Raw genomic sequence first — 72,089 nt, forward strand, 5'->3', positions numbered from 1 at the left:
ACTTTGAAGATCATGGGAAGTTTCTAGTAGAAGAAGATGAAAAGGCAGATAAGAAGTTCGTTATGAAAGAAAATAAAGGAAAGTGGGAGAGACTCACTATAGAAGACGATGAAAGTGGAAACAAAGTTCCATTTGGAAGAAGGTGAAAGTAAAAATGAAGGGGAAGAAAAATTCCTAAATTCTCATACAAATGGTATGCAAGATGTTTGACATTATGTGGCAGATGATGGGCCATGGATATCCCTACCAAATATGAAATCTCTCAACAAAATTACTACAGTCGCACAAATAAAAAACTCTAGAGGATGAATCCATCCAGTTTGGTGATGACTTGGAATCCACAAGTGTGATTAGGAGTAAACAAGATTCTCTTATGCACATAGGTCTTTGGTCAAATGATGGACTATGAATCAAGAATCCTGTAAAGAATTTGTAGATTTATGGACTAGGTGGAGATATTTATAACTTTGATCTACTATGGAGAAGACTGATTTGGAGTGTGCTAGAGAAAATATTTGTGGCCTTGAGATCATGTTAAGGACTCATACTTCTCTGAAATTCAAAATAGGAAGTAGGGAATGGTACTATGTATGGTTGTGCTAGTTGGATTTCACAAGGGTGATTGTTGGGTTATGAATTCCAACAATCACATGATTGTTCTCTCTCCCTCAACTGTTTGTATTCACAATGCTCTATATAATGGTTGTGTGTATCCCGTGTATTATATTAGTTAATTAATACAAGTAATTCCCTACTAAAGTGTGGATGTAGGCAAGTTTTTTCAAACCACAATAAATTCATGTTATTATGTTTTTTATCTTCTTTGATTCAATTTCTTTGCTTGTTATTATATTTATAGAAAGTATGTTAAATAATATCCCTCTATTATTCTATTTGTAAAACTAAAATTTCATGGCTCATCTCATAATAATTTGGGAAGTTTTGGGGTTGGCTTTTCTCTTCATGGAGAGAGGGGAAATTTGATACAAAGCTCAACAATTCCAATTCACTTCACAAAAAATAATCAAGAAGAGGCATTGGCTTTACTATTTGGTTTGAGAGCCACATCCAATCTAAATATCTCCAACTTAAACATTAAAGGGGATTCAACATATTTTATTCATGCTATGAAGAATGGAATTTTAGTTAATTAGAAAAGTGCATATATATTCTACAACAAGTTGGCAATTTGATTTCAAAATTTCCAAACATTATTATCAGTGATACATATAGGGAAGGCAATAAAAATTGGTAGATTCTCTAGCAAATTTGGTATTCAAGGCTAAGGAAGTTACTTTCCTAAACTTTTCTCTTTTCCCAATGTGGCTTCAATTTTAAATTTAGAAAGATCTTAGCATGTGGTATTTACATTCCCTTCATTTTGCTCTCACTTTCTTTTTTCCACTTCCATTTATGGTTATTGTGTCATGTTAGGAGGTATTTATTAACATTGATTACCACACTTGGAAAATCATTTCAAATCTCCATAAAAATTTTGTTTCATTTATTTCATGTTGCCATTTTTACTTAACTCTATTTCCAAAACTTGCCACATTGTCAATTCAGTACATGTTTTTGGGTAATTAATATTCTAGTTGATTTGTTGTCATGTAGTTTAATTAAGGCATTGGTACCATTTTATACATTTTACCTCCTCATACTTCTATATGTTCTCATCCCATTTCACTACATAATTTCCTCCACTTGTGAATCCTAAGAGTTTTGTGTGTCTTGCATTTTATATACCATGAGCCTGACAAGGTTTATCTATGACAACAAGGAAGGTCCTCTTTCCTTGTAATGAATTTCAAAGAAGATGGAGCATTTTGAATTGAATTTTTGTGTTTTTTTGCATCTAGATGTAGGCCTTTTTCCATTTACAAGTTCCATCTCTTATGATACCCTTAATTTCTTTTCTCACATGGAATGTGAATTGTCTACATCAAGTATTAGGATCTTTTTAGGTGATGAGGTGTTATCTCTTGGCTAAAAAGGGCTTCTATATCCTAATCAATTGGTTTCATTTTTCTTATCTAATGCCATTTATTTTGTTTAGTCTGATGCTGATCTTTTGGTCTTAGAAAATATTGTCGTTTGAGTTGGGTTTCTTTCTAAGACTATTTTGGAGGCCATGTAAAATTATTGGCCATCGTCAAGCTCGACCCCTGTAGGTGGTGCCATTCTTTTGAAATATCTTGGAAGAGGATCTCCCTATGATTCTATTTATATAGCACCTAAATCTATGTTGGACACACTTGATTTTCATTATTTGAACAAGGCTATCTATATATATGGTGATGAAATGCAGTGTTCTATAATCAAGGTTATGAAGTCAAAGGTTTGTGCACTTTTTTCTTTAATTAATATACTCATGTGATAATGTGGGTGCATCTTATTTGGGTTGATGACATTGCTCTCTTCACTATTGCTTAGGTTCTTCAAGCACAGCTGGAATTGTTTCGTCCTCAAGAGGACTGAAAAATCTTCCTGCTACTCATCCAAGGGATGAAATGTTGGAGTAATTTTTTCTCATAATGCTACTTTTTTCAACTACTAGATCTTTTGGTGTCTTCTATACTTGTATTCATGAGATTATTTTTGGGAATTTTGGTTAATGTATTGAGTTCTATCTATATGTCCTTCTTCAAACCCTCTTTGCTATTTTGTCTCCTATTCCCTCTTTAGTATCTATTACTTCTCTCTCTCTCTCTCTCTCTCTCTCTCTCTCTCTCTCTCTCTCTCTCTCTCTCTCTCTCTCTTTAGGTTCATCCCTTTGCGTACTTCTATTTCAAAATTGAAAATTTGGTCTATACAACCATTTTAAACTTATTCTACTATCAATATGCATAGACTATTATCACACACACACACACACACACACACACACACACACACACACACACACACACACACACAAATAATTTTTTAATCTCATCTTCATTATAATCAATATGTTAAATTTTTTTATAATATTGTATTTATAGATTGTAGTTAAAATTTTAAGATGGCTTGTGTGGACCCTTGAATTGTTGTCAAATACAAAATTGATGAAATGACTATTATGTACTCTATAAGGACATAAAATCCATGTGATTTTTATTTTTTCCTAAAGGGTAGATAATAGATGAAAAAATTAACTTTTATTTTTGTATTGTAGTAGATGAAAGTCAATTTAATTTCATTAACCATATAAAAACTATTTTATTTTGAATGATATTTATCCAAAATTAAAGTCATAGAGTGAAATGTATTCACTTGGTTAAAATTATTGTATTTAGAATGATATTTCTCCAAAATTAAAGTGAAAGAGTGAAATGTATTCACTTATATGATCTTATGATTGTCAATTTTAAAACTTTAATATAGACTATTGATAAAATGGCTCAATTAAGTACACTTAAATTACAATTGACACTTAGCAAAGATTTCATTGAAAGGATAATTATGGAAGTCACTATTTCTCTACAAAAATAAAATTTCTAATTTTCAATTTTCAAAGAAAAAAATGTTAGATAGTTTTATAATTTTTTGAAAAAAAATAATACTACTACATTTAGATTAAAATAATAATAAGTACATTACCTTTTTATTTGTTTAAGTTATTCATATTGATATATTAAAATTAAATAAAACATGTAGTTTTGATATATTATATAAATAGAAAATATAGTTTTTTTTTTTTTTTTAAAGAAAAAATTATAATGGAGATTCAACTTTTTCATCTAGTCTCTTTGGTTAAAAACTAAGGACTGAGGGGTTTCCATTTTGCCAAATTTTGCTAATGCATGATCTTAACCTCATCCTTTTAGATATCAAGAGCCTTACAAAAATGTAGTTTAAATACATATTATATTTAATTTTGATAAATGTCATTTTCAAAGTAAATGAGAAAGCTATGCATATAAATTAGAGATGTATTGGCATCGGACTATTTGAAGACCTACACCATATTATACATTACCTCCCAATTCCTCAACAATTTATTGCTTTCTGATTTCTTTGCTATGTTTTTTCCCTCTTCTAATTCATTAAATGGGAGTGAATGTGAATTTTAAAGTAGAAATTCCACATCTAAGAAAATGCCTTCATCTTCTAGTTCTTAGCATTTTATTTCTTCTTCCCCCACTATCGAGTCATCGTCTGATTTAGGAAATGCAAAGAGAATCTACCCCCCATCATCAATGAAACAACCGAGAAGAGGCTCATCAGAATGAAAACCCTCTTCTTCAATGTAGTGCCCAAGGGAGCACCAAAAAGAATAAGGGGCTGGCAAACCAATCCTCAAAGAAGAAGAAGAAAGGGGGCAAACTAGTAGAGGTTCTAGAATAAGCTCACAATGAGAAGTATGTAAAGAAAGGCATTTTTGTTTGGAATACCTTGGATAAGATTGCATTTCTAAAGAGGCTTCTAGGGTTTTTCAAAAATGGTAAGGGTTTGCCTAAAAATTTGGGTGCTTTTTATGACACAGTTAAGAAGGATTTGAGTAAAGATTACAGTAATGAGTAACTATACACCAAGTTTAAGGGTCTTTGGAATAAGTTTAGAGTGGCTTAGGAATAATGTTGAGGGTAAAGGTCTTTTTGGGTTTAAGACTGTGCATGAAGAGGATCTGTACAAGTTGTCCCACCAAATTTGGGGAGATTATAAAGAAGATGAGGAGGAGGTGGTTGGTATAGAGGAAGTCAAGAAGAAAAATGAATTTGTTGTTCCAAAGAAGGTGCACAAAGATGGAGACATCAATATGGCTTCCAAGGAGGAGGAAGGGGAAGGGGTAGGGAAAAATGCCAATGTGCACAATGTGATGAAGGCCAAGAAGAAGGAGGACAAGGAGGGAATTTATCATACCTCTGAAAGGGTTGAAGAAGAGGAGAGTTATGGTGATGATGATGTGAGAGAAGATGATGTTTCATTTGAGGAGAGTGATTCCATGGATGATGAGAAATCATCATTGAGAGAGTCAAAAATTGTACTGAAGCGAAATCAATTTAATATTTTTGGATTGGATTTAGTACCACATGTTTCAAATGTTTCAAAGCTTGAAAATGGGGTTACAAGCCTTGAGTTTAACCATAGAGGAATATTCGTAGTTAAGCATGCTCAAGTTGGAGTAATACTCGGATGGGTGACCTCTTGGGAAGTCTCAGTGCTTCATCCCTATGAGCATTACCTAGATCCAATGAGTGCTAAGTGTTCCATTTATTCTCATGAGAGATGGATTCATGTTGAATCACTACACATGAAACTATTAGAAATAATAATTTCTACTAAGAATTAATTGTTCATCATTAGATGTTTCTAGATTATTAGTTTTAGGTTTAGGTTGTGTTGGCTAAAGTATTTTCTAGAAGTTTTAGTCACCTGTAATATTTTCCAAAAATAAGTAGATATTTTGTCTTGTTGGCTAATGCTAGATTTCTCTAGAATATTGTACACTTTCCTATAAAAAGGCACTATGTATTCATTTGAAATCATGGTGGATGAAACATAGTATATATTTTTATTGTGCTACAACACATTGTGTTTGGTGTTTTGTATTTTCTTGTGCCTCTGCCCATCCAACAGATTGGTATCAGAGCAAGGTTAAGAAGAGGGTTAAGAAGGATTGTGAATAAGGAGGATTGCAACATAAAAAGGGGACAAAAATTTATTGTGAGATCCAACTAGGTTGAAAAAAATTGCTAACTATGATAAAAGAGAAAGTGATATTTCCATGCAGTCAATGTGTAAAGGTCATATATTGATGTCTACCAATGGGCTAGAACATGTGGGATTTGTGAGTCAGAAAGATGAGAATTTAGATTTCATTGAAGGAAAGTAATGTATTGTTTGAAGAATATTTGGTGTATTGGTAGAAAGAGCGAGCATTGCTTTGGAGCCACTAGTTTATGGAAGAGACTGTTGAAGCCTTTTCAAAGTACATTGAGTCTATGAAAAGAGATCAAGGTTTCTATCATTGAGGAGTATTGATATGAACATGGTAAACTTGAAATTTGATATTAATAGTAGATGTTGTCAAAGGTTTTCAACTTTTTATTTTAAGAGGGAGCTTGGACTTTCATTTGATAGATTTGAGATTATTAAAATGGGAAACTAAGGTAAAAGAGTGTTAAAGGAAAATATAAATTTAACAGTTGAGATGGATTGTTTAAAAGAAAAATTATTGAAACTAGAGACAAAAAAGTTTGCAATGATTAGAGAGAGGTCAAAAGAAAAATGTATACTTTTAAAAGAAATTAGTGAATATAAAGAGAGAATGGAAGAATTATAGGATAGACTAAGATTTGTGAAAGAAGCACATAATTGGCAGGTGAAGGAAACATGCAAGCTTAGAGAGAAAAATAAAGGATTAAATGAAAATTTGACTTTGTTTGATAATGCTAAGAAAAAGAACGAAGTTTTAGAAGAAAATGTGAAGAAATAAGAAGAGGAAAATAGCATGTTAAAGAAGGAATTGTCTACTTTGGAACAAGAGAAAGAATGTTTCAATGTGAGACCATTTGTATGTGATGTATCTTGTGACACAAATGATTTGAGTGATTATGGGATTGAGAAAAGTGATTTTGCTCAAGCTAAAAGTGGTTGTGATAGAAAAGTATAAAAAAAAAAATGAAAAGAAGTTTATAGATTTTGTTTGTTATGATAATTATAGTATTGGTTTGAAGATTATGGAAAGAATGAGTTTCAAAGATAAAGGTCAAGGAAAGGATGAACAAGGATTGAGGAATCCAATTGAGACTACAATCAGGCCAAAATATGTAGGTCTTGGATAAATATAGGTAGTAGAAAGATAAATAAAGTTTTAAGAGAATAAATTGAAAGCATAAATATTGTGCAATGTTCACACTATAACAGGAAAGGAAATACAAAGGATAGATGTTGGAATATACAAACTTGTAATATTTGTGACTTGAAAAATCATTGTGATAAGAGATGTTGGAATAAAGAGTGCAATAAAGATTTTATGGCAGGTTGCATCAAAATGGATTGTCGATGGAGCTATGGATCAAATTAGCAAAGAATTGTAGAAATGATCAAAGGTTTATTTAGGTACAAATGTTCAAGTGTAAGAAGGAATGCAACAAAATTGGAAAATAAATTAGATAAATGCATCAAAGAGGCAAAAGATTATTGACATTTGTGACAAATGAGGCAAGATTATTAGTGGATCTAGTGAAAAGAGGAAATCATTGGTAGCTAATTGCTTACAAAATGTTTGTAAAAATTAAAGGTCTCAACCTTGGAAGACACTACTCATGGATTAACAGATATGAAGATTACATGACGCATTGGAATTTGTATGTGACAATATTTGATAGTAAAAATTAGGGGGGAGTGTTAGAAATAGTAATTTCTACTAAGAATTAATTGTCTATCATTAGATGTTTGTAGATTATTAGGTTTAGGTTTAGGTTGTGTCGGCTAAAGTATTTTCCAAAGGTTTGAGTTGGCTATAGTATTTTCCAGAAATATGTAGATAGTTTTTCTTGTCAGTTAATGCTAGATTTCTCTAGAATATTGTAACCTTGCTTATAAAAAGGCACTATGTGTACATTTGAAATGATGGTGAATGAAATATAATATATATTTTCATTGTGCCACAACAAATTGTGTTTGGTGTTTAGCATTTTAAAAATTTCACAGTTAAATCCTGATAGAAATATCACAATTTGACTTGCTATGGAAATTATCTCCTACTTATCAATGTTGTAGGGGATAGTTCAACCTCCTTCTAGAGCCATGATGGGGTTTGATTTCTCAATGATTATTAATGATATATGCTCTAGGAGAGAGCTACCATCACTAAGCAAAACATAAGCTAAAATGCTTGATCAAAAGTGGTGAACACAACAACTTATTAAGATGGAAGCTACTTCCAAACATATATCGCTACTACAAGAAGAGTTCCAGCTACGCATGGCAAAGTTTTGCCATCAGTAGGCATTTTGGGAATGGTTGCTAAATTAGTATGTATTTTGGGACTAGTTGCTCAATTAGTAGTTTGAACATGTCATTTTTGTAACTAATTAATACTTTGGCCACCGAAAAATATTTTGGATTGCTATGTCGGAATACTATGTTGCTGATCTTATTATATGGTTTGAATGGTTGTTAATTTAGTAGTTTGAACATGTGGATTTATGTAATTTATACTTTCATCATCAACAATTTTTTGGATTGCTATGTTAGTATATCTCATTGCAGCTAACCTTATGTAGATAGATTGAATTGAATGGTTAACTTAGTAGTTTGAACATGTGGATTTTCCATCATGAGAGTACTTATTGTGTTAGTAAATAATTTTCTACTTGGAAAATGCTATAAATATATTTTGAATCATCTAGGGCTTGTCTTCTTTAGGGGTCTAGATTCTGGGTGCAATGCTTTATAAATATTTTGATTTTTTTAAGGGAGTTCCATGATTGTTTGTTGGTTCTATGTAAGTTATCATAGAGATTTATAATTCACATTTTGGAGCTGCTAAAGCTGTCATTATGTTTGATATTTCTTTGCACTCTCCTGGTAATTTACACATTTCCTCCCAGACTTAGAAAATAGAATTTTAATTTCACTTCTAAACTTCAAGAACAAGGTTGGAATCTTCACATTGGAGTATTGATTTAATTATGGACTATGTTTGAGCCATTGAACTGATTTAGATTTGAGCCATTTCTTATAAGTAGATCTATTCCTCTTAATTTATGAGTCACTTAGTGGGCTGGGTTTGTTCACTCACTTTTAACATAAATTCATTGCTCTCATAATAAGATAGAGAAGGTTGAGTTTGAGGATAGTTTTTATTGAATGGGAAAATAATCCCTGTGCATTAGAAGAATGAGATATACCCAAATTCAACATTCTAAGGTAGATGGTGACAAACCCTTACATGTAGACAAAGACTGAAGGCTAGTAAGGGTATGTGATGGCTTCACTATTTGGATGTGGTAGAAACTTATATTACATACTAAGCAAGAAAAATAATTATTACAAGACTCTATTACATTGAAGTGCACTACACCTTCTATAGATTTACAAGCCACATAGAGAAAATTAAGCAAGAATGAATATCACTATAAAGATAAAGATAATTTCCATAGTCATCATGAGAAAGATTTAACTAAGTGTTCAAGGACATATTTAATAAGGAAAAAAAAATGGTATTAAGAAGAATGTGGAATTATACCCTTGAGCAATCTATTTTGCAACTATCCTAGCCAAAGATTCCTATCTATTCCATATGCAACTATTCACTGTACATGTAACAAATCACAATGGCAACATGCCATTGGGAAAGTTTAATTCATGTTTGGAGTAGGGTCATGGAATAAAATAATAGCATTTTTGGTTTTCCTGCTTCTAGTCACATTATACACCAAAATGCCTAGGTTTTTAGATCAGGGATTGTTGTAGTCTTTTATATTGATTACAAATACAAGGGCTCTCTAGAGCTCTAGTCCCCATCTTAGGACATGAAATAGACTTAAGAAAAATAACTAAAAAAGTGTTGCATTTAAAAAAATGAAATCTCATTACAATTGATGATTTCAGCTTTTAAATTCTATTTTGATTAAGGATTTGTGACACACATAGAAAATGTAGAAATGAAACTTTCTCACCTTTCTATGGTAGAATGAGAGGCAGTCATGATGGGTCTTTATCTTATGAGAGCATGAGTATGATGATTAGCAAGAGAAACAAAACATCCAATATAACCAAGGACTCTAATTCAATCAATACCATCTAGTATTTTACTCCACAAATGGAGGCATCATAGTTGAAGCAATGCAACAACCATTTTTATTACCAAAGAGTTGAAAAACTCTTACCCAACTGAAGGATTTGAAGGATTTATGTTGGTGTGGGAAAAGTCATGCAAACACGAAACATTTATATAGTAGATTGCTCTAATAGAACTTTCTCCTATTATTTAATGCATAGTGATGATTTGCAGTTCACAATTTTAACAAAAGAAAAATACAAGTTCATAAAATGCATGTTTTCTTGGCTTCTACCATAGCATGGTAACATGAATTAATTTCAAATATTTTTTAATATTTTAAACTTGTTAGTAAGAATTTAGTCAGGAATTAGGTTTTGATATCTTTTAATATTTTATATATTTTTGTAAATTTTATTGTTATAGTTATTATTTTAAACATATTTTTTTGATTAAGTAAAATAGGTTTTATAGGGATCCTAAAACCCAAGTTTTTTTACAACATATCTGAAATATATATATAAAATAAAGTCCAACACCCATGCAACTTCTTATAAAAAGCCAAAAACTAACAACAAGCCCACAACTACGAGATGAAAAGCCAAAAACCCTATAAGGAGATGAAACAAAAATAGAACACTAAAAGCATAATTCTCCTTATTGAAAACCTACAAGGTCTCTGCAGCTTCATTGGCCTTCCAATTGCCCACACCCTCTTGGTCCTAGTTCTAGATGTCCTCTTGATCCCTAGTCTCTTTCAGATCATCCTCAGCCTACCCAATATCCAACCTGGCCTTCTCCATTGCATCCTCACCAAATCCAACACTCATTAGAGAATGCCCCAGAGTGGCAATATTCTCGTTTAGGGTATTCAAAGTGGCAATCATCTGATTAACTAGGTTTTGATGTGTGGATTCCAACCTTTGGACTTTTTGTTCAACCTTGGTGATTTTGTCCTCCTGGTCGACATTGTGTCCCTAGATGCTACTATGCCATTGGCTTCCATCTTGGTCTATCTTCTCTTCATTGTGCCCTTGGTTGCAACTATTTTCCTGGTTTCCTTCCTAACTTCTTTTTCACTTAAGGTCTTCAATTTCAAGAAACAACCATTTGATAGACTGAAAATTATCTATCATGTTGTTCTTAGCATTGTTCAAAAAGTTAAACCTAGTTTCATATGCACTATCTAAGATAACGACTAGGGCTAGATCAATAAGATCATCATAGTGGCCATTGCCATCAAAGTCTTCCATCACTTGGATATTCAATGGTTCCTTGACAATCCCCATATTCATGGTGTTCGTGTCAAACTTCCTCCATGCCCTCCTCCTATTCTTCATTATCACTTCCCCACTTTTTTCCACTAGCATTTCTACCATCTCCTTAGATAGAGAAAGAGTAGGGCTAGGGGTCTTAGGAATTTGGACATTGGTATCTTTCTATAGCAAGGCCTCATCAGCTTTTCTTTTCCTGGGGTTTCCCGACATATCAGCTAAAACCTCCTCCCTCTTTTTACTTTCCCTCCCCTTCACCTCCTCCTTCAAATTTTCCTCCCCCTTCTCCTTTTCCTCTAAATCTATCTCCTTATCTTCATCATCATCCTCCTCCTCCTTCTAAGGCTCAAACTTGGGGGGAACGGGGGGAAGGCTTCTATGGCTCTTTCTATAGGGGATGCAAGCAGAAGGGGTGATATTCCTTTCTTCCATAGGGATTTTTACTTTAGAGGAGGTATTATCCTTGTCATCAGATTTTATGGTTTGCACTTCCTGAGAGTTTGAGCTCCCAATTTCCTCAAATGTACTCCTAGTATCACCGAGGGATTTTCCCCTTGTCTGAGTCTTTAGATACTCATAGACTAGGAGGAGTAATCCTTGATGAAGGATGGGATTAGCAATGGGTTTCCTCTTAAAACCCTTGATACCCTTTCTCATAGAGGTCAAAAGATAAAAAGGAAGAGAGATTTTGATACCATGCCTAAATTGATTAAGTAGAATGAAATGATGCATCCTGATCCTATCAAGCTAGGGTCGAAAGAAATATATTCAATGATGACCCTAAGGGCATACCTCCATAGGTTTTTAATGGACTCCATCTTGTAATATGTTTCTGCCTTAACAAGTTTCTTCCTTTCATCTTCTTCCTTCACAAATTCTATAACAACATTGGCCGACATTTTCTTACCCCTGAAGAAGTTAATCCCTTCCAGAGGGATCTATGTAACCTAGGAAATCAACTCTGCATTGACATGGTGGGTGACCCCATCTATTTTTTCTTTCCCATTTCTCTATGAATCCACCATTAACTTGGTGATTTCCACATCAAAACAATGGAGCTTCTCTAGAAATTTAGTAATAACACCCTTTTTCAGCTTATGCCAAACCTTCCTTTTATTTTTCTAGTTCTCCCCCTCTCCCAATGGTTCCCTTCTAATTCTCTCACCTACCATGGTTTCCTTTGGTTAAAAAAGCCTCCCACTACTCATAGAATTATAGAATTCAACTTGCTTCAACATGTGAAACTCGAAAATGTTTTTGCAAATTTTAGTGGTTCTATTCATGATAGCCCATAAAGTGTGCCAAAAGTACACGCTATAATTATTTGAAAAGAGTTTCACATGATTTTTAATAACTCCTAGGCTGACATGCACTCTGGTGTATCTTGACATTATTAAATTGGGATTATTTTGGTACTTCCTTGGTTTTGGTCTTGCTAGATTAAATCAATCACAACCGTGGGAAAGTTGTCACCGACCTACCACATCATCACTGAATTTTTGGCTATCGCTTCATTAGCGAACCAATCTCTTGCTAAATTGGCCTCCTTGTACATGTGGCTAATATGGATCTTTTTGAATTTACCTAGGTCAAACTTTAGCTCCTCTATTACATTTGCTATAGTCCAGGAAGGCATAAGCTAGCCTTTAAGGAAATTTATGATATTTAAAGAGTCCCTCTCTAGCCATAAGTTCTCAATCCCAAAAGCTAGGGCTGACTTAACAATCTATTTTTAACATATGTTGAAGTACATTTCTATATATTTTTTCAATTCTCTATAATTGTAGACGTTAATTGAGATATTAGGTTAGTATTTTCAATGATTGAATCATATAGTTGATATTTTGTATTTTTATAATTATTAGAGATGTGTTTTATATTATCATTTTAGTTAGTATTTCTAGTTTCTATTAAAAGACATGTTTGTGTTAAAACTAGAGATGATAATTTTCATTTTAAATTCAAATGTATTTTAATATATATTAATATTCTATAGTTTTCTTTGATATATGTATATGTATATGTATATAAATATACATATATGTATACATATATATACATATATGTATATCTATATATATATATATGTATATACATATATCTACATATATGTGTATATATATATATATATATCTATATATGTATATACATATATAGATATATATAGATATATACACATATATGTAGATATATGTATATACATATATACATATCTATACATATATGTAGATATATGTATATACATATACATATACATATACATATATGTATATATAATATATAAATATATATATATACACATATGTGTATATATATATATCTATATATGTATATACATATTTATATATATACATATATACATATATATATATATATATATACACATATATGTAGATATATGTATATATATATATATACATACATATGTGTACACACACACACACACAAACAAACACACATATATATATGTATATATCATTCTTATTAGTATTTCTAATAAATTTTAGTTACTAGTATAATAATTCACATGCACAAGCATGTTCTTTGTTCTAATAGTATTAAAAATGTTATTTAAAATTTGATTGAATGATTTTTTATTTTTTTTAATAATAATAATTTTGATTACTTTCTTCTCATAATGTTCTTTTAGAATTGAATGCCCATAAGATCTAAATAGAGGACTACCTAAATAAAACAAGTAACACCTAGTGGCATTTACTTACTCAGAATGAATGTATATAATATGTAGTTGGAAAAGATTATTAAATTTATTTTGAAATCTTAAACTAAACCAATTAATTAAATTCTAAAAATTAATATTTAAGAAAACTAATTAAACCATGATATTTTAGAATTGAATGCCCACAAGGTCTAAATATAAGATGACCTATATAAAACAAGTAACACCTAACAACATTTACTTACTCATAGAATGAAGGTGTATGATATGTAGTTGGAAAAGATTATTAAATTTATAAATCTTAAATTAAATCAATTAATCAAATTCTAAATATAAATATTTAAGAAAACTAATGAAACCACGACAAACAATTATGTAATGTTTTATTGTTAATAATAGGCAAGAGCCTACAACACAATAGTAACTTGTGAGCCTCTCATGTTGGAGGTCTTGAGTTTGAATTCACTTAACACATAAACAACACTTAACTAAATTATAAAAACTATTCCAATATTAAAAAAAAGAGATAATTTTTCTAAATTCTTTATTTAATAATTTTTTTATTTAATAATTAATTAATACTAATATATTTAATATTCCTTATTTTAATTAATTCAAATTAAATATGAAAATTTTATTTCTTTTTTTAAATTGATTGTCTCAAATTATTTATTAGATTCTAGATAAAACCCTTTCTTTTAAATTAAAAATGAAAGATGTATGATCAAAAATATCTTATTCTAATAATTAATCCACTAGAAATTATTTGACAACAAAATCTTATGTAAAAAATAAAATATTATATTTAGTCCAATTTTTCTTGGTTATAATAACAATTATAAACTAGTTATAACTAGAAGTACATGAAAAATAATATTAGTTTAAAAACAAAGAGTTAGGTTAAGATTTCTTGAAATTTATCAAGTACATGTCTTAAGTAAAGTGCACTTAAATCGGCTTTGTCAATGTATTGTGTTCAAATTCAAACAAATTTGCCAGGCATTTTGTTGTAGCGAATTCTTTGCGTTTAGGGATTCCATGTAATTCAACTTTAAGCTTACTTTATGACTAGCAACGCTCAAAGCTTTCCCCCTTATTAGGATTTAGGAAATCCTCAAAATTCCAAAACTTTTTAGTTTAGTGTTTCATGATAGCCTACTATATGTGAAAAAGTTAAGGGCACAATGTAATGTCTCCTATTAGAAAGTTTGTTCTTCTACTCTAATTATGGTATATGATTCATTGCTCATTCTTTCTTAGCTTTCTAAAAATAATTGCCAATTCATTTAGCATAATATTAGGTATTTTAGAAGAATATATTATAGAAGAATCATTTTTACAATGAAGTATTTGCAAAGACTATTGTAGATAGTTTTTTTCTTTGTATTGTTGAATTATTTTTTGTCATTTTTTGGGTACATTTCTATTAAAAAAAATATTTGAGAACCTCTTAGGCACTCCATTGTAGTGAATTATTTTAATTTAGGGATTCCATGGAATTTGATGTTAAGCTCACTCTAAGACCAACAACACTCAAAGCTTTACCCCTTATTAGGATGTAGGAAATCCTCAAAATTCCCTAACCTTTTAGTTTATTGTTTCATGATAGCCTAATATATGTGAAAAAGTTAAGGGAAAAATGTAGTGTATCCTATTAGAAAGTATGTTCTTCTACTCTAATGATGGTACATGATTCATTGTTCATTTGTTGTTAGCATTGTAAAAGTAATTGCCAATTCATTTAGCAAAATATTAGGTATTTTAGAAGAATGTGTTATAGAAGAGTCTTTTTAGAAATGAATTATTTGCAATGATTGTTGTAGATAATTTTATTTCTTTGTATTGTTGAATTATTTTTTGTCATTTCTTGGGTACATTTCTATTAAAATATATACTTGAGAATCTCTTAGGCACTCCTATTTTTACAAAATTGATGACTGAATAGTGCTTAAGTTTTATAAAAACATATTAAGACAAATAACAATGTGAATGAGGTCATTAAAGAATATTTTAATGATATCATCTTTCTATAGAAAATGACAAAGTTAAAAGTTCTATCATATTTGGTACATAGTTCATTCAAGAAATTTGGAAGACAAGAAAAACAAATATGAATATGCTTCTATAGTGCTAGTCCAGTATTGATATGCTAATTTCCAAATCAATCAAATAATATCTCAAAAAATTTTAATTAGTTTTCCTCAATGAAAAAAAGCTCATATCCACATCAAATTGTCTTGTAGTTATTTTTTGAGACATGTCACCTTTTTGAAAGTGCTAGATAGTCCCTTAAGCACAAATTCATATAATTCTATTGAATCTTAACAAATAGGTCATTGCCTTCTTGCCAAGCATTTTGTTGTAGTGAATTCCTTGCATTTAGGGATTCCATGGAATTTGACTTTAAGCTCACTTTATGACTAGAAATGGTCAAATATTTCCCCCTTATTAGGATGTAGGAAATATTCAAAATTCCCAAACTTTTTAGTTTAGTGTTTCGTGATAGCCTACTATATGTGAGAAAGCTAAGGGCACAATGTAATGTCTCCTATTAGAAAGTTTGTTCTTCTACTCTAATTATTGCACATGATTCATTGTTCATTCTTTCTTAGCTTTCTAAAAGTAATTACCAATTCATTTAGCATAATATTAGCTATTTTAGAAGAATATATTATAGAAGAGTCTTTTTCATAATGAAGTATTTGCAATGACTATTGTATATAATTTCATTTCTTTTTATTGTTGAAGTACTTTTTGGGTACATTTCTATTAAAATATACATTTGAGAACCTCTTAGGCACTCCATTGTAGTGAATTATTTGCATTTAGGGATTTCATGGAATTTAATTTTAAGCTCATGCTATGACCAACAATGCTTAAAGCTTTCCCCCCTTTTTAGGATGTCAGAAATCCTCAAAATTCCCTAACTTTTTAGTTTAGTTTTTCATTATAGCCTACTATATGTGAAAAAGTTAAGAGCACAATGTAATGTCTCCTATTAGAAAGTTTTTCTTCTACTCTGATTATGGTACATGATTCATTGTTCATTTGTTCTTAGCTTTCTAAAAGTAATTGCCAATTCATTTAGCATAATATTAGGTATTTTAGAATAATATATTGTAGAAGTGTCTTTTTTACAATGAAGTATTTGCAATTAATATTGTAGATAATTTTATTTCTTTTTATTGTTGAATTATTTTTTGTCATTTTTTGGCAACATTTCTATTAAAATATATATTTGAGAAATTCTTAGGCACTCCTACTATTTTTACAAAATTGAGGACTGAATAGTACCCAACTTTTATGAAAACACATTAAGACAAATAACAATGTGAATGAGGTCACTAAAGTAGATTTTAATGACATCATCTTTCTATATAAAATGACAAAGTTAAAATTTCTAAAATATTTTGTACATAGTTCATTCAAGAAATTCAGAAGACAATAAAAAGGAATATTACTATGCTTCTATGGTGATAGTCTACTATTTATGTGCTAATGTCCAAATGAACGTGATTTGAGACAAGCAATTAATACTCACACCATGCTTTTCCACTTGTATATTATCAAACAATAGCTCAAGTTTTTTTAATTAGTTTTCTTCAATGAAAAAAAGGTCAACTCCACATCAAATTCTCTTGTAGTTATTTTTTAAGACATATCATCTTTTTGAAAGTGCTAGAGTCCCTTAAGCACAACTTCATATAATTCTACTAAATCTTAACAGATAGGTCATTGTCTTGAATGTGGTTGTTTACAATTGCAAATTCCATCTTCAAAAGCTATAGACTAGGATTATTCTAATCTCATATGCACTATCTTTGTCGATCACATGATTGCTTGAGGTAGTCCATAACTTTGAACAATATGTTAACCAAGGATGTCCAATTAGAGCTTCCCTCTAAATCATTGAAATGTTGCTAGCTCCAATTCTTTTTGACTTATTCAACGATTGCTAAGTTTGTAGTTGAAAATTAACTACAAGAATTTTCTAAAAATAATACCTAGTTTATGTAGAACTGGTTTAGTGAGAAAATATCAAAGATAGAAACATCTAATATTTTATATTTCAATGTAAAAGATCTATAAAATTATTTATATTTATACACAACAAATTTTAAAAAATAAATTATCATGTTTCTCTTATTTGAGAGTCTCAATATAATCAATTAATTGAAGACTAATAAGGGCATTTTTTTAGGATTTATAAATTATTTTACTTGTTTTTCATTTTTTTCATTTTAAACATGAATTTTTAGATCCTAAGTTGTTTACTCAACTTTGTCCCTGAATCTTTTCCTAGGCTTTTGGATTCAACCCTACAAAGAAGGGCAATTACATACATGGACCAAATCTACCTATGTAGAGAACCATGGTGTGATTCCCCTCTTATCCTAACAAGTATCAATAGGGTGTTAGAGACAATATAAGTACATTTGGGTCATTTTGGAAGATAAGATTCAACTTAACAAATATGTACATAGGATTGAAAAAATGAAGAAACTTTAAGGGCATATTTAATTATATTTTTAGTGTTAAAGACTTTTGACTTCTATCTTCTTGACAACCTCCTATAAGATTGTAGAGGGTCTTGATTTAATTGATGATTCAACTAGATTTTTAGTAGCTTAGAAGTATCTCTCTTAAAAAAATTATTTGGACTTTCTTATGATGTTTCAAACTTTTTTTGCATCAGACATTGATCATAGTATATTATTTTAATGTATCATTAAAATTGTGCCTTTAACCATGCTTATATGCTTAGAATTCAAATATAATGTCATGCCTAGACATTTTTTTTATGGACTCTTTAACTTATGAGTATGGTTTGGTATTAAACTAACCTGAACTCTCTCTCTCTCTCTCTCTCTCTCTCTCTCTCTCTCTCTCTCTCTCTCTCTCTCTCTCTCTCTCTCTATATATATATATATATATATATATATATATATATATATATATATATATATATATATATATATATATATATATATATATATATATAAAATCACCATTACCATTATGTAGTGCCTGCTCTTAGGTTGCATTTTTGTTAGTTGATATGTGATGTGTTTTCCTATATTGGGTTTTTCGTATTTTACTTTATGAGTCTTTAGTGTATTTTCTATTAATTAAGCCTAATTAAAAGATTTAATTGATGGTTAATTTAATGAAAAATTAATATGATATTTTAATATTTATTTTATTTAATTAATTGGAAAATTAATTAAATAAAATAATTAAATTTGAAGATAAAAGTTATAAGTTTAAAGTTGGAATGTGATAATATTTATTTAAGTTAATAAATATTTTAGCAATTAAGTTTTGGAAATGAATTTAAAAGTGGAAAAGATATTAAAATTATTAAAAGATTCTAGATTGCATGTTGTGTGCATGTGATTAAAATATAAATATGTTAAGATAAAAACAAGTGGAGTTATTAAAGTGAGTGCATAAGATTTAAAAATTAATAAATCAAATTGAAAAGAGTAAAGTGAATATTAAATTAATTAATGTGCATTATTTTAATATTTAGGAGTTTGCAAATTCTCGGGAGTTCTCATGTAGACAACACAAAAGTTTGCACTCTAAGTATGCACATGTTGTCTACACTTAGGAGTTAGCATATTATTTGAGCACATGGTGTGTACAACCTTGTAGAGACCTCATCATGTCTATCTTCTTATCATGGAAGTTATGTGCTTGGTTGTCATGCTTATCTCCTAGTTCTTCTAGACACATTCTAGATGCATCTTAGAGGCCTTTAAATAGAGGCTTCCGTAGTGTGTTTGGACAAGCTTCAAAGCTTACATGCATTTGAGAAGCTCATATGCTTCTACATGCTCATATGCTTCTACAAGCACTTCTAGTCACTTGGAGGTTTCGGTTGGCTTGGATCTTGGAGGAATTGTGAATGATGGAGAAGGAAGGGATTTTTCTATAGACTTTCGAGACATGGAAAATTAGCATTAGTGTCTAGGTGCACTTGTAATTTTTGCATAATCTATTTGCACTCTTTCTCTTCCTATCTTCATCGTGTCTGTTATATGTGTCTGAATATTCTCTGTGATTGAATCTTCAATCTTGAAATTAGAATCTAGATATATATGTTAATTTTTATTTGAATGTGAAGAAAACAATAGAAAATCCTAGCTTCAATTTAAGAAAGAAATTAGTTCTAAATCAAGTTTGGGTATGAATTAGAATCGAATTGAGAAATAGATTTAAAAAGGGTTTTTAAATTGATAACCAAATCCATTAGACAATTTATTTAGTAAATTTGGAGAACAAATATTTTATGGAATTTCTTAAAATTGAAAGCCTTTAAAATTGTGTAGATAAAAGCATGTTTATTCAAATCAGCATACATACATACATATATACATACATACATACATACATACATACATACATACATACATATACATATAAATTATATATATATATATATATATATATATATATATATATATATATATATATATATATATATATATATATATATATATATATATATATATATATATATATATATATATATATATATATATATATATATATATATATATATATATAATAATAATAATAATAATCTGCATGTTAAAATTGTTGCGAAAAATAAACATTTGAAAAAATTTGAATCGCAGTGATGACAAACGTTTTTAAAATGTTATAATAAATTTTTTTATTTCATATTGCATAAGTTTGGGGGGGGGGGACGGAACCCACACCCCCATATTCACTGATGTCGCGGGTACCTGCTGTAGCAGGTACTGTGACAACAGAGGGTACACAGTACCATTGTCACTGCAGGCCCTATGACTGCAGGGTACCACATGCTGACAATAGTGTTTATATATATGTGTGTGTTATGTTGTATGCGATTTGGTGGTGATAAAATCAAATTTCTCCATTTTGAATTTCTTAAAACATTTTTAAATATTTATCATTGTATATATATATATATATATATATATATATATATATATATATATAAATATATATATATATATATATATATATATATATATATATATATATATATGTATATATATATATATATGTATGTATGTATATATATTTATATATATATATATATATGTATGTATATATATTTATATATAAATATATATATATAAATAAATAAATATAAATATATATATATGTATGTATGTATGTATATATGTAAGTATGTATATATATCTTATTATTAATTAATAATTATCATAATTTGATAAATAATTTGAATTAAAGGATCATCCTTTATAATAATGAATTATTTTGTAATATTATAGTCTAACTATATAGATTTAATTAATTGATTTGGATTATGAAGAAAAGATGTTTATGAAATTAATTGGTAAATTCTCATGTCAAAATTTACTATTTAAATTTAATGGGGGATGTTTGCAAATAATGTTTATATAAACAAAATATTATTAGAACAATTAGAAAATTGAGTCTAATGGTTGACTTTTAATATTAATTATTTAATGTATATTAAATATTATTTAATATATGTATTAAACAATTAAGAGATGGTAATTTATATTATGTTGATTAAGAGACTTTAATGATATTGGATTAAGATTTAATTGACAAGGAGTCATTGTTATAACATTGCTACGATTTTGAGTTATTATGTTATTAATAATACGTTTTGTATTATTAAATAGATTATTAGTATACCTTAATTGTGCTAAGAGTTAGTTAAATATTAACCAATGAAGTCTTGTAAGGTTTCTTTAAGATCAATTATCTATAGTTTTGATGAGTTTATTATTTATTAATGTTTGTTGGGTCTAACAAACTATTAATAAATAATAGTATAAATGGTTTAAATAGTTATCAATTAATCCGATTAGAGTTAATCTAGTGGAGATTATTTAATGATTAAAGTTTTGTAAAAGATATTAATTTTTGGATTTGGAGTATAGTTGATTTTTAATCAATTGATATTCATTGAGTTGTTATTATAACTATGATATTAAGAATTAAGTTGTGTGATAGAGTCTTAATAGAAATGATTATCGATAACACAAATTTGTTAAGGAAATATTAGTATTCATTGAAAGAGTGACGAATTTGGTCATTATAGATTATTAATAAGATTTCCAATATAACTTGCTATTAAATAATAACAAGTCATTATTGAACTATTAATATTGGAGAACTGGATTATAGTTGACTGATAAATTAATTAATTAATTAATTAGAGTTAAATTAGAGTCCAATATAACTGATTTTCTTTAGGTTGTTGTTATGGTTATGTAATTATTAATTAAATTAATTAAATAGAGTTAATTAGATTCAATTAATAATTAAGTTATGTAATAAAGTTTAATTGATATGCTAATATCGATTCCTCTAGCGAAGTTGTGAAGTATATACATTGAAGTTGATAAGTTTTATTCTAATGACTTCAATAAAGACTTTAGATATTTTAATGGTTGTTAGTGACGATTTAATCAAGAGACTTAAGTTTTAGTAATATTTAATTAAGTTTTAATTAAGTATTATTAGAATGATAAAAATTATGGATTGTGTACCTATGTTAATTGATTGATTTAATTGATCATTTTAATAAAGTTATAATCTGCTTATTCAAAGATTGATAACTGGCTTTCTTATATTTAAACGAATAATGATCCTTTGTTTATGTTGAAAAGTTGAAGTAACATTAAGGAAGAGTTATTCAGTTAGTAACATGGATCTTAGCAAATGAAGAGAATAATTTAATTAGGGGTCAAAGAAGATTAGTTTAATGAGTAAATATTTATCCTTCAGTTATTCTTAGAATATGAATTTAAATAATGGAAGGATAATGTTATCGAGGGAACAAATGGGTTGACTTGTAGGTCAAATGATTAATCTTATATACTTGAAGTATATATGCAAATAGAAATTGAAACATCCATACTCAATTCAATTATGTGATTTTAGCAAAGAAAAATATGTGCTTACATTGTGTTTTCTCTATGCTTCTTGTTTTGGGTTTTTGGGTTGACTAGTGTTGACCAATTATAGGATGTCTACTAGAGGCTTGGGGGTTATGAGATGTGATGGCATGTTGATGTTATTTGGTCTCGATCTTTCTAAACCAAACCATGGTTATGTGATGGTATGCTCTATGAGATGCTTGTATTGTTATTGCTCATCAATCTTCTTGAGTGAAGCTGAGTTATATGTATCTAAGACACTTGACTTAACCATTTTTGAGTCATTTATTAGTTAGCATTGGATTACTTTCCAGTCACCATGATGAGATTGAAATGTTGATTTATTTCTTGATGATGTCATGTTGTGACATGTTTTGACTCAACCATTTTGAAGTCTTCGATCAATATGATTTTGAAATATATTTTGGTTATTGAGAACCAATGTACACTTTTGATTATCAGTGATGCCTTCAGTTGCCAATAGAGAACTGTTGTGGTCATGATTATCTATGGATGCTTTTCAGTTGCTCATGGAGATTTGGTGCTTTTATTATGGATATTTGATGCTCTTTTTATGGATTATCTCTTGGTATTTTTCCAGTTTTTTGTATAGGACTGTGGTGATTTTGAGATTTATGATTCCATGAGCTTAGGGTAGGTTATCTACTTGTAGTGTTGAGAAGTGGCTTGCAATGGGGGTCGAGGCCCTAAGTGGCTGCCAGGGTAACTCATTGTAAGTTGTATTAATAAGTGATAATATTTATACTAAATGGAGATTAAATGAATCCAAAAAGATAATTTTTTTGTTTTCTCCCATGCCTTAAGTGCTAGTGCAGACTAGGATAGGAGTAGAGAGAACACTTGGTTGCGACCTTGCATTCCATATTATGCCTTGTCAGTATGAGAGGATACTAGTGGCAGAATAAGGATTAGTAGGGACCCATGGAGTCCTAAGCTAACTTCCTGGGTAACTTCTACATGATATATGCGATGACACTTGCCCACTTACAGAGTAGGTTTCCTACATGTCATTGTTGTGCCTCTGGGAGTTAGATGTCAAATTTGTGTTGGAACCTTTGAGTTATTATACTTTTAGGATTCCTGAACTTAGAGAGTATTTATGCTATGTGATTTTGATAGCCTATTTAGGACTTGAGATTATCTCCTCAGCATAGTGGGAGTGGACCACTTAGGTTCCACGTGGTCGGGTGGTAGTGCTTTATTACTCTTACCATTTGATATCCATCTGAGACACCGTGGCTGATGTATTCTTTGTTGGCATCTATCTTCATGGATTATGATGGTGGACATGTATCCTCACTTTGATGATTTGCATATGTTAGATGATGTTATTTTATGCTTTACTTTGCATGTTAGATTACTTTCTGCATATGATGTAGGATGTTTTAGGAGTGACATTCCTACTATGTTATTATCGATGATCTCTTTGGTGACTTGAGATTTTATGCATGGAGGGATGGCTAGGATCCATGATGGTCTAATGATGCTATTTATAGTTGGGAGGAACCATGCACTTAGTTAATTATGTTTTGATGATATATGGTTATCTTTTAAGACGGATGTTATATCTTTATGATGATGATGTATCATGTATGGGTTGTGATTTCATTTATTTTATTGCATCATGGATTAGAGTTAGTATGATGATGTAGTTTATTTACATGGAGTATATTATTTAAAGTCTTCCATACCCTGTGGCATGTACAGTGGATGATTGAGCAATCGTAAATGTAATTTAAGAATGTTGAACTTTTCATTATTATTTCATGTGAATGATGTAGATGGTTTTACTTTCATGTTTAAAAAAAAAATGCTACCAAACTTAGTGAAACTTTAGGTTGATTCTTTGGATCAATGAAAAGCTCAAGCTATCAATGAACACCACAACAACTAGAGACAAGGATGGGAGGTGGTTAAGCACATGTCAAAAATCCATCAGGCTATACTGAACAATACCTTCACCTATCCCCAAAATCCCTACCTAGCATGACCCAAGGGATTTGGACCCATAACCCAACACTCTGATACCACTTTTAGGAATCATTATTGTCATTACACCAAAAGATTGAGCTATCAATGAAGATCACAATAGCTAGAGACAAGGATCCATGGGAGGCAGTGAAGTATATGTCACAAATCCACCGGTCTATGCCAAACATACCTTCACCTAGAAGGGATTGAGGCACCAACCTCCCAACTATGTGTGTGTGTGTGTGTGTGTGTGTGTGCATTTTCTCTATTTAACACATCTTTTGGATGAGGGGAGGTAGTTGTAGTCACTTTGAGAGAGATCCACACAATGTCACACTCTTTCCTTCCTTTCTTGTTAGAGTTTGTGTGTGTATACATATATGTATCTGTAAATACACACACACACACACACATAGACATATAAAAATACATACATACACACACATATACACACATACATACAGACACACACATAGATATATGTATTATTTCTTGTTAGTCAATGATGCAAGGGTGTGTTGGTACTAGACATCAACTCCATTGGCTACATAGGTTTGAATGTGCCTCAAAATCTTTGATGGAAGTTTTTTTGTAAGGGAGATGATACCATGATCGATATAGACACCCTAAGCCTTAAATTTCTATTTAGATATCAACTACCTGATTTGGGGGACTTTTGAGTTATTGTATTGAGTTTGATATTTTGATTAAGTTAAAAATTTCATTTATCATTTATGAATAGTTTTGATATTGGTTTCATGATATATGTATTGGTTAATTAGGTACACTTATTTAAGTATATATGGGTACATAGATGTATGCCAAAATAAGCATACATTTATTATTTGTTATAGTGCCTACCCTCGTTCACATCTTTCTAGACATTGTTGCTATTATTATTAGATTATGTTAGACTAGTTTTATGTTGATGAATTAGTCGTATTGTTTTGAGACTATCAGATATTATGTTATGGATTCAGTAGATATATGATATGACCATTTAGACTTTATGATCATTACATTGCTTTTAGTTATTGATGATGATTAGTTAGATGGTTTATTATCTCATGTGTTTTATTATGGACACTTACCCCATACTTGCATGTGTATGGTGTGCGTGTTTTCTCTTATTGTATAGAATTTCTAATATGGTTAAGGAAGGGAGTCGTAGTCACCTACTAGTTGAGATCTACACAATGCACCACTTCCTGCCATTGCCTGTTTAGCTTAGAATTATAAATATTGTATGTACATGCATGGTTTTTATATAGGTTGTAAGTACTAGGTATCGACTTCCCCGAATTTCCAGGATGAGCATACCCTATTACACTATCTCAATGATAAGAGAAGGGAGATAAATTCTCAAGTCCAAATCCCAAACCCTTAAGCCATTTGTCCTAGTGAGGTAGGACAAGTATCTGGATATTTTACCCACCGAATGTGTTGAATGACATAATTCATGATTTTTAACCCTTTAGACTAATTTTGTGTGAATTGTTTTATGATGGGTTTTCATATTTTATCTTGGAGGTCTATGGTGAATTTTCTATTAATTGAGTCTTAATAAATAGATTTAATTAATTAATTAATTATTTGGAGAAAATTAATATAATATCATGATCTTTGATATTTTGATTATAATTAGTTAAATGAGAATTAATTAAGGAAAAATAATTAAATAAAAGAAAATTAGAAATTAAAATTAATAATAAATATAAAATAATAATAAAGTAATAAATAAATAATAATAATAAAAGTTATAAAATTAAAATGAAATTTATAAAAATTTAAATAGAAGTTAAAATTAAATAAGAGTTATAAGCTTGTCTAGGAGTTAATGCACCATTTCATTTCTGATATGTCAACAACACAGGGTTAGTGCACCAATTTAGCATATGGTGTCTACAACCTTATGACTCATCTAGAAGGTTGGAAAAGACACGTGCTTAGTTGGTGACACCTTCTAGTAGTTTCTAGAGACATTCTAGGTGCTTCCTGAGAACTCTTTATATTCAGGCATTCCTAGAGGTTTAGAGAGAGCATTTTCGGAGAGCATTTTTGGAGCTTTGGAGGACCCAGCAACGTTGGAGAAGGAATGAGCTTGCTTTGTAGATTCTAAGGCATAAAAAATTAGCATTAGTATCCAGGTGCACTCATGATTTTTGCATATTTCATTTGCACTCTTTATACTTCCTGTCGCCACTAGATTTCCTGTCGCATAAGCTTTCTGTTCTGCCACTAGAATAGGTTTGAATAGAATCTTATTACTATGTATTAGTTTTATATGATTTATTAACTAATCTAATTTAATTTAATTTAATTAAGATTGGTCGATATTAGAAGAAGTGTAATTAATTATTAGTCAATTTAAGTAAATAGATTTTTAAATGAGGGCGAATTAAAAGAAAAGAGATATTAATAAGTGTTTAGTGGAATTAAATAATTGAATTATTAATGAGATTGATTTTACTTAAAATCAGTAAGGATCAATTTAAATAAATGATTGTCCTTGGAATGTTTAAAGGAAATTGTAAACTAATTATTTGAAAGTTGATAAGTATTATTCTAATGTTTTTAATAGCATGAGTGATTTTATCTAAAAGTCAATGTGTGCTAGTGCAATGTTTTATACAAGTATATAATTATCTTATGATTATTTTAAAATAATAGAAGGATAATGCTATCAAGGGAACAAATAGGTTGACTTGTAGGTCAAATGATAAATCTTATATACTTGAAGTATACTTGGAAATAGAAATTGAAACCTCCACACTTAATTCAACTTTGTGGTTTTAGCAAACCAAAAACACGTGTTTGCATTGTGTTTTTTTATATGCTATTTGTTTTGGGTTTTGGGTTGACTAGTGTTGACCAGTTATAGGACATCTACCAGAGGCTTGGGGGTTATGATTGTGATGTCGTAATGATGTCTTATTTTTTATCTTTATAAACCCAACCATGTTTATGTGATGCAATGCTCTATGTAATGTTTGTAATTACTGATTGTTATAGTTGAGATTCTTATATATGAGACACTTGAATTAACTATTTTGGTTCATTGATCAGTTATCCTTGGTTATTTTCTAGTCGCCATGATGGGGCTAAAATGTTATTTTATGCTATCATGATTTGAGATATATTTTGGTTAATGAGAACCATTGGATACTTTTGATTATCAATGATACTTCAGTTGCCAATAGAGAGCTATTATGGTCATGATTTTCTATGGATTCTTGCTCATGGAGATTTGATGCTTTTATGCATATTTGATGTTCTTATTATGGATTATCCTTTATGATTTTGAGATTTATGATTCCATGAGCTTAGGGTAGGTTATTTTCTTGTAGTTTCAAGAAGTGGCTTGCAATGGGGGCCAGGGCCCTAAGAGGCTGCCAAGATAACTTATTGTAAGTTGGTTAATAAGTGAAAAGATTCACACCTAATACTAACTAAATGAACCTAAAAAGATAATTGTTTTGTTTTCGCCCATGCCTCGAGTGCTTGTACAGACTAGGATGGGAGTAGAGAGAATGCATGGTTCCGACCTTGCATTCCATAGTATGCCTCATCAGTATGAGAGGATACTAGTGGCCGCATGAGGATCAGTATGGACCCGTGGAGTTTAGCTAACTACTAGGGTAACTTGTACATGATATATGCGATGACACTTTCCCTCTTGCATAGTAGGTTCCTACATGTCTTGGTGTACCTCTGGGATTAGATGTTAGTTTTGTGATCGGAACCTTTGAGTTAGTATACTTTTAGGATTCCTGGACTTATATAGATTTATGCTATGTGTTTTAGATAGCCTATTTGGGACTTGAGATTATCTCCTCAGCACAGTGGGAGTTGACCAGTTAGGTACCATGCGATCGGGTGGTAGTGTTTTTCCACTCTTATCATTTGAGATTCATTGAGACATCGTGGCTGATGCATCTTTCCTAATGGTGGATATGTATCCTTTCATTGATGATTAGCATATGTTAGATGATGTTATCTTATGCTTATATCTGCATGTTAGATTACTTTTTGCATATGATATAGTATATGTTAGGAGTGACATTCCTACTATATTAATACCAATGATCTCTTCGGTGATTTGGAATGTTATGCACGGAGGGATGGCTAGGGCCCACGATGGTCTAATGATGCTATTAATGGTTGGGAGGAACCGTGCACTTAGTTTATTATATTTGATCTTTATGATGGTTGTCTATATCTTCTAAGATGATGTATCATGTATGACATGTGATTATCTTTACTTTGATGTATCATGGATTAGAATAGGATGATGTACCTTATTTCACATATGTATATTATTTTAAGCTTTTCATACCCTATGACTTGTACAGTGGATGATTGAGCATTTAGAAATGTAATGTATAAATATTGGACTTATCATTATTATTTCATGTGGTATTAGATGGGTTTAATAATGTTAGTTGATTTAGATGTAATTCAACATTAAGGGATCCTTAAAGAATGTAACCTGTTATGTATGTTATGTTTACTATTAGATGGACATTGCTATTGCTTCCATTATTCTTGTATCAGTTGTGAATGATATTACTTTTATGTTTTTTTAAAAAAAAATTCTACCAAACTTATTGAAATTCTAGGTCAATTCTTTGGATCCCTTGGCAGGGCATTACATTTGTGTAGTGACAATAGTTTAGATACAATGGCTTATAAGTCTTAGTTTAAGTAAAAAATCATCATGAATAAATAAAGTAAAATAAATATAGACAAGAATAATAATAATTGAGACAAATGACATAAAGATAAAAGAACCAAATAACTACACTAAAACATTCTTTGAGATACACACACTTGACCTCCCACCTATTAAACCCAACATCCACCATCTCACAATTCACACTATTTGAGAAAATTGGTAAGAGAAATGAGTTATAAGTTGGAAAATAAGGGTTAAGATGACAAATGAGAAGTAGTAAAAGGCCATGGTGGTTGAACCCTTGACCTTTCATGAAGGAAGGGAGTGACTTGATCATTGGACCATGTGACCTCTTTTGATGAAAGCCTTATGACATAGAAGATAACCCAAGAATTAGTTGGCCATTTAAATAAAAAATTAAAATAAAATTTAAAAGGATCAATTTATTTAATCAAACCTTAACTAAGGTAGGTTGTAATGATTACAATTATTGCAATGGAATCCCAACTCCTATAAATCTAAGGTTCTCTCGAGAATGTAGAGATATTAGAAATAATTGGAGAAATATGCATTAGTAAAAAAATATTATTCTTGGAGTTTCAACTAGGCTTGAGGAAGACTTATTTGGAGATCCTAGGAGAACAAGGGGGAAGAAAAATAAATGTGTGAATCCTTTAGGAATTTGCAACACTATAGGGTTACAATCCAAGTAGGCCTCCTTGCATCACCATCTCTCTCTCTCTCTCTCTCTCTCTCTCTCTCTCTCTCTCTCAACAATGTCACAGATAATGAAAAACTTTATAAGAAATAAAGAAAATTAATACTTACTACTTTGTCGATGTAAATAGATAGGATTTGAATTGTTGTATTTCTACAAGTGGGGATATTGATGGTACATGATGTTTTGTTAAACTTTGTCATGGCTTTTGGAATTGAGTTTTCTATGAAATTGAACTGCATAAAGTAAGGACATGCTATATAGTAAGATGGTCCTTACCTCAAGGGTTTGGTGCCAACATTACAAGATTGCACTATAGAAAACATGTATTGTTGGATTACTTGAGGATAAGACATTTTGTATGACATGATGGTCATTGTCTTAGGGGGTTTATCTCAACACTATAGGAATGCATGATGAATGTCACCCAAATGTGGTCAAACCTCTCACACATGTTTTTACCTCTGGTTGTCCATTTTCTTTATGACTTCATTATGCTTTTATGTGGATTTATGTTATCTTTGTACTTTTTATTTAAGGGTATAAGCCTTATATTGTCTTAGAACCTATACAATCAATGGTCTTATCTCCTAGCTTGCGGGAGTGGATCTTTTATGGCTCTATGCAATTGGTTGGTAAAATATTTTAATGACATTGTTCATGTTTTAAGGATGACTTTGTATGGATCCTTGCTGAGTCATAGTTGATGATTATTGGTCAAAGCCTATATGATGCATTTCCTTAGAGGAAATGTATGTAATGATGTTATGTAAAGTTTATGTGTATATATAGATCATGAAGTGAAAAAACATATGTAAAAGGGTAAAGGGTATCTCTTAGATAAATGAAGGGATATGCGAACATATTGAATTATTTTAAAAGATGAATGAAGTAATAATGACATCATGAAACTGTAAATTTCAATATTATTCATATGATGAACAAAAGAATCACGTTCCCTTCAAAATGTTATAAAATGAATGATCAAAGTAAGTAATAGATAGGAATATAGCGTCACATAAAGAAATGAGTATTAGGATGATGATTATATCAAGTAAGAAACCATAAGTAGACATAAACTAATACAAAAATTAACTTATGTAATAGAATTTTAAAGCTCAAAATTAAATGAGAAATAGTTAGGAACTATATTTCGAGTTGGTTGAACAAGTAAACATTATTCTTGAATTTGGAAACTTAGAAATATGTTTAAGGACAATGTTAGGGAACCTATTAGGGATCTTATTACATAGAAAATAAAACTAATGGACATTAAAAAACTATCTACTAAACTTATTACCTTTAAATCTTGTCCTTTTGGGTTCCCTGTCAAGGTACTACATTTGGTATAATAGCTCAAGGTTGCTAGACTTGGAATAGTCTAGAAGAGGGAGGAGAACATGGAATAGTCTAGACCTTCTTGACATGTAATCTTTAGGATGCCTCTTAAGCCATAAAGGACAATAGGTAGTAGAGCTCTCATGAATTTCACAACAAGGAAGTTATCAAGGAGAGCAAGTACTACAAATCATAATCATAAAGCCCTAACTCTTAGAAATAATAAAATACAAAGGATAGGTGTGACATAAAACACTTGGTAGAAATACTTATCTTGGTGGTGATAGGAATAGGAGAGTTTTCAAGGAACTTGAGAAAGATTATATTTGTCTACTATATAACCCCAATATTGGGAAAAGCCTATTAAACTAATATAGACTAAAATTACATCTTTCACTATTCAAGATAATTTTTCTTTTTTTCAACATTAATATCTAGAATCCTAGGACATAAAAACCTAGTTAATATTAATTCTTACATATTCTACGATTACAATAGTTTGAAAATATTGCTAAGCTAACCCAAAATTTCCAAACACTTTTATTAAACTCATTTTGGAACATAAAATATTTTGCTACAAAAATCATAGGATATTATACCTTTTCAGGTTATGATAATGAAACATGAATGCCTAGTATATGGAATTAAGAAAATATAACAATAACTTCTTATCAGATAACTATAATTTATAGTTACATATAAGGCAAGAGATGATAAGATTGCACATTTTAGAGGACCATATATTGTCAAACCATTAGTTGTTAATTTTAGAAAAGGATTACATTAATTCTTGATAAAATATATCTTAAGGAATGCATATGTTACTTTTTTCATATATGGGGGGAGTATCATGAATGGGGCAAAGTATCATTATAAAATATTGATGTTCAATATTGTATGGTTGATTAAGGAGATGAGGAAGAAATATATTTCGTATACTTGGTACTTTGATGTTTTTCATCATATGTTGCCATCAATGCCAAAGGGGGAGATTGCTATCATGAATTCCTTAAGAAGATAGTGAGGAGTGTTTTGGATATGATTGAACTCTTATGTGTTGTATTCATGACTTGGTTTCTCATTGATGTCAACATATCAACTTATAAGATAGTACAAGTATATTCGTAGAGAAAATTGTGTTTGGTATAGTTTATGGTTGTAGAGTTAGATTTAGTGGCAATAAAGACATGTTCTTGGATGTGTATAGACACTATGTTTATGTGCATGGAAAGAGTTATGAATTTTTTGTAAGTTGCATAATTTTTTTGGAGGATTGGTTATAGACTGCTATAAAAGAAATTTTATGTTTTTGTTTCTGTTGTATCCTTTTAGCGAGGTAAAATTTTGTTTAGTGGGCTTGGATTTTGGTCAAAGACATGTCTATGATGCTATGGAACAAGATAGAAGAAACTAGTTTTCATTTTATGAAGACTTGTCAAGAATAACATCTAGGTTACACTTTGAGGTTGACTATGTTATGTAATTGATGTAATATGTATTGTAGCCTAGAACCTAATTGTGATATCTTATTATGCTCCTATATTATTTATTGTACACTCGGAAAGCCTCAAGGATGACTCAATTAATTGTTATAGGATCTGGTATAAAGAAAACATATTTTCCTTGGTTGTAAAGCATCATATGTTGTCATATTTATGTATGTATTGTAATGCAAGATTTGGATGTGAACTTGTAATGATCTGGGCAAAGGATGATTTTGAGAAAGTGTTGAGGACTTCAAAGGAACTATTAACAAGATAAGTTGTTATTTAGTTAGTTCATTTCTTGAATAAGTTGTCCTAAATTATTTAGCGATAGTAATTCTCAAGCAATTTGGATAGTGGTTTCAATTGACTTCTTATCATCTCCTAATAGGGTTTAAGAACCTCCTAATAGGGTTGGATTCTCCTAACAGAAATTGAATGTGTCCAAACATGGACTCATATGTACTATTGTATTAATTTTTCCCTTAATAGGGTCATATCCTTTTACAAGGAATATTCTATATTAGTACATCATTTTTGTGGGTACCATTTCCATTGTGGTTTTGTCTTTGATCAATGATTTTCCTTGTAAATATAGCTTGTGTCACTTTGCAAGGTTACCATCTTGTGGTTTTATTATCTTTTGGTTATATATTTTAGATTTGTTAAAGTTGATAAATTTTTTTTAAAGAATATAATTGATCCACCTTCTAGTTATATTGGTGGAGTTTACCTTATAACACTTAAAATCCACCATATAAAATAAAAACAACCATTTAGAAACTAGATTAAGAGGAATACAACTTTTATTCTTGTCATATCTCAAAATTTTGAGGGTAACTATCTTGAAATTGTTGTTGAAGTTCAAAAATTGTTCATTTAAAAAAAAAGTGGCATCTTATACCCATTTTGGTACCACAACTTTATGGACTTACCCTGTGGCCTCACATTAAAGAGGACTTCTATTATATGTATATTTAATCTATTAGAACTATGTGCTTAAATGTTGACACATTTCTATGAGTCATTATATTCAAGATTGCTCAAGAATGAGGTCTCAAATTGAGACTCATAGCTTTCTATTCATGGAGTGCAAGGGTGCAAGGGTTTATAATGGAGGCCCTTAGTTTGACCTAGTTTGTGTCCATGCAAGTACACCATAAAATGAGAGATATCAAGGGGAAAACAAGAGTGCTAGTCTCCATGATCATCAAATATGCATTCAAATTAAGATGCAAGCTAATCTAAATTATAACAATGCAGAGCTATGTAAGAAAGGAAATCTAATCTTTGAAAGGAAATAAAAATGAAAGATTAATCTATGATACCAAATATGACTCTAAGCTAATATGAAAATGTAAGGATGAAACATGATGATAGAAGCCATGTATGCATGAGAGAAGAAGACAAGAAGAGAGAAGTTGTAATAAAGCTCCAATATCCAAACTCTAATTCTCAAACTCCTCCAAAATCTCTCTTCAACCCTATAACATAACAATGCTATATCCACTAACATTATTCTTATGAAATGAGAAGGAGAGGGCTCCTTATATAGTCAAGCGTAGAGGTTAGAGGCTTTTCAAAACCAATATGGGATAATAGGGTTTGATCCATGTGAGAAAAAATTCCACCAATGAGAAAAGTGGAGTGTTTGACAAGAAAGTGGAAAGAGAAAAAAAGAATCCCACTTAGGAATATGTGCACTTAAGTGTAGAGAAAAATAATTTTTATTTATTTAATTTCATTTTTTCATCACAAAGAGATATTTTGTCGAGGATTTTATTTATTTAATTAAAAGAGAGGTTTTCTTTTAACTAATTGAGATTATTTATTTAATTAGAAGAGAATTTTTATTTTAATTAAATAAGACTTAGGATAAAATGATCAAACTTACCAAATATTGAAATAATTGAATTAATTACAATTAGATCAAGGAAAATTATTTGAATTGATTTGATAAAATATTGCAAAGTATTGATTTAGGCAATTGATAAATTGATAAATGGAGGCCCATAGTTTATGTGACCATTTGAGGGTGCATACATTTTCTCCTCTTTGAATAATGTGTGGCCAATTAGGGAACACAAGTGCTCAAAGAATGTAGTTGAAGTGTGAGGTCAGATTGGGATCACAAAACAAACTAGATGTGTGGTTGATTTGAGAACACATCAAGACAAAGGATATAATTTTGATTTGAAAGAGATAAGGTAAAAACCAATAAAAATAGGTAAGTGACATGTACAAGATAAGAATCTGATGCAAGAGCATCCTGATTGCATTGATATCATGCACGTTTTTAATTTTTACCTTGCTACTAAAACTGTCATTTGCTGAAACTATATTTTCTTTTTTCTAGGTGCCTGTTGTAGATAGTGTAACTAATTTTCCATAATGAATGAGATTGTTCAAAATTTAAATATTGAAGAGTGCCTAGAGTTATATCTATTATGCAAGGTGAAATTTCTAATTCCTTATAAGTTGGGAGATATGGAAATTCTACCAAAGTATCAATTTCTAGTAGTTTTGCACAACAATTTTCTATGCTTGACTTTTGAAATGGATGCACACTTATCCTTGGTGAATCATCCTTTGTAGAAATAAGGGGTTGTAGAGGACATAAATATTTTCCTACAATTCAAAATGTAAGTTCTAATCCAATTAGGTTTAGGAGATATCATGATTTTTCTTAGACATCGATTTTTGGACATTTAATTGCTGATGTAGGTCAACTTGTGTAAATTTAATGTTAGGATTATTTTCATGATGGGTATTCAATATTTTTTTAGAGTTGACTTGTAGCTTCTCTATGTTCTATAATAATTTGTAAGCCATTTTGGCTAGTATAAATAGTGTTTAGGCTTAGAGCTAGGGCAATTTTTTTGAGAGGATTGAAGAGCAGAACTAGAAAGTGTAAATTTGAAGCTAGATCTTGGATCATGAATGTATTTTGTATCTAGCTGTAACCTAAAATTACTTATAGTTGGCATGAATATTGATATCTTCATGAATCAATAAATAATATTGTTCTCTCTCTCTTTCTATGGTGTTGTTCTCTTTTTTCTTTACTTCCATTGTGTTAACTCTTGCATGGTGGTTTGGGTAGTTGAGTGTGCCTTTGGCCTTAGTTGCAAATAAGAATGAACAAAGACAAAAAGCTAGAGGTAGATCATACTGATGAGGTACTAGAAAGGTGGTAGATCATACCGAGGAGGTACTAGATCTTGCTAAGGAAGAGGTAATTCTCATCCTAGAGGTGGCTTGTGTGGTAATTGTTTCAAATGTGCTAAAGAAGGACATAGATCTTTTGAATGTAGATCTTATGAAAGTGGATAGAATAATGATATGTTGTGATCAAAGGAAACATTGAGAGTTCGCCAAATGGACCTAAGGTTGGAAAAAATTTAATGGTGGGAAGAACCTTATGTAATAAGGGAAGTGATGAGGAACCTATCCTTAGAAGAAGTCTTTTCAAGACTAGATGTAAGATGGTTGGAAAATGTAGTAAGGTGATCATTGATAGTGGAAGTTCAACAAATTTGGCATCAAAAGAGCTAGTTAAAAAGTTGCAATTGTAGAAGCTGAAACATCCCAAATCTTATCATGTTTCATGGATCAAAGATGATCATAAGATATTGGTAAGTGAGCAATGCCTTATAAATTTTTTAATTGGACATTAATTTGATAAAGTTTTGTGTGATATTATGCCCATATATTGTTGTCATATTTTGTTGGGTAGACCTTGGCAATAGGATAGATATGTTGTGCATGATGGAAGACTGAATCAATATACTCTTTGGGTAAATGGAAAGAAACAAATATTGCTACATTTGATTAAAAGTCCATATGAGTTCAGTAGTACTACAATAATAGTTTACATAGTTAATTAAAATCAATTTGAAAGGAAAGTAAAGAAGAATAAAGTTTGTTTTGCTATATTTCCTAGAGGATCGAGTGTTGGTAGTAATGACCAAGCAACAAAAGTTGTTAATGATTGAGTACCAAAAGAAATTGCAGAATTGCTGAATGAATATAAATATGTTGTCACTGATGATATTCTTGATGGTTTACATCTAGTAAGATGTATAAGTCATTGTATGGATCTGATTCTTGGAGCTAGTTTGCCAAACAAAGTAACATATAGATTGAAACCTACAAAGAATGAAGTATTTAATAGACAAGTGCATGAGTTGTTGCAGAAAAGTTTGATCAAATAAAGTTTGAGTCCATGTGCTATACCTATTGTATTAGCACCTAGGAAGAATGAAGAATGGAGAATGTGTACTGATTCCAAAGAAAATCATAATGAAATATAGGTTTCCTATGCTGAGGATAGATGGCATAATGGATTGTTTAAGTGGAGCAAACTCTTTTACCAAGATTGATTTGAAAAGTGACTCTCATCATATTAGAATTAGAGAAGGTGATGAATGGAAGACTACTTTCAAGACAAAAGATGGTTTGTATGAATGGTTGGTTATGCCTTTTGGTTTGACTAATGCACCTAGCACTTTCATGAGGTTGATGAATGAAGTTCTAAAAAGATTATCGGGTAAGTTTATGATTTTTTATTTGGATGATATTCTAATATTTAGTAAGACTAAGGAAGAACATCTTGATCATATTAGACAAGTATTGCAGAAGTTGAAAGAGGAAAGTTGTTGATTAGTATGAAAAAGTGTTCTTTTATGCAAGAGGAGATTGTGTATTTGAGATTTATGATTTCACCTAATGGATTGAAGATGGATCCTGAGAAGGTTAAAGCAATTTTGGAATGGCCTACACCTTGAAATGTGGGTGAGGTAAGATCATTTCATGGTTTGACTAGTTTTTACAAAAAATTTATAAAGAATTTCAGCTCTGTTTGTAATGTTATAACTGAGACAATGAGGGGAGATTAAAAGGAATTCAAGTGGACACATGGAGATGATAAGAGTTTTGATACTTTGAAACAAAATATTATAGAATTACCTAGATATTGGCTTTACCTAATTTCAACAAAGTATTTCAAGTTGAATGTGATGCAAGTGGTAACACAATAGGAGCTGTATTAAGTCAAGAAGGTAAATCTATTTCTTTCTTTAGTGAAAAGTTGAATGATGTTAAAAGGAGGTATTCTATGTATCATCAAGAATCCTATGTTATTGTCCAAACATTGAGGAAGTTGAGACATTATTTGATTCCTAAGGAGTTTGTGCTAAATATTGATCATAAAGCTTTACAATACTTGGGAAGTCAACATAAATTGAATCAGAGACATATGAAGTGGGTTGAGTACTTGTAAAATTTTATATTTGTCATTAAGCACAAGAGTGAAGTTACTAATAAAGTTGCTAATACATTGAGTAGAGGATGCTCTCTTTTTATTGAAATGAAGGTTGAAGTTCTTGGTTTTGATGAAATGAAAGAAGTGTTTGATGTTGATCTTGATTTTTTTGAGATGTGGAGAAAGTGTAGAGCACCAAATCTGATCAATCACATAAGTAAGCATGATTAGTTCTTTATTCAAGAAGGTATATTGTTCAAAAGTACTCAATTGTGTATTCCTAGAAGTTCTATGTGGTTGAATAAAATTAAGAAAAAGCATAGTGGTGGATTGATTGGACATTTTGGAATTGATAAGATGTTGAGTTTGCTAAAAGAGATGTATTATTGGCCACAAATATATAAGGATGTTCAAAAATTTGTAAAGAGTTGTGGAGTTTGTCAAGTTGCAAAAGGAGTGAGTCAAAATACTAGTTTGTATATACCTATTACTATTCTTGAGAGACCTTGGATTATGTAAGATAGTGAAGGGGTATGATTCCATATTTGTTGTAATGGATAGATTTTCTAAGATGGTTCATTTCATACCATGTAAGAAGACATCAGATGCTAAGCATATGGCTGAACTGTTCTTTAAAGAGATTGTGAGATTACATGGACTACCAAGAAGTGTTATTTTTGACAGAGATAGTAAGTTTACTGATTATTTTTGGAAGAATTTATGGAAGAATATGGGTACTAAATTGAATTTTAGTTCTACATTCGATACATAGATATAGGTTGTGAATAGAAGCTTGGGTAATATGTTGAGATGTTTAGTTGGGAATAAGCCAAGTAATTGGTAGATGGTGTTGGCACAAGATGAATTTGCATAGAATAATTCTATGAATAAGAGTATAGGGAAGACAACTTTTGAAATTGTTACTAAAATACAGCCTAGAGGTATATCATATTTGATAGATATTGCTGGTGAAGAAAAGAGAAGTGCTAGAGGAGAAGAATTTTTTGATTTTATGGAGTCTTTACATAAGAAAGTGAAGTTGAGGATAGAACAAAATAATTTGAAGTATAAGGAAAATGCTGATCAGTCTAGAAGACATCATGATTTTCAAGTTGGTGATGAGGTGATGGTTCAACTGAAGAAATGAAGATTTCCTATTGGAATATATAGTAAGCTGAAGATGAAGAAGTTTGGACCTTGTAAGATCTTGAAGAAGTTTGATGGTGGAAATTCCTATGAAACTGAGCTACCTGATGACATGGATATATGTCCTATATTCAATGTTGCTTATTTATACAAGTACCATGAGTTAGATGATAAAGTTATTGTATCAGATCTAGCTCAGAGTAAGAAGCATTTTGCTCAAACACATCACACTCAGAAGGAACTTGCTATGTTGATAGTAGAGGAGGCCAACATAAAGGCCAAATTGATGTAGATACAATCTTCCATAACCCCACATTTGGAAGTACTCCATAAAGAACAAACCTATGCAAAGAATGTTCTCAAGAAAGATCCCAATCTTTCTACTATGGAAGGACTTGTTCATCTTGCAACATAGATAGTGATCCAACATAAATCATTGGAAATTGCCTTGTAAAATTGGGATACTTCTCTCAAGATGATTATGGAGGTTAATTAAGCATTTAAAAAAAAATATTGTATTACTCCTTACAACCCTTTGACATAAGTATAAAAAAGGGGGAGATATAGTAAAGGGGGAGTTGTACATAAGAATGAAAGAAAACAAATATATAGAGTACAGGGTACATAGTTACATCAACTCAAGAGGAGCACAAGAATTTTTGTTATAGTTACATGAACACATCAGCTTAGGGGGAGTTACTTTTGAGGTATATATATAGATATTTTTCACAAAATTTTGAGAATTTTTGAAGTTATGCTGAACTATATGCATATTTTACATGAGGAGATTAGACTTTGATATATTGCTAAGTGTTTTTGACACTCATGTCAACAGGGGAGATTGTTGAAACTAAGACTAGGTTTTGACTATTTCATGTCAACACACTTAAGATGTTTTCTAAGTTCATGCTAAGCTAGTAACACATGTCGAGTAAGACATAACTACAATAGGTGCTGAGTGATCTTCATGTGATGAGCAATCTTCAAGTGTTGAGTGAAGATCATGTGCCAAGAAAAGTATAGGTGCCATGTCACTATAGATGTTATGTGAGACAAAATTGCTATAGGTGTTGAGTAATCCAATTTTTCTATATGAGTTGAGCATCAGAGGTAACAAGTGCTAAGTAACACAGATTGGATATTGTTGGTGTAAATACGTACTTTACTATTTACACTTACTTAAGTTTACTTAGGTTAATGCATTATTTTATTATTTTTATTTATGAGACACTTAGGAGTTTGCACACCTTTTGAGTTGTCATGTTGACAACACAGGAGTACACAACTCTATTTGAGCACATGGTGTCTACAACACTGTTTTGCATGTCCCACCCTTGTAGACTTATCCTTACATCACTGCACTTACTTTCATGCTTAATGGAGGATAACCCATATCTGGCGGACATGTGCTTGGTTGTATGATACTTCATGGTGCTAACTTCTATGCATTCTGGAAGCTCTCTTGAGGCCTTTATATTCAGGCACTCCTAGTACACTCTTAATGAAATAATTATTGAATACATTGTTATTCTGATCATACTCTCTCCATTTTTGGTCTATAGTTGTGCTTGTGTTTGAGTTCTGAGTTCTTGGGTGAATTTTTCCCTCAGGAAAATTCTTACATGATATCAAAGCAACTTGGAGACTTTCTCATCACAAGCAGTTCGAGACCTCTTGCTTACGTCATCACCTTAGCCTGAATCTAAAGTGTTGCAAAAATTGTGAGCGTCCAACATCAAATCTAACCTCTCCATTGCATCTGGAATGCTGAACTGGTGAAAATAGACTATAAGCATGCCTTCCTTGGCCCTAGTCGATCGTGAGGCAAATTTTTTTTTGCAAATTGAAACCTGGAGGCTCCGATTTGCGGTATGGGTATGGTCTTTTTTTGCAGATTTATTTGATTAATTTTGGATCTACAATTTTTAATTTCTCTGCACTTTCATTTTTGTCACACTTCGTGGAAATTTTTTGCCCTTCAAGCATATGTCAGAGAAATTTTTTTTTGACAAACCTGGGTAGTGACACCCCGGATCTGTCATTTGAAGGATTTTTATTATTTTTTTGCAGGGTTTATTATTCATTCTGCGGCATCGGTGCATCAACTCCGGCTGTCAAACTCCACTGCCCACCGACCGACGGCCTCATGACAATCTCTGGTGAAGTTTTTTTAACCTTGCATGGCTTTTTTTTAAAAAATAACTTTGCAACCTGCACCATAGTGCATGTGGGACTGTTTACATAGCCCACCTGCTATTACAAAATCCTCTGGCAATGCACTGTGTTTTATTCTACCACTCATAGACATCATTTCATAGTGCATGCAGATTTCAACATCGGCATCCTCGCTTCCAGCTATCGTAGAACTGAGATCCTGATGCTGCATTATTTTTGTCCTTCACAAACCTACTCTCAAATTTTTGGCAACAGTGAACAATCAGTTCAGAGAACAGGGGTTTTTGACAGGGCCTGTAGCTTCCCTTTGGGTTGTGTTTTTTGGTCGATGACTGCAAACTCTGACGACCAGCAAACCCTCCTGCCTGGCTATAGTTTCCTCAGCCTCTGCTATCATTTTTGGTGATGTGCTTGGAGTAAAACCTGGCAAAAAATTTCAGTGTCAAGCCTGATTCTGATGACAGAGTTCTTCTTGCCTTTTTTTTCAACTGCTACTTCTACGACACGTGGCACAATTTGACTCGCCCATGCCAACACAGATGTACACATGGACTATACAGTCAGTATTCCCATGTCACTAGTGGAAAATTAGACTCTCTGCCATGACATTGTATGGATCCGATATGTCACTATTCCATATAGTATGGAAAGTCTAGTCATCATCTGCCACGTCAGCACAGAGCAGATTTTTTGCTGATGTCAGTAATATGCTGTGTTAAATTTGATGCTTGTCTGGACATCATTCTAGGGAACTTTATAACTACATTGACAACCATTTGAACATGAAATTTAGACTCACAGTTTCTCCTCCAAACCCCTCTCCAGATTGCTTTTTAGTTTGGCAGCCTAACTTTGCGAGCCCATATCTTGGACATCCAAACTCCAATTCAGGTGCAATTTTTTTTGAAATCAGGTAGAATTTCTTGGATTTTCTAGTGATTGTGTTGTTTTCTAGTTTTGGTGCACAAATTTTGTAAAAATTATATTTTTTGGTGACTGTACCTGCATAATCCTACATTTTTTCAACTTTAGAAGCTCCATACGGGCACATCTGGTCACTTTTTTAGGTTCTATTTTTTTTGAAAGTGCGTATTTTTTCATCTACTTTCTAGATCTAAAGTCAAATTCTAGGTTTGTGTGGACAAATTTCTCACTTTCAGAATTAGGTCTTCTTTGGCATTGTAAAGCTTTTGTTCTTTTTCAAAATTGTTGTAAAACTAAGCTACAGTGCTTAAGTGACAAATTTTAGCCTCATAAGGCAGTTGTAAAAGCAAAATCAAAAATTCCACTTTGTTCATTTTGACAAGTGGCCCATTGTAAATGCACTACTTATAAAGTGCCAAAGCATCTCTTTTGGGGGGGTCTTTTGATTGAGTGAAAATGGGGGGTGTGTACTGTGTTTTTGTGTATCTTTTGTGCTCTTATCATTTTCTACATCATGGGTTTTAAATGTACTCCTTTAACTTCATGCAACTATTCTACATGGAAATATATTGCATGGAGTAGATTAATGGAAAAAGGATATAGTTTATATGTTGATGGTACAATTACCAAATCCATTGATGCTAAAGAACTTATTGATTGGACAATTCAAGAAGGAGAAGCTTTAGGTGTAATTAGAAGTTGTGTACATAGGGATCTTCTCTTTCACATTAAAAATTGTTCAAACTCTAAGGAAGCTTGGGATAAACTTGAATAGTTGTATGGTAAAGTGGATGAAGAAAAGGGATTTCAGATTGAAGATGATCTACTTCTCTTAGATCCTAAGAATTATGACACAATTCAATATTATCTCATCAAAGTCAATGAGTATAGGGCACTTCTAAATGATTGTGGAAATCCCATGAAAGATAATGGGTTGATACATCACATCCTAAAAAAGCTTCCTTTTGAGTACGCCAACTTTGTTTTGAGTTTTAATACTCGCAAGTTGACCATGGGATCTACTTACCAGAAACCTGCCTTTAATGGATTTGCAGACATGTTGATTGTTGAACAATCTCACTTGGTGGATTTTGGACTTCTCAAATCATCTAAGACCAAAGCCTTAGTGGCTAGTGATGATCACAAATATAGTCAAGGGGGAAAAAGAAACAACAATAAGAAGCAGTGGAAGAAGAAAACACAATCTGAGAGACAACATGACTCCTCTCAAAAAGGCAGTTCTTCTTCAAACAAGAGGGGAAGTAATGAAAAGAAGGACAAAGTCTTTTGTGCATACTGCAAAAAGCCAAATTATGACGAGCATCATTGCAAGACAAAAAGAATCGATGAGTTAGAAAATCTACTCAAGAAGAATAAGATTCAAGTGCCAGGTACTTCCAAGGATTCTACTCCTACCTCTTCAAAAGGTAAAGTTCAAGCACTTATTTCAAACACAAGTTCTTCTTCAGAATGGATACTTGACTCAAGTGCCTCTTACCACATGGGTTCTTCAAAACAAGACTTTTCTTCATTGAAGTAGTTAAAGGTACCACACATCTTCGTCGGAGATGATACTAAAATGGAAGTGGAAGGGAAAGGACACGTAGAAATGGAAGATGGGGAATTCAAATATGTTCTCTATGTCCCAAATCTAAGCTCTAATCTCCTATCTATTTACCAAATCACTCACCTTGGAGATGGTCATAAGGTTGAGTTCCTTCTAGATTTAGTGATGGTACAAAGTGTTAAAGATGATTCATTGGTAGCAGTTGGGAAAGTCAATCATGACATGAGGCTTTATTCCTTCTCCCACTTTGTGCCTAAGTGTCCTTCCCAAGCCTTGTTAACTCACTCTACTACTCAAATCAACTTATGGCATGAGCAGTTTGGTCACCTTGACTTTTTCTCTCTTCAGCAACTTTTCTCAAAATGCATGGTCAAAGGTCTACCTAACATCAGCGTTTCTAAGGGGGAGTGTTCATCTTGTTTGGTGGATATGAATCTCAAGGATAAGTATGATGAAAGGAAGTCTTCTTGAGCTTTGATTGTTCTTTAGCTAGTTCAAATAGTATTAGCAAGACCATTTGTAGTGACTTCAGTTAGCCAAGGCTGCTACATACCCACATTTGTTGATGACTTTTCAAGATTCACTTGGGTCTTCTTCCTTCATCATAAGAATGAAGTGGTTCATAAGCTTCAAGACTTCAAGATTCATGTTGAACACAAGTCAAGGAAAGCCATCAAAGTATTAAGGGTGGAGAATGAGAACAGATATGTTGATAGAAGACTTAAGAACTTTTGCAAAATTGAGGGGATTGATCTTCAGAACTCACCAGCATTCAGTCCGCACAAGATAGATGTTGTAGCTATGAGGATTAGGACTCTCAAGACCATGGAAAGTTGCATGATTAAGGCCAAGTCTCTTGATCCTACATTAGAAGTTGAAGCCATTAGTAGTGCTATTGACATACTTAACAAGTCTCCTCATCCAACCTTAGATGGCAAGACTCCTTTTGAGGCATGGTGCGGCAAAAAACCAGTTGTGAGTCACCTTAGAGTCTTTAGTTGTCCAGCATGGGCTAACCTATCTTCCAGGAGTTGTAAGGCACCGAAACCTAGGCCTTGTACCTTTATCAGTTATGAAGATAATGTGAAGGCTTACAAACTTATGGATCCAAAGACACATGAGATTTTTGTGGAGAAGGATGTACACTTTGAGGAAAGATCACCGAGCTTATCCTCTACTCCTCTCCGCACATCATACAGAGTGGAAACTTATAGTGACACCAACAATAGTGCTTCAATAGGTTCAGTTATGTGGGGTTCTATCAACAGTTGCAGTGAGAGGTCACATCAGTCCAGTCCACATGCTTACATGGCCACACTGAAAGGTCCAACACAACATGGCACATCTCGTCTTGCAACTCTAGCTTCAGATGACTTGGGAGACAGACTTGAGGACTTACATCTTCTCATTGATGATGATTCTTCTATAGTTGTTGTGAGGGATCACTCTGACCCTCATGTCCATTCTCTACATGATCAATCTACATAGGTTGGTGTGATTGTGGATCCTTATGAACAATAATTAGTGGACGTCTCTTTGTCAGTTGAGGAGATAGATGGTTCAGTGGAACAAGTTCAACAGACATCCTTGCCAGATTTGCATTCATTCTTTTCAGCACAGTTGGAAGGGGTGAATTTCAACATTAGTACAGGGATACTTGAGTAGGTTTCAGGGCCACCATACATCTTCAGGACTATACCTTTGGTATTGTTCCTTCCTAAGGGGAGGAACACCTTTCTACATTCATGGACCTGCTTCTTCATCGGAGCAACTTTCACTTATTGGCATTGTTCTTTTGGGGGTGGAGCCTATTCTGTCTCTCTTCCTTCTCTCATTCTCTTATGTATATATTGGATGTATGTCATAATGGGGGGGTCTTGATTACTCCATCTATTGATGCATCCTTCTTTAATCTCTTTTTTTGGGGGAGGGTTTTTCGCATGAGGTTTTCCCTCTTTCCCCACTTTATGGGATATTTGCATTTTTATTAAATGGGTACCTTACATGGCCTAGTAGCCAGGACCCATTATGCATCTTCATCCTAGTTCGTAAGCTTAAGGGCATTCCCTTGAGTTGCACTTAAGGGGGGGTGTTGGTTTAAATACATACTTTACTATTTACACTTACTTAAGTTTACTTAAGTTAATGCATTATTTAATTATATTGCATTATTTTATTATTTTTATTTATGAGACACTTAGGAGTTTGCACACCTTTTGAGTTGTCATGTTGACAACACAAGAGTATGCAACTCTATTTGAGAAATTGGTGTTGACAACACTATTTTGCATGTCCCACCCTTGTAGACTTATCCTCACATCACCGTACTTACTTCCGTGCTTAATGGAGGATAACCCATATCTAGAAAACATGTACTATTGTATGACACTTCATGGTGCTAACTTCTATGCATTCTAGAAGCTCTCGAGGCCTTTATATTCAGGCACTCCTAGTGTACTCTTAATGAGACAATTATTGAATACATTGTTATTCTGATCATACTCTCTCCATTTTTGGTCTACAGTTGTGCTTGTGTTTAAGTTCTGTGAATTTTGCCCTTAGGAAAATTCTTACAGACATAGCTATTTGTAATTGCACAAACACCTATGTAAACCATTTTTTGAGCCAACATAGAAGAATCATTAAGGATATTAAAGATAAGAATGAATCTTTTATATTTCCTATGCAATTAGCATGTGCCAATAAGAAAAATGGAGAAGGTATGTAACCAATAATAAAAGTGAAAGGAATGAGTGGGAAATAAAAATTTAATATGGATCATAGATCCATACCTAATCCTAAGTCTTTAAAATCCTTAAAAGGAGGATGAAAATCTAGTGTATGGGTGGATGAGAGTAGATCAAGTGCATGAATTCAACAATCAAGGATTGTAAGCTATTAGGTTTATTAATCTAATACTCTCTAGATATTGTATTAGAAATAAAATCCTATGTTGATAGGTTAGCTTAATAGCTAGGTTGTAGAACCTTTGACAAGGTGATAAAATCCTTTAATAGAGTGACACTTCATGTAAAGTGTTTGTAAATGCTTTAAACAGGTCACTATTGATACAGTGTAAAGCCTTTAATAGGGCAAACCATTAGAAGTGGTCAAACATTATTTTTGTAGTGATATTTTGTGGGTATCATCCCCACCCTAGTTTTACCTTCTCATTTTGGAGGCTTTCTGGGTTACCAAATTTGGTGTTATGTGTTTTGATGCATGTGTTTAATTTATGCTTAATTGATATGTTTACATGCATGCAATTTATTTCTAGTTAAATTTTTTTAAGGTTAAAGTGTGATACTTTTGATTCAACCCCCTCCTGCCCTTCCCCCCCCCCCCAGCGCCCCCCCACACACCCCTCCCCCTCCCCCCCCTCTTAGAAGAATTATTCCTAATTGATTATTCCAACAATTAGCAAGGAGAAGCCTAATAGGTTAGAGAAAATATCTGAAGATTGAAGTCTTAAAACTTGGGAAGATTATAGAGAATTAGGTAATTGATATGTAGCTCACTTTACACAACTTGGAGAAAGCTAGAGAAGAATTGAGAAAATCCTTGATAAAAAGGAAGGATATAGCAATAGCTAAAAATGACACAGACTACAAGGAGATTAATACCACAAAAGTGTTTTCAAATGGAGATTCCAAAGAGTTTGATGTAGCAATCACATAATTGATGGAGAAGAATAGAGCTCAAGAAGAAGAAATCAGAATACTTAAGCTTGAATAAGAATCACAAGCCATAATGCTTTGTGAGGTAACTAAACAAAAGAAAAGAGCCATTGAAGACAAGGCTATGATAGAAAGTGACAAGATAAATCTTACCAATAGACTATAAGAGAAGAAAATTGAGTTTGAAAGAATCTCAAACATCTAGCTAGACACCTTAAGTCAGGTGATGAATGCATATCATGAGCTAAATATGAAGGATATTGAGATATGTACACTGAAGACACAGAATGAACAATTATAGAATGACCTAAAATGAGAAAAGGAGATTGTAGAGAGCTTCAAAAAACCTAATGAGGCCATCTAGTACTTTGAGCAGCTATTGAAATCACCAAGGGCTAGTAATGATACTTTAGGACTTGGTTACACCAGCACTGAACAAGGAGAGTCTTCCAAGACTATAGAAGAGAGAAATAACAAAGATAAGAATACTAAACCTACTTTTTTGTGGTAAAAAGGGACATACTTCTAATGTATGTAGGAGAAAGAATTACTATCAACATGATAAGCCTAAGAATGTGAGCTACTGTCACAAGTGCAAAAAGCAAGGACATTAGGCACATAACTGTAGGACTAGAAATATTAGTGCACAAAACTTTGAGGGTAATTGCTAGAATTTCAAGAAGTATGGACATAAAGGTTTTTAGTGTAGATCAAAGCCTATGTGGACATCAAATCAAAAAAAAGAGAAGGTAAACATGATCATCACTGCAATTGGAATTATAACACCAGGTATAACTATTATTACTATCAAGAATATGGACACATTCCTAAAAACTACATTAAGATACATTTTAGAGGGAACTATAATAGATGGTTAAGTCAAACCACATGTTTTAGTTTCTTGAAGACTAGTCATATCAGTAGGAATTGCCCAAAAAAGTCAAAGGCACCCAAGTCAAAAGTCAACAAAGGAAAAGAGAAGGTAGATGTTGAACACATCAGAGGACAAATAAACAAGACATGGAAAAAGAAAGATGAGTGTAGCTCATAAAATGAAGGGATCACTTCACCTAATAGGTCAAGTGGTCACACTTCATCCAAATAAGAAAAATAAGGCATGAGGGACTAATTTACAAAGCTTTATCATATATGAGTTCCTAAATAAGACATGACTAAAAAGAAGAGAACAACATGAGAAAAGATGCAAAATTAAAACTTAAAATTTATGCAAGTGTTGCCAAGCTTTCCTTGTATGCTGAGAAAATGTCAATATATGTCGAGCTTCTAGTAGGAGCCAAGTGATTGGTCATAGCCGAGTTGGCAGTGAAAGAAAAGTGAAGAATATATTTAGTTGGAGTTGAGTGATGGAAAATCAATGGAAGCTGAGTTATGCTGAAATCCTTAAGGAGTCGAGAATATAGCTATATGTGCACTAAGCATTTAATGTTATGTTTTGAAGGGTATAAGATTACTTTTTCTATCATTTCAAAAATAGAGAAAGAACCAAAAGAGCATAGCAGTGATTGATGAACAAAAATGCTGAGTTGCGTAGTTATAGAGTTTGTTATCTTTTGAAACCCTAGATTTACAATATGGCTTCTAGTTCTAAAAACCCTAAGGAAGGTTTCAAGGTTCAGTTGGTTTGTAATGAGGTCAAACAACTAGATTTTAGGCCAATTCCAGAAGTTGCTTATAAAAATGACCTTGCCGGTGCATTATCCATGATTAAACCCAAAGTCATGATGGTTCAGGATGTGAGGAAATGTTACAATTGCAAAATAGGTGTAACAGGAGACTTGGATATTTTTCAAGCATATGATAAACTATGTGAAAATTGAGTGCTTAAGAAATAATTTCAAATAGTTGAGAAAAAGGGTTTAACCCATGCCCTAGTTTTCCCTACAGTTTTTAAAACTAAATGGATAATAATTGTCTTAAGTAGAATACATAATATTTTTTAATGGCTAGAAGGTAGACCTATCAAGATAACAAAGAGAATTGTGCATAGTGTTACACATTTTCCAACCCTAGATCGGCACGAGACCTTGTAAAGTGATTCAAAAGAAGCTATTGAAAAGAACACTAGGGCTAAATGGAACAAAAGGGGCATGACTACTGATACTATCACAGATCCCCTTCTGGACTTTGTAGTGAGAGTGATATCTCATAAGTTCTATCAATCAAGTAGATTGAATATCATTCCTTGCAATGTTGTGCATGTGGCTTACAAAATTTTCAAGAAGGACCATACATATGATCTAGCAAAATTCTTGTTATAGAAGATCATGGAGAATCTAGGGGCAATCAAAAGATCAAAAGGTGCTAAGTGTAAGTTTGGATTAGTTCTGATTTGTATATTTTTTGTTTTTGAAGAATTTGCCTCTTTTGGAAAGGTAAACTGGAAATCAAATAAGTTAGCCATTACTCAAGTTAATAAGTATATTGAGCAAATGGGAGACAACTTTGACTCTCTAATGATAAGTTACTTTGAGGATTTCAAGAAATCCATGAAGAAAAGATTGAGCATACCAGTTTCCCTAGTGGAACAACACATCAATGATATTTTTTCTTAGTTGATATTGATTATACCTATATCCAAGTAGAAATTCCAAGGACTAGGTGGCTAAGACCTCGAGGATATGAGTTGAACATTAATGAAGCATCAATAATAATTACAACATTGCTTGCAAAGGAAATTGATAAGGAGGTATCCCACTTTGGGACATATGATGTTGTACATTCCAAATTAGACATGGAGCTAAAGACTGCCTCAACCTTAAAGAAGAAAGATAAACTGGTGATGAAACTAAAGAAGAAATTTGGAGAAGGAATTAAAGGGGCTCTTGAAGAGGAAGAAGAAGAAGAAGAAGATGAGAGTGAAGAAGATGAATAGAGACAAGGCCCACTGTAGATTACACAAGGCTTAGGTGAGGATTAAGAAAAGAAAGAAGGTTTCAAGAAAGAAGAAGGTGAGGAAACACCAGCTCAAGTCGATCCCAAGAAGAGAAAAGCCAAAGCTCAGCCTAAAGCCTAGCCTGAAGCAAAGAAGGCTACAAAGAAAACTCAAGCAAATCCAACTATACTAGTGACAAGAGCTACCATGAGATCCATAACTCAAAAGGCAAAGGAACAAGTCAAAGAGAAGAAGAAGGATATTGAGTAGACCAGTGTAGTACAAAAGAAACCAAGGAGGAAATACGTTGCACAACCATAATCTGATGATGAGGAAAGAATAGAATCAGAAGACATCAGCAAATTGAGAGTGGTATGCCATGTTCCTAAGTCTAACATTAATAAAATATGTAATAATGTTAGGAAGAATGCAGCTTTTTCTAGTTTGAAAAACATTGATTCCAAGAAATTAAATAGAGAAGATCAAAATAAAGTAGAAGAATCAGTATATGCCATGATGGCAGAATTCAAGAACACTCCTCTTGAATTGGACAATACAATGCCTAAGGAGTTGCATGAAATTATTGAAAATAAGTGGCATTATTGTTTGAAAATGGAAAAAGAAATAAGAGAATCCACATTGGCACAAGTGATGCCAAAATGACTAGAGGTCAAATTGCTAAGGAAAATAAGAAACATGGGGGAAAGTTTGCACAAAAATATAGAGCCTTCTGCATTTTGCAAAACAAAATTGAAGAAGTTGTAAATCAATCCACAAGATTGTGGAAGTCAATATGTAACTTGACTATTGACAAGGATAAAGAAGAAGAGGGACAAAACAATTAAAAAGATGGCAATGCAGATAAGGCAGAGGCTAGTGAGAAGGAGAAGGTAGATAAAGAAAATGAGGAAAAAGAAACAAAAAAAGGAGAACAAGAGAATGGAGAAGAAGAGAAGAAAGAGGAAGAAGAAAAGGAAAATGGAGAAGAGGAAGAGACACGAAAAGGAGATGAAATGGCAATAGCTAATCAACAACAACAAGAAGAAGAATAGAGTGTGCAAGACACACAATTGCCAACTCTTAGCCCTCCACATGTCATCACCACATCTGTAGATACCATAACTGTGAAATATGTTCTTGACAAATATTTTTAGAACATCAATCCACTAACTACAGAGGATCTCAGAAAGATCCTTGACCAATCCACTCAACAGACTAAGTTATGTACGAATTCAGTATTGGTCTGTGTGGATGAGTTGCAAAAAGTAGTAGCTCACTCAATTAGAGATAAGGTGAAGCCACAAGAATCACCTTCTATCATCTCTATAGCTACTATTTCTCAACTTCTAATGCTTCCATTACCATTTCCAATAGTTGGGACAATAGGAACAATTGACACAATGCAGTAGAAGCCAACTACAGAAGAAGAAAAAGATACATCAACAAAACAAATAGGATAGACTGATACATCTAATCCAACATTACAAATTGATGATACACCCTAACTAATTGTGATTGTTCTAGGGAGATTAGATGAAGATAAGGACACACCAAAGGAAGAGGAGCAGGCTGCCATATAGACATTGGTTAATCTACCAACTACTGGCACTCCTACACAAGTCCTTTAGAAGCCAATAATTGATGCATGCCATTGCAAATCTCTAAACTAGGCTCAAGCACTACCAATATTGCAAGGGTACTTCACTATGGAGACCTTGCTCTTGATGAAGAAATAGTCATACCGAACTATGAATAAAAAACAATGAACCTGCAACAAATATATGAAGTGCAAGAGGCACTAGAAAAAAGGAAAAGACAAGTGATACTGAAAAATGAGTATAAGTAGAAGTAAGAATTACATGAAGTTAAGGACATCTTTTTGGATTCCTTTAGCTTGCAAACACCTAATGAAACCAAGCCAATATTGGAACAATTGACAAATATTGTAGAATAGGTGACAAATGAAGACCAGGAAACCAATGTAAAACTTATGGAATGGTCTAAGAAGAAATTTCAAGTAAAATTAAATGAGAAAATATTCAATGCAATAGCACCATCCTAGGTTGAATTGGCAAAGAAAATTTACAAAGTGAAAAAGGCACTTGAGAATCTATTCTGATTGTAAAAAAAGTTGTTTGATTTTTCATACATCACATAGGAGACAAGCCAAAAAATAATGAGCTTGGAGAGAAATCTAAATATTTCTAGCACTCAACACCCAACAGATCCAACTTAGAGTGAGAAACATTTTTCTTAAACACTTCACACTTAGAAGGAACAAGTTGTGTTGATAGTGGAGGAGACCAACATCAAGGCAAAATTGATGCAGGTACAATCTTCCATAACCCACATTTGGAAGTACTCCATAAAAAACAAGCATATGTAGAGAATGTTATAAAGAAAGATCCTAATCTTTCTACTATGGAAAGACTTGTTCATCTTGTAGCAGAGATAGCTATCTAGCATAAATCATTGGAATTTGCCTTGGAAATTGGGGATACTTCTCTCAAGATGATTATGGAGGTCAATAAAATATTTTTGGCAAAATATGGTCTTACTCCTTAGAACCCTTTGATATAAGTATCAAAAGGGTGAAGATATAGTAAAGGGGGAGTTGTAAATAAGAATGGAAGAAAACAAAGATATAGAGTACAGGGTACACAGATACATCAACTCAAGGGGAGCACAAGAATTTTGGTTATAGGCACACAAATACATTTTCTTAGTGGGAGTTACTTTTGAGGAATATATATAGATAGTTTTCACAAAATTTTGAGAGCTTTTGAAGTTATGCCGAATTGTATGCATATTTTACTCAAGGTGATTAGACTTTGATATACTACTAAATGTTTTTGACACTCATGTCAAAGGGGGAGATTTTTGAAACTAAGACTAGGTTTTGACTATTTCGTGTCAACATGCTTAAGCTATTTTCTAAGTTCATGCTGACCTAGTAACACATGTCAAGTAAAATATGTATAGATGTTGAGTAAATAGTTGATGTTGAGCTACAATGTATGTTGAGCCAGACAAAACTACAATAGGTGACGAATGATCTTCATGTACCAACCAATCTTCAGGTGCTAAGTGAAGATCATGTGTTGAGAAAACTATAGTGTTGAGTCACTATACATGTTGAGTGAAAAAAAATTGCTATAGGTGCTGAGTAATCCAATTTTTCTATATGAGCAAGGCATCAAAGGTAACAAGTGCTGAGTAACACTAATTGGACATAGCTAATGAGTTGTTAGATGGGTCCTAATCAGAATGAATCAAATGGTGACACATCATAGATGTCATATTGGCCCAATCCACATGGTAGATGACTTAAGTTCTTCATTTTGCATGTGTGTAAAATCAACTATGACTTTCTTTTCTATTTTTTTGAGATTCAATCCCAGTCATTGATAAGTGAATAGAGAAATTTCTCATTATGCCTTTATGATTGCATGGTAAGCATATGAACGAAGAGCTATTTCATCCTTTTCTCCCTAGTTATGAGTTGAATCTGAGCGTATAAGTGTAAATGAATAAATAAAGGAATGAAGAGAAGGTTTTACATTGCTATGAAAAAGGAGAAACATAAGAGTAGGATACCATTTGTAAAGGCTTTTCAATGTTACAAGGTTAAGGTAACTCATGCATGTGTAAAGGAGAAATTAAAAAAGGTAAGGGTCATTACGATGCCATAGGTAAAGCCTTAAGCATATGACCAGAGGATGGGTATGAAAAATGTTATGATGTCTCGAGTAATGAAGTAGGCATAGTAGTGTAAAGAAGTTTTTTAAGGTTTCTAGTAATACATTTGCATGTGAGCATAAAGGGTAAAGAGAAGGTTGTAACAAAAGCTTGATGCTCATACAAGGAAGGTTTGAAGTGTAAGAAAAAAGGTATTAGTTGAGAAGGCTTGAGATTCTATGGTGTAGGGGGCTGCATAAGAGTGTAAAAGAATTTTCAACATAGTGCCAAGGAAACCCTAATGAGTCTACACTTGGGATATTTTGAAGCATCACCAAATGGTTGTAAAGGCTCACCAAGTGTGTTTTTGAGGTTATGAAGATTGAAATATTTTGACTCAGTGTAAAAACAAAAGACTAGAATTTGAAAACAAAGTGGCTAAGGTGTCATGCCAATTTAAAAAAAAGGACAAATTCACCATGGCTAAGTAAAATAAAACACTAAAAAAGACATTAAAGGATTGAATTTCACGATTGATATTCTTTGCTATCAGCCTACAAGGGTGGTATTATAAGCTTGTGCATGTAGAATTTATTAAAAAAGCTAGTAGACTATATGATTAAAACATAAATATTTGATTGAACATTTAGAATATTGCCATTTCGAAGAATTTGTGTTCCTGTTCTAAAAATTTCTCCAAGTATCCATAGCCTTGTGATTTCTGTGTTACTATGCAAGAGTTTAAATTATAATTTGTAGAGAAAATGGCTAACAAGGAAGTTGAGGAGGTTCCTACCAAGGAGGTAGAGGCTGAAGATGAGGGTGACGATGTTGTAGAGGTCACACTTGAAGGAAAAAGGAAGAAGGGTGCTATCAAAATTGAGAAAAAGTCAAGGGTTAGGAAACCAAACAAGCATGCTAAATATTGGTTAAAAATTCTTTCAGGGTCATCAAAAACCATTTCAGAAAATGACCATATCTTCCAAGACCCTTACTTCCTAGTCAAGTATGCAAAATTCCCTAGAATTGATGGTTTTAATTTGTTTTTATATTTCTACCGAAATAGAATAAAAAATATACTAGTTTGTAACCCGTGGAATAGGAATATGGTAAAGTTGATATTCCCAAAAGTGTTTGTTGATGTGGACCTACTAAAGGCACTATAAATTCCTACAATCTAGTCACCAGGACATTCCAAAGGCATAATGGGAGCTTTTTGTGCACATTGGATAGAACTTCTTCTATAGAGGTTTTTGGATTGGAAGGATAGATCGATGTGCCTATTGAAATTGAAAATCTACAAGGAAAATTTGGGAGAAATAAGACTTATTTTTTGAATAATGTTATGCTGCCCCACACTCCTTACAATGTAAAAAAGGCAGCGTTGATTCCAAAGAAGATGGGGGATCATTTTCCCTTGATCAAATTTAAGAATTATTTCAAGAACACAATATATGGGCTACACAAAGTTCTAGGAAGTGATGGTGTAGAGGATTGTCTCTATGGTTCCTTATTCTTAATGGCATGTGACATATAAGATCCTTTCCACCACAATAATATGATTATGTGGCATTCATCATTGACAAAATGCATAATCAAATTTTTAATGCAAAGAAAGGAGAATTGAAAGATTTCAACTTCCACCATTACTCACTGTTGATGCAGCTTATGCTATATTACAACATTGGTTACTTTAGCCCGGACTTCATTGATCAAACTTATGATGAATTTGGTGAGTTACCTATGCAACTTTGGACTCTCATTTGGGATAAGAATTTCTACTATTGAAATGCACTTGTGTTTTAAAATTTGTTTAGTTCTATTATTATGAGGCAATTGGACCATACTTTCTTTAGGGCACCATATGTTTTAAAGACTTTTCTTAGACCTACATTTTTTGGTGAGAAAAACAAATTAGATCATAACTGGGGGGATATATTTTTGTTTAAGGAGTGCACATTGATGAGAATCTTTGCATGCTCACAGCCTCCTCACATTCTACCCAAATATCTACCCCCTAGATTGGCCATTATTGAATTCTTTTGGCAATTCCTACTAATGAACAAAGAAATGATCCCTCCATCTTTGCACAAGCCCACATTTTTTATTTTTCCTATTTTGATAGATTTTTCCTACACTTTTAATAATCTCGCTTAGGTTAATAAAGCATGTCTTATTAGGTGAATGGTTGTGAGGTGTCACCTTCCTACATGTGAGCATCCATTAGCTATCTTGGGAAGATACTTTGCTATCTTTAGTCCAATAGATGGTTGCTCCTCATTGGTTGGTGTTGCCACCTCCTTCCTCTTCCTAGCTTATATAAGCATGCTACCTAGCTTGTATTTGTATCTCTTATTTTTGCATCCTCTTAATGCTATTTTGCTTCCAGCATTTGCATTACTCTCTTGGAGACTAGCTCTATGATGCTATTTTGATTTTGTATCATTTGCATTCATAGTTAAGATATTTACTCTTTGCACTAGTTTTCTAGGTTATTAATCTTTTCAGATTCTAACATGGTATCAGAGCTTTTCTATGTGCAAGAGTAGATTTTAGTTTCCTTATTTGAGAGATTCGGGGGGGGGGCAAATAAACCTTATTGTAGTTTTTTGAAAAATGAAGTATGCTCTTCTCTTGCATCTTTGGATGATACTGAGAATCAGAAAAGTTTTGACAAAAAACACTTTCTAGATTTTGTTCCCAGCCCCGAAAAACCATCTGGGTATCTTTTAGATTTTGCATGCAAGCTGTATATTTTTTAGAATCAAACATGCAAAGCTACAACCATACCCCTCTCCGTTGGCAGTCACAGATTTGAATGCAATTTTTCTTCAAATTAGGGGATCAGCAAATTTTTGGAGCACTTTGGGCCCAAACGGACATCACCATTGGATCCAAAAAGCCGTTTGCAGTCAGGATTCATATAAAACTTTTCGATTTTGGAGACAGAGCTCCGGGAGGCAAAATTTTTTCTAGGTCATTTCTGTACGGATTTCTAAGCGGGAAAATTTTTTTTTAAAAAAAAAAAGGTTTTAGGGCACTCAGCTAGGCAGCCACCTAGCGGCCACCGCCGCACCACCCAGTGGCTGCCGCCGCGCAGCTCGCCGGCCGTTGCCACCGGCAGTGCCGCCGTTGAGCCGCTGCGGCTCAGCGCTGCCTGCGGGCCACTCCAGTGCCACCCTGCGGCCACCTCCTCCGGCAGCGATTCCTAGTTCTGCCACCTCCACTCTAATTGCAGCTACCTCTGTCTCTTTGTTGAGTCACCAGCTACAATCACCACCCACGTGGCATTTCAGCCAGTCCGCGCCTGACACGTGGCACGGGTGCCACATGGCACATTGCCACGTGGCCCCTGCTACGTCAGCCTATCTACCACATGGCATCCACGTGGCTCTTTTTGCAGTGACGGCGGATGGGCCGTCAAATTTTTTCCCGTCAAATGCTGACATCAGTGGTGTGTCATCATCCTTGCTTACACTCTCCTTCTATTTGGTTTTGGACCTACTTGTGGTTTTTTGGCCATAACTTTTGCATACGAAGGTATTTTTCCGATCCAAAAGAAGTGTCAGAAAGCTGGTTCCGAGACGGAGATGCTGGTATAGGTTTTTTTGAGTTTTGATGCAGTTTGGTTTCTTGTTATGGTATTCAAAGCTGGATGTTCTATTTTGCACTCCGGGAGGCGTATCTTGAGCTTTCGATCTTCGATTTTGGACTTCTTTATATCGTTGGAAAGCTCTTTCTGTGCTCTTTCTAGTGATGTTGGTTGTTGTTCCAGATTCTATTCTAGACACATCCTATTTAGTCTTTTGCATTTTAGCATTCTGGTGGATATTCTGTTTGTTTCAGGTCCGAAGATCGACTTTGTTGCCTCAATTGCTTCATGTTGGGCTTTACCTTCTATTGTTTCAGCCTTATATTTTTTCTGATCATTGTTGATATTCACTGTAATCATCTTTATGCAGCGCACTGAGATAAAGTGCCACTCTTGCGATTCGGGATCCTTTTCATCATTGTGATTCGTTGTACTTGCACTATTATATAAAGTGCCATGGGGGGGATAGTTGTTTGCCGCTTATAGGCCCTCTTTCTCTAATTCCTCATGCAGTGTCCACGACACATGCCTTTATTTGTGTTTGTACCTCACTCTTGATGTGTTTGGCTCCTGTGTTGTAGGAGATTTTTGGCCCATCTTTTCAGTTGCCTGTCACCTCACCTACCTTAAGGGGAGGTTATATTGTTGTTCTATGCTTCTTTGGTTGATGGTTTGTGCCTTCGATTTCCATGGAGGTTCCTTTGGTTGATGGTTCGTGCCTTCTATTTCCATGGAGGTTCCTTTGGTTGATGGTTCGTGCCTTCTATTTCCATGGGGGTTCTATAGATCAGCATTTTGACAGAGTTTTGCGGTTCTTCATGCTTCAGTGATGCTGCTTCTTCATGATCACTCCTTGTTCCTGTTTTAGGGGACAATTTCCCTAGCAGGAGACTTCTTCAGTTCTTCACTAGGTTCTTACCTCTTTTTGGGGGAGGGTTTTTCCCATGTGGTTTTCTCTCTTTCCCCGCTTTTAGAGGTTGCATCTTCTTGCATTGTACTTGGGTACCTAACATGGCCTCGTTTCTGGGACCCATTTCTACATCCACCTAAGCTTCGCTTATGGGGGGGTGTTAGTGTAGTTTTTTAATTTTCCTATTTTGCTAGGTTTTTCCTACACATTTAATAATCTCTCTTAGGTTAATAAAGCATTTCTTATTAGGTGAATGGTTGTGAGGTGTCACCTTCCTACATGTGAGCATCCATTAGCTATCTTGGGAAGATACTTTTCTATCTTTAGTCCGATAGATGGTTGCTCCTCATTGGTTGGTGTTGCCACCTCCTCCCTCTTCCTAGCCTATATAAGCATGCTACCTGGCTTGTATTTGTATCTCTTGTTTTTGCATCCTCTTAATGCTATTTTGCTTCCAGCATTTGCATTACTCTCTTGGGGACTAACTCTATGATGCTATTTTGATTTTGTATCATTTGCATTCATAGTTTAGATATTTACTCTTTGCACTAGTTTTCTGGGTTATTAATCTTTTCAAATTCTAACAATGATGAATTTGGTGAGTTACCTATGCAACTTTGGACTCTCATTTGGGATAAGAATTTCTACTATTCAAATGCACTTGTGTTTTTAAATTTGTTTAGTTCTATTATTATGAGGCAATTGGACCATACTTTCTTTAGGGCACCATATGTTTTAAAGACTTTTCTTAGACCTACATTTTTTGGTGAGAAAACCAAATTAGATCATAACTGGGGGGATATATTTTTGTTTAAGGAGTGCACATTGATGAGAATCTTTGCATGCTCACAGCCTCCTCACATTCTACCCAAATATCTACCCCCTAGATTGGCCATTATTGAATTCTTTTGGCAATTCCTACTAATGAACAAAGAAATGATCCCTCCATCTTTGCACAAGCCCACATTTGTTTGTAGAAATTTTAAGGTAGGAGATTTTGAAATAGGAAAAAATGTATATCAGGAGTTGAGGGAGTACCTAGGCTAGTAAAAATTTGCTACTGGGAATTATAGGATGTATGACCCTAAAAACTATATTACAAATGAGCTTAAGGCCATTAGGTGATACATTATACCTCCAAGCAAGCCAATCCCTATGGAGGATTTAATTGCTAACATAGTAGCAACAGGGGGGGGCTAGTGAGCTCTTAGGAAACTATGGTGAAACAAGGAAGGTAGAGGAGGCCTTGAGAAGGACCTACCCTCATTTTAAGGGTTTTTATATAGAGATTCCCTACCTTGAAAACTTGAGGAAGATGGTAGAGAATTTCGATTACATTATGTCTCAAATGCCACATGAGCCAGAGGGAGAGGAAGTCACTATAAATAGAGAATCCCCTAAGCTAGATGTACAATTAGAGATATATGTGGAGGAGGAACCATCATCTTCAACATGAGTGCCAAAGGGCAATAAAAGGCAAAAAATAGTGCATATCCTAGAGAGGGTTGTAAGTAGAGCCTTACAAGTAATGCTAGGGAATGATGAATATTTTTCTAACATTAGGAAAAATTATTTACATAAAAGGGCTACAGAGGCAAGAAAAGCCTCTAGTGATCTCCAAGTTGTAGCATCAAGATTGGATGACAAGCTCATCCAATCTGAAAAATTTATGGAAGATGATGATTTCATTATATCATCATAATTTAAAAAATTCCTTTCTAAAATAAAATAGAATGAGCCCACATCAAGCCTTATGCCAGTAGAAGATCTTGAGAAAAATAAAGAATTGGTGGATAAACTGCTAGCCTATGACCCAAATAGTGAGACAATGACCCCTACAGAGGCCAAGGAGTTGGTACACAGAAGTGGTATGATTTTAATACCAAATTGGGACATTTTGATGGCCTTTTTTCTTGATTATATGAGGAGACAAGAAAAATCCATTAGGTACGAGGCCAGTGGTAGTGAAGGACTAAAAAGGGGGTCAAGGTTCAATGTAGATACAAAAACCCTAGTAGTGTGGAGTATTGCCCCTAACACACAAAATCCTAAGATAATGGACATATAGGAAATTGTGCAAGATAATATGATTGTGTGGACATTAGATAATACTACTAGAAAAGAAATTTCTACCCTAGTCAAACACTTTGCACTCATGAATGAGGCAAAAGTAGATCAAATTGTGGATAGGTTAGCTGTAATCTACAATGAATGTCTATATGTCAGGAAATTGTATGAGGAGGAGCTTAAGATAAGATATGTGCAAAAACAAAGGATAGAAGAGTTGGAGGGGAAAATCCAGATCTTAGAAGCAGAAGTGACATCCATCAAAGAGCGACTCTAGGCTACAATAGAGGCAGAACATTCACCTAGGTAGGTGGAAGAAGAAAGGCACACTGTAGAAGCAAAGGCCCAAAAAGAAAGGCACCAGGATGGTGATGTGCAAATGACATGACTAAAGAAGTGAAAAAAGTGTAGCCATAGCATCAGTTGCTTTGATCTCCACCTGAGGGATTTTTTGAAACATGACAAATATAAAATATCTTCTCAAGGAATAAACCATCTACTTTTAAGGTAAATGTTGGTGTTTCAAAACAACATGGTTCCAAATTACCCTAATTAGGACAAGATACATCTAGGAGGAGCTACTTCTCATCTTCAACATACCTATTAAGACACTAGGCCAACTATAAGGCTAGACCCTTCTTCTACTTTAGGCTCTGCAAAACCTAGGCAGGGGTACGTTAGATTTACTTATATGGTATCAATGCTAAAACATATTCTTCAATCTAAAAAAGCAGATAAAAGCCCTTCATCTTTTAACACTTATGCACAGATCTCAAAAATGGAATAACTAATAGCATGGTCAAAGAAATACCTAAGTTAAGTGAGGGCATCCTTTTTAGTTCATTCAACATTAAAGGGAAAGATATTTGATTAATGGTGTTGATTTCTGCAGAACCCCAAATATGCAACAATATGAACAAATTGATCCTATAGCTGATCACTACCTTATTTATTAGGAAATTCCAAAAATTAAGTACGTACATCTATGATATTAGTGACATATTTCATACACCAAGATATTAGATATATCTTATCACCTTGTGAATTAGACATCAATGTTCATAAAGACCTCATTCTCATGAAGTATCCTTCTCAAAATAACTAGGAGCCCTATCAAACACATCAAGCATTTACTTGGCCCCTTTTTTCAATAGCCAAATATATCAGACATACAACATTAAGGGGATGCAAATGGGTCTCAGTTCTTTGTCCTTAAAACAAATAATATTGCAAATTACTAAGATAGTAGATGAGAGTCAAAATGAAACTAAGGAGATTCTGCTTATTTGTATTCATTTCCTTGAAGCTATACATTTAGATGCATTCAATAAAAATATAGAAATGCGTAACATATCAAAATTAGGTATATTATCCTAACTACTGCTGTTCATACAAGAGAAAATATGCCAAAGAATGTGGTGTCATAGTGATGAGAACACATCAAAGCTGGAACCTTGGTTTCCCAAATCTAAGAAAACTTAAGATTGAAACACACATGGCATCACAGTAGTGAGTAATTTTTTTGCAAAACTAGAACCAACCCTTATAATGGATGAGAAAGAAGAATATATAGACAAGGAATGAATTCCCAGATCTGATATGAAGATGACATGTGTCCACTTGAAATTCTATCCTTTGCTATTTTAAAACATCTCTCCTCTTTCTACCCTTGAAATCTAATTTAATTTTCATCATTATTCTATAACAGACTTGGAAATATCTCTTAGGAATGAGAAAACCCTTGTGTCACCAAAATATCTCTTAGGAATGAGAATGCATAAAGAAATGCTAACAAAACCTTGATTTGATTGAATTGAAGGTGACCAAACTTGACCCTAGTCACACTTTTACTATTTTTGGTGCACATTTAACTCATTACCCTACTAGAAATCAGTGTTGAACTTTGATACCTTAATGTGGTTTCAAACTAGAAATCTAGGGGAAAACCTTGAATAACTTGAATAGATAGCTTCCTATGTAAAAATAAATCCCATAAATAGAAAGCTCATCTGCTCTCGATTCTGATGATATATAATATCACTATATTTGTTTACCAGAAATGTCTAGAATACCATTTTGAAAAATATACCTCTATTAGAGTCTTTAGTGTACACTTTATCATTTTAAAATTTTATGCAAAATTTTAAAAATCCTAAAGTTTAAAATTTAGGTTAAATCCATTTTTGAATTTAAAAATCAGTTTATGTGCCCTTTTAGAAAAATGTTTAAATTTTTTTTTAAAACACTTTGATTTTATGCCCTATCCATGCATCCAAGTCAAAGTTGTTTTACTTTTTTCCACCATGTGGTAGCATGCCATTGGTTTGTATCTACCACATCATCCTCCACCAGGCACTAGGGGAACCCATTGATAGGTTGACACATCACTACCACATGTCAGCTCCTCATTGGTTCTCTGATGCTCTATCACTGCTAGCTCAATATGTTGACCAGACTTCCATGTCACTTTCAACTGAGGCCTATTACCATGTGGCACCTAGGCACTTCCCTGCATTATAGTCAGTGAGGTGTTGACTGTGAATGTGGGGAAGTTTCTTCATGACATTTCTCTCCCATGCCATGTCAGAACCTTGTAATGCACACTGCACTTGAAGTCCTCTATCGTGCATCACTGCCTGGTTCATCCAATATCTTCCATGCTATTGCCACGTGTCACATGCTAATTGGCTATTCCTTTGCCATGTCATCTAATGATGTCATCATAATTGGTTTTTATATTTGTTCAAAATTTCTTTGAAGTCCTTTGGCCAAGTAGGACAGACATGGGAAATCTCTTGGCTTACAAAAGTCGTTGTCCTAAAGACAACATAAATGACAAGTGTGGGAGCATTAAAATACATACGAAAGCATAATCATAGGCAATGTAGGATTAATTCCTCATGTTTTTTTTGTTAAAAATGCTCTGTCCATCATTCTCTTACTGATTGTGAGACTCAAGAACTCATGCAACACTCCAAAATAACCTTCTCTCAAATAAATTACTTAATGGATATATATAATATGCATCCTCGTAGGGTGATATGAAAGGTAATCTCTACCAGTCTTCCTTAAGCACCAGAAACCATGCCCTTTCCACTGACATTTTGCTATATTTTGTCTTTTAATGCGGGCTCTTTTCCTTGTCGTGGACTACCTCTATGGCTATTCCTTTCCATGGACTACCTTTATGGTAGCTCCCCTTTGGCTTACATCTTGCTACTCTCCATAGAGCTCCTGCCCTATCATCCTTGCTCCTCTTTGAATATATCTTTAGTAGTGTAGTTGTACCAATAGTCACCAAAAATTAGAGGCTTAACATATGAATTATAGGTAGGTACACTAGGATTAAGACTTGATGGGGGTTCACCTAACTTAAAAACATCTCCAACATTCTAACAATCTCTATCTAGAGAGTGACCTACTGCATCATAGTTCAAAAATATTCTTATTGACTGCTTTTTATCGCTATCCAATTGAGAATCCTAGGTGAAAGTGGTTAGCAAGCTTCTACCTTTCCTATATGTCATCATGAATACATGAGTGTGACTTGGCAATCTCAATAACAATTATAGAAACTTTCCAAGAGGGTTCGACTCCTTCTGCTTCATAGCCAACTATTCCTATCAAGAGTAGTAGCAATAAGATTATCAATTTATTGATAGGGTAATTGCACTCCACCATCTTGACCACATGCTGAATAACCACTCAAGCATAGATGTCCTTTAATGGGTTTAATGGCCAAAGTTCTTTTGAACCAATCCCCTGTCTTACCAAGAGCCTTATGAAGTCGCTACTTCATGTGCTTGTTATTATCACTAAGTGGATCTAGCTGATCTCTTAAATTTTTAACTAATGGGTTTGGGGTTGGATAAATTGTGTACTTATCTTTGCCAATATTTTAGACACATTTAACATTCTAATAATGCATCCCTTGCCTCTTATATAATGCTATGTCAAGGATGCATGTCATTCTTATTTGATCAAAAATTACTGATGCCTGGAGCATTTCATAAACTATTCAAATCAGAAATTTTTTGAAGCAAACCTTTTAAAGTATTTTCATTGACATCTTGATTCATTATAAACATCTTGTTTAACCCCTTTAAAACAATTCAACTCTCAATATCTTATCAATCTAATAGAATTAGTCGGGCCCCAAAGCAAGCCTGGCTAATTTTTTTTCATTTTTGAACAACTAAACTATCCTACTCATCCATTAGTCATCTGATAGAGATTCAAATCAAAATCCATCACTGAACTACCAATTAACTCATTTCCACTTTTTTCTATAGATTGTGATTCTTTGCTAATAGGGCATGTCGGCTGGCTTTAAAAACTAACCAAAACATTTGACTGGGATCTAAGAATTGACACACTAATTCTTTGTTCCACATTCTTGCACCATGTTGAATCTTATCTCATGATGAATTCTCAGTCAAAAGATATTGACTGCCAAAGTTGCCATCTTAGAACTGCCTACAAGAAAACATGTCAAAAAGCAATAAATCATGTTCACTTTCATGAGGAAAATATAAATCCAAGATTAGGTCTCATGATAAATAATTGGACATGAATAGTGAGTAGTCAAAGTGGGCTACTCAGATTTGTAGGACTAGAAACACTGGTAGAAAATCATTTTTTGCACATAGAATTGACCTAGGAAAGTGTGTAGATGGATTCATCAAGATTTGAAAATTGGCACAGTTAAAATATTTTTAGAGTGAAACATAGTAGTATAACCCATTCATTTCAACTATAACAAATTTTGAGATATGACACCATAAACAAGGGTACTGACCAATTTGCAATTGTTGACACCAGTAAAACTTTACAAATTGCATTTGGAACCATGTTTGAAAATTGATCAAATATTTTTTTTTCGTAAGCTCAAAATTAAAAAATCTCAAGTATATAACCTCTAGAATTAAATAAAGAAGGATTAATCTCATTTTGGTCAATTGGGTCAAAGTTATAACAAGTCAAACAAGGACTCCCAAAATTTTGAACAATTTGGATCAACATGACAACAATAAATGACCAACTTTAAGGGATTCAAAACCTAGTCAAATAGATTTGAAATGACTTGAAATATGAAACATAGGCTCTTTGGTTTGGACACTAAACACTCCCAAATTATTGAGTCATGAAACATTACTAGCTGCAAGATATTCAAATGCAAACATAGCCTCCTGTCACTGTTTAGAAATTACTCAAAATGGGACTTCACAAAATGACTCAAAATGACAATCTATCTTTATAGAATGAGTAGATATACTGAATGCATGGTGTTAGAAGTATTAAACACCTCATAGGCCTCAAAAGGATATTTGGGTACACTTGCATTAAAGAGTGCTTATAGGGCTTGATTTTTCAATGGTACTCAAAATCAAGGCTTCAATTTTGAGTCCCAATAGTATCCATTTACCATTTTTTGTTGGATATTCATCATTGACTTGTTTGATTATCATATATGAATCCCCATAGATGATTTACTTCATGATTCTCCATTCTATGGCCATGTTAAGTCCATTTGTTAAAGCTTCATACTCAACAATATTGTTTGTACATGGGAACAATAACTTGTAAGAGATAGGAATCATGTACCTATGAGGAGAAACAAATAACAGACCAGCTCTTAAACCATTTTGAATAAAGGATCCATCAAAGAAAATCTTCCTTGTTGTTTCATCCATATACATGAGGTGCTCACCCAGGAAGTTAACTTGAATAGGTGCATTATCTTGTATTGGTAAATTAGCCATTTGATCTACTATGGCTTGTAGCTTGATTGCTTTATCCTCAATGTACTAGATATGTCAAACTTTGAAAGGATCATCATCTATTTAGAAAGTCTACTTGTGAGGGTAGCCTTACCTAGTAAATACTTGAGTAGATTATTTTTCTATGAGTTGTATAGTGTGCACAATTTTGTAATGTCACAACTTTTGGGAATCAAACACAACTACAAGGCAAGCTTGCTCAATGCTGGAGTAGTTAACCTTATAGGAAACAGCAGTATGACTAATTTAATATATTGCTCTTTCTTTCCCATGTTCATCAAGTTGAGCTAGTAATACCCCAAGGAAGATTCTATCACTGAAATGCATAGAATAAGTGGTTTCCCTGGGATAGGAGGCATTGAAATGGGAGGACTTGCTAGGTATTTCTTGATTTGATCTATGCTCTTTTGACAATCCTCTTTCCATAAAAATTTGACTCCTTATATAATCTCTTGTTGAAAGTTTGAGCTCTATCTACCAACTATGAAATAAATCTCCTTATGGATTGAAGACATCCTTGAAGACTCTTCATTTGACTAATGTTTCTAGGAGGTGGCATATCTATGATTGCTCTGAATTTTTCATGGTCTACCTCTATTCCTTTTTCTAAAATGATGAATCTTGGTAATTTTCTAGAGGTTACTCCAAATGCACATTTTTAAGATTTAACCTTATTTGAAATAATTCCATGTGATCTAGAATTACTTCTAAATCATCTAATTATGTGTCTCTTTTCTTAGACATGGCCAAGGAGTCATCCACATAATCTTCCATGTTTTTATGCATCATGTCATTAAAAATGGTTGTCATAGCTTGTTGATAGGTGGTTCATGTATTTTTAAATCCAAGAGGCATGATGTTCCAATAATAGGTACTCCATACACAAGTGAATGAAATTTTTTCTTGATCTTTAGGACCTATCTTAATCTGATTGTATCTAGAAAAACCATCCATCAAGGAATAAATATCATAACTCCCAATCATATCCACTATCATGTTTGTATTGGGATGTGGCAAGTGATCCTTTGGGCATGCTCTATTGACATCAAATAGTTTTTTCATGTTTGCAAACAAGTACAATGTTTGATATCCATTCAAAATAGTCAATAGATCTTATGAATTTGGCAACAAGGAGTTTCTCTAACTCTTCTTTGACTAGGAGAGCTACGTGAGGATGCATCTTTCTCAATTTCTATTTAATTGATTTGACACCCAAAGCTATGTGTAAGGAAACATGTAACAAAAATTATAACCATTTCGACATAACCCATGATAGATTTGAAATAAATATGTAATTGAAATCTACATGCAAAAGAATAAATAACATACCCACAAATTGTGACACAATATATATGCTGGGAAACCCTTATTGAGGGAAAATCCCAGCCTCCAAAATTATCCATCACCATGTATTATTCAACAAAAATACTATTACAATACAACCATGGAAGACTTCAATGCCAAAGCCACAACCAAGAAAACTATGTGAATGAGCATAAATCCAAGCCATGCTTCCAACCTTCACAAATTCTCGCTTGGCTAACTTGTGAAGCCTTGTCTTGCTCAACTCTTGCCTTTTTACCTTTTCAATTATTCCAAGAACTACCCTTGTGGCTACTTATATAGTAGCAAGTCCCACAAAACCACAAAGTAATATTACATAAACTATGTGCTACCTAACCTATTGACTCCACATTTAATATTGGAAATTTAATTCTTTTCTTTAATATTAAATAATTACATGAAATATTGTCACAATGTTACAATGCAACTCATCAAGTATATCCCATGGGAATCTTTACATGTTGTACATCCATCTAGGTACTCCTAGACACAACATTACATAATAAGATAAAATATGCAATGTGTGCAACATCGATTATCTCAAAAATCTCCCACTTCTTGTATACATTGCATAAGGTCAATCTATAGCCACATAAATGAATAAGAAAACAATACCTCCTAGCACATCCACCATCATGGATCAAAGTACACCAAGTGCTCCATCCTGGTACTTGCAACAAAATCAAAGTATCAAGCATCTCAAAATTTAATGTAGCCACCTCCTATTATGCCATTGCTATTGGACATACATAAAAGCTATCCAAAGAGAAAGCTACCCAGCATACTACATTAGAAGATCATAAAATATTGTACCAACTTGTCAACCACAAACACCCAATCCAAACATAAACACATGTAACCATAGTTTTCAAAATATTCATAGCTAAAATAGCACCTAGAACAAGTGCCAACTCATCCATCTGTCCATATCTCCAAAGGTATACCAAGTGAATCTCACATTATTAACATATCCAATCTGTAACCTATAATCACAAGCCTCAAGAGAAATGCCTACACACATATATGCCAAGAATCTCACACTACAAAAGATAATGTCAAATCTATAACCAATCCACTCATAACATCTCCAATAAGTGAATCCATGTAGTATCAACAATATCCAAAATAAATTAACCAATAAACTACAAGAACAACTCTCATAAGCAATCTACAATGCTCTCCCAAGTTCTCCACAACCATCAAAGGAAAGATATAAAGAAATAACAATTTCATCTCTCACATGACATACATGAGCACAAACTAGTGATCATAATCTCTAATCAATATCAAATATGAGGTAAGTGAAACAAAACATCTAGGTAGATAACGAAGAGCAAAGAGAAACCATGCATATTATAACTTGTATCATGTCCTTCTACACACACCTCTAGATGTAAACTATGCAAGTATAATCTTCTTCATATAATCCCAAAAAGAAGCCACAATAATACCTAAACCATACCATATAACTAATCATGGATTTAAGCCTCTCACAAGAAGATCAAAATCATAAACTATTTCTAATCCATGGAATATGCCCAATATAAAACCATCTCCCAAACTCAACCAAAATAACAACAACATATGCACATTGAGATAACTAATGCTAACCATCTCTCAAATGAACTATCCAAAAATAACTCATGTGCCATAGCTCAAGATCCATATCCATGGAGTACAACTATAAACATAATGCACCTAAGAGAAAAAATGGGTTATACTTGTCAAGTACTAAACTGTCAAGTAGACCAAGAGTAGGGAATGAGAATGTTCATTAAGATATCCAAGTCTCCAACCAAGACTCATTTAAGAAAAATCTCCTCTCAAGTCCATATTAGATGAATTACCCTTAGACTCTCCTACTAAAACCATCAACCATCCCAACAAATATATCTCTAATCACAAGAGAAATTAGTATCACCACCGTCTCCAAGTATCCATGGGCACTTTTAACCAATTAATCCATGCTAACTCCGAACATAACATAGCAATATCATGAAGTACCCAACAAATGATCAATGTACTGAATACCAAGAAACTAAACTAAGATCAATGTCAAAGTTCCAACCATGGCCTTAGGAACATAAACATGACAACATGATCTAAACCATCTCAACCAAAGAGATAACATGCTTAATATGAACATACCATAACATGCTAAAAGATTAAATGTGTATCAAGAGTATACCATGACATAATAACAAAACCATCCTCACACCAAATTTAACATGCCAAATGAAAGCATAAACCACACCTTTACCAAGATACCCATGAGTCGTCAAGATGAAACCATCTCCACACACCATGAAGATAACAAGTGTACTATGCAAATGTTAAATATGCTTCTATAACAACATGATCTAAGATAAACCTCCAACATCTACAAAAAATCAATAAAAATATCAATTCCAAAAACTTGCACTCAATCATGGTACCAAGTCACCCATAGCATCATAAAATTCATCTCCTATATGAAGATCCCCTAGGTCTACACTCACACAACCAAAGTGCCAATACTAAGTGAAACAAAGATCTCCAAACCAAAAATATATAAACCAAACCAAGAACTAATCCTATACTACCACCTCATCACTATCATAACCTCCCACTAAACTATATATTAAATCTATCCATGAAATTATGATGAAAAAATCATCCTCTAACCATGAGAACCAACCAAGGCATCAAACCATCAAAGAAATCAAAGTGCACATCATGAGCTTCTCAAAAGAAACTAGATAACCATGATCCTCAACAAGAATACATACCACCATAACCAAATTAGGAATCCAAATCAATGATAACCAAATATTTACTTGCATATCCAGTCATGTCATGCCAAAATCCATGGTGCCATGATCACATCCATGAACTAAGCATTTAACTCTCAGAGTGTTCGACCTATCAACATAAAATAATCAACCACAATCTTGCACGATGATTGTACCTAGTAACAAGATCTCATCCATTCAACATGAATAAAAATCAACAAATCATGTGACTAAGGGCATAGCCAACCCAAACACCAATTTGAATATGCATCAATAATGAAAGATCAATGGGCAAAGAAAACCCATAACCAAGCCATAAATGCAACTTGTAAGTATAGACCACTTACAACTCTACACAACTTGTAGACCTAACAAGTCATCATACATGCACAAATCAAACACTGATAATCATATCATCATGAGACCAATCTAAAATATGAATTGAGTATACAATGACATCAAATCCAATCTCCAAAATATACAATGCCATAAACTCATAGTATTACCATAGTCAATATATATCATAAATTTTTTAGATCAATATATCACCAAATAAGCCATGCCAAACTTGCATTAAATCTGAACCAATGTGTAGAGATCTCCAAGATCTTTTCGTTCACTACTCAAAGTCCAAAATTTGACTCCATATGCCCAAGTCATGCCCTAATTTGTGTTCAAAAAATATAACATTTGACTTTTGGGCTCTTAAATCCTGACAAAATTTCAAAATCATAGAATCAAATCTACACCATGTTATAGTGCTTTGAATTATCTTTCTAACACCTATAAGAATTTTAAAATCTAATGTATTGAGAGAAAGTCATGACTGTTTTACCAAGACAACCTTTTTACCATTTTCACTGCATTTTTTTTTTTGTGACAAAAATTCTGATGGGAATAAATTTGATAGTTGTCATGGGCTGAAACTAAAAGATTTTAATTTTCTCTTCACATGGCCAAACTTGGGCATGTTATAAATCAAAATTCATGGAAACATCAACCCAGATCCAATGGTGAGGTCTATTTTTAGCTAGGAGGTCATTTTTGCAAGCTCCCCCATAATATCCTCATTTAAATAAAACATCCAAAAAACCATTTTGTCCAATTATTTCACATGCCCAAAATCTAACAACATCCCATTATAATAGAAAATCCAAAACCCTTAGATCTACAATAAAATACTCATATATCTTGCTCTTTCTTTTATCCTCCCATGGATTTAATCTAGGGTTACAAAAATAAAATCATACCATTGATAACACTTGTAAGGAAACTTGTAACAAAAATTATAACTGCTTCCATATAACCCATAATAGATCTAAAATAAATATATAATTGAAATCCACATGCAAGAGAATAGACAACATACCCACAAAAATATGACACAAGATATACCCTAGTGTAGGACCAGAAAACATGCTAATATCCAACATACTATGAGAAAATCACAAACTCAATAAACATACATTGATACCTTCTAGTCTACCATG

The sequence above is a fragment of the Cupressus sempervirens genome, chromosome 2 (genome assembly GCF_028749045.1).
Source record: "Cupressus sempervirens isolate cs-2001-9-10 chromosome 2, ASM2874904v1, whole genome shotgun sequence".
In the NCBI taxonomy this organism is placed as follows: Eukaryota; Viridiplantae; Streptophyta; class Pinopsida; order Cupressales; family Cupressaceae; genus Cupressus; species Cupressus sempervirens.